The sequence below is a fragment of the Danio aesculapii genome, chromosome 21 (assembly GCF_903798145.1).
Source record: "Danio aesculapii chromosome 21, fDanAes4.1, whole genome shotgun sequence".
Classification (NCBI taxonomy): domain Eukaryota; kingdom Metazoa; phylum Chordata; class Actinopteri; order Cypriniformes; family Danionidae; genus Danio; species Danio aesculapii.
In genome coordinates, this window is record NC_079455.1 from 28,324,793 (window position 1) to 28,396,881 (window position 72,089).

The window sequence follows — 72,089 nt, forward strand, 5'->3', positions numbered from 1 at the left end:
CTTTAAGGTTTCAAAACAAATTTAATTAAGACATTATATATTTCACTTTGTTCACCCAATAAGTTGAAAACTCGACTCATCTGGAATTGTATAAGCAGAGATTTTTGCCCTGTAATAACAGTAAGTCTATATAAAGTTTGTTTGTTTGCAGCGTGATCATCCTATTTCAAGCAAGTATGAATTGTGTCTGCAGTTTTAAACTAAATTATAGCTCATACTGTTCTTGTTTATTGCTATGAATTCTAGCAGTGGTTTGAGACAATTCACTTTAGCCTGCCCACTCAATTCCTACTTGAGACTGGAGAAAACAGAGGTTTGGTTTGCCTATTTTGTGGACGGACGTATCTCTATTCATTCCAAAATGTGACTGCAAACATTGCACAGATGATTTGGTATGCATTCATACACATATTTGGGTAACACTTTACAATAAAAGTACATGAATAGTGATGTGTTAATATGTAAATTAAACATTACTTTATTATGAACTAATGATGAACTAATGTATGCGCTGATCATGAACTAACTTTAACTACAACATGAGTCACATGAGTTTAGTGTGAATAATGGCTACTTAATAACTTGTAAGTACATGCTTGTTTGTTATTAGTTTATGCTTTAACTATTATGAACTCATGATATGTTAATGTATAATTATATCATGACTTTACTTGAAGGGGTACTGTCATTAAACCATTCTTAACTACTCATGAGCTCCTTTTGCACTTCTGCCTTGCGTGTTTACACAATAACAATAGAAAAATTAGTTTATGAGTAGTTAAGAATGAGTTAATGATGATGTGTCCCTCTAAGTAAAGTCATGACATAATTATACATTAACAGCTCATGACTTCATGTTGGTTACATTTAACTTAAATGTTAATTAATACATTGGTTAACAACATGTACTAACAAGTCATTAAGGTAGCCGTTATTCACACATGAACTTATGTGACTGATGTAGTTAAAGTTAGTTCATGATTAGTTCATGCCTTTATTATGAATTAATGAGTTATTTTTAGTTTACATATGAATACATCATTATTCATGCACTGGTATTGTAAAATGTTACACATATTTGCATTAACCTGCTGCTTAATGGCAAAGTAAATCATGATTCTGCTTTTGCTGGATAATGATGCTATTATATGCTGAGCAACTAAATTAAGGGAGATCAATGCTGTCAAATAGCGTTATATATTTACTAAAGTTTTGTGCATGGAGATTCTCAAATACTATAGATCAAAATCTTAATATTTGACCAAAATGCAGTTTATTTTAAAGAGTACAACAAAAATGAGCACAATATTTAATATGCATATCAGACAGTGTAAACTGTCAACTCTCAGAACAAAAACAGATGATTAATACATCAAAACATACACTTGCAAAAAAAAAAAAAAAAAAAAAAAAACATTCTCAAAAGCAACTTGATAATGTCAACAGATATCTCACTGAATAATTACAGCACTCATTAATATTCACTGATAATTAAGCTGGAATATTGTAAAACAGGTAATTTAGTGTTTTTGATGCAGATTTCATAAGGGTGAAGATTTTCATTAATCATACTGATTATTTATAATTATTCATTATGCAGCAGATAGAAGCATTAGAGATACAGTAAATGAACTTATGATAACAACTGACTTTTTAAAAAAATTATTTGGCTATGATTGTGTATTTTGTTTAACCCTTGTGCACTGCTTAGAGAAATGCAGAATTTTAACTCTTTAGTTGTCAAATTCATAAATTATATCACTGATTTGGTGAAAAAAAAAAACACACAAAATGACGTATTTCCAAAATAAAAAGTAATTGTGGACTGGATTTTTAAAAATCTTTTTTCACAGTCTTGGACATGTGAAAGATTAGTAACAACATTGGCTTTCATTGTTAGATTTTTCATTTTTCTCCCTAATTTATTGGTAGCTGTTTTTGCCCCAATTGTATCCATTATAACCACATTTGATGGTGCATAAATACACAGTCTTCGTTTTTGTTTACTCCATGTAGTTCTGAGAGCTGAAATGCATAATTTGATTTTCTCAGACACATTAAGCTAAGTGCACAAAGGTCACTCTCACACACATACACACACACTTTAATTTGATGTTATACTCCATATAAATCCAGAAACTAAGCATTTTTTGCACAGGCCTATCTAAAGTGTTAATGGTGCCAACTGATGATCAACAGTACAAATTTTATCTAAGTTTTATCCAAAATTCTTGATCATATGGTGTCTTGGTTTTGCAATCAAAAAATGTGCTTATAATGGAAGTCAATGGGGCAAAAACAGCCACAACAGTAAATTAGGGAGAAAAATTAAAATCAATCAAAAACAATGCATCAAAAGCAATGGCGTTTCACATGTCCAAGACTTAGATAAAAGGTAAAAAAATATTGAAAATATGTCTCTTTTTTTTCACCAAATCAGTGACATAATTTATGAATTTGGCAATTAAACAGTTAAAATCCTCTAATTTTCTAAGCAATTTAGTATTTTTGATCAGGACTGAGGTTGATTAACAGATTTATGCAAAACAAATTGAAAAAAATATTTATCTGATGGATTTTTACAGCAGTTTAATTTAGTGGATTTAGTGGAGAATTTAGTGGAACATAACAAAAGGGGAATAAATTTGCCCAGAGCATATTGTCGAGTTCTTTAAAAATTTCTCAAAATATGTGTCAAAATAAGATTTGTCTCCAAAAATCATTCTGCTAACTGAAACACAGAAAAATGTATGGCTATATTAAGACTGAAAATCACCCCAAAGTGGATAAAAACATCCTCAACAGTACATAAGGGTTAATAAAATGAAAAGAGTAACTAGTATGTTTTTCTATTAAACACAGAAGTTCTAATAAGGATAATTAGACTGATATTTTAGTTAAGCAATTAAATCATTTGGACATCATCTTAAAATAATTAGTCAGAGTCTAATCGTTATGTCAAGGACACAGTCGTTCGGTAGCTGTCAGAAAGTTAAAATTTACCTTGGATCTTGCGAGTCCAATTTTATGATAATGCAACTATATTACCTGAAGCTGAATTCAATTTAGAAGCTAAACAGAACTGTGGTAAACAACTCCATTTCAATCCACATTTATGCTGCATCTTTATCAGAAACGGCAGATAGTTTGAGTCTTTCCTTTTCTTCTCTTTCCACCGCTTCTCTTTTATCTCTTTCTTCTCCTTTCACATGGCATCCCACCATCAGCTGATACACCATCACACCAAACACCGCACCAATGAATGGGGCAAAGAGCGGCACAAAGGACCAGTAAGAGTTTGCTCTGTTGTAGATAAAACAAAAATCAGTTTTGAAGATGATATTAAATGGATTGGTAAAGCAAACATGACTTACGAGAACACTTCTGAGCCCCATCCAGCAATTGCGGTGAAGATCCGAGGTCCTAAGTCTCTGGCTGGGTTTACAGCATAACCGGAGTTAAATCCCATAGACTGACCAATCACCAGAACGACAAAGCCCACAGTGAAGGCCTCCAGTCCTTGTGGGATGGGGTTATTGTAAGGGTCAACAATGGCAAGGATACACACGATCAGAGCTGCCGTGCCGATCATCTGTTGAAAATATGGGGTGTTAAAAGCAGCGAATGTTCTGACATCATTTACTCATCCTAATATTGTTCCAAAATTGACTTTGAAAGATGATATTTGAAAGGCTGTTTCAGCTGTCCATACAATGAAAGTCACTGGGGTCCAAAGCCACACTTTCCTTTTGGTATTAACTTGCATTTATGTGCATCCTTTGTGACTACTTGTGTCCGGCGATGCTTAAGTATGAGCAAATCATTATGTGGCTTTCTAATGGATGGGAAAGCAAGCAGATGAAAGGGATACGCATGGTAACTACAATTTTGCTACATCCATGTTTCCAATGCATGAATGAATACCTTGCTTTGGAATGCGTTCTCACAATACAACGTATAATATGGCAAGCCATTTCAATAATTAATCTACAAATTGTATTAGTATTTATTTTCATGCTTTTAGAAAGACTTTTCTTTTTTATGAAGAACAAGTACTTATTAATTATTTATTATTTGTCTTTAATTAATTGCTACCAGTAACAGATGTCAAGTTTGTGCTGTTGACTTTCTTTGAGGTTCTGCTTTTGAGATCAGCTATTCAAATAAAGATATAAAACCAATACAAACTCACTAGAAATATGTGCTTCAGTCTAGTTTTTTTGTGAAACCACAAAAACGTATTTAAGATACATACTTAAACTGCATTTTCTAGCAACGACCTTTTCTCATTTTCATACCAATGACATTTGAAGCGACATTATTGACAAATAAAGCAAATAAATGATTTGGTGCAATACCACAAAAGAACTTAACTGTGCCTATATGATTTATACATTTCACCAATCAAACTCTATATGGACAATTTTTCTGGTGTGGTCAGTTTTCTCGGTAGCTCATTTTGTACAGTGTTTATGGCTTTTCATGGATGTTTAAACGAAGCTAAGTACAATAAGTAATGTATTTCAGATTCACAAAAATGTGGAAGGTGCCCTCTAGTGTATTTGTTATGTGAAATGTGCAACAAAATGTAACCGGAGCGATGTATTAAGTTTAGCAAAAAATGCAGGCTCAGGCATATATTTGCAATGAGCCTGGGTCATTGGGTTGATGTCTCTTCAAAAGTTTTTGTACTTTTGTACTTTTAGGCACTAATATTCAGACTTTTGGTACTAATGTGAACCATTAAAGTATCAGTATCTACTTTATTCTTTACGTAAAGGCCGGCTCACGCTGTGCATTTTAAATTTTTTTTTTTAATTTCATTTATTTTTGATCTTGAATGATTGTAGCATGTCAGACTGCACGAACATGGCTCTCATGTCACACTGAAAGATCTCAGCTGTCATAAAGTCAGACAGAACAACAATGAAGACACGCCAAACCTGAAATAAAACGCCCCCAGAGTTTGACATCATTCACCTTTGACACCTTCACTATCCCGCATTCTGAAATGATTCCTCACAGCAAACATAAACAACCTGTAGCAGCAATTTTGCACATGGCGTGTCTAAATAATAAAACCAGGAAGAAAAAAGCTGTTTTGACATTTCCCGGCGTTCATTTGAATTGTCGCATGGATTGCATCATCAAATTCGGAGCTCCTATTGGTTCTTGGATTGACGCTCATCGCAGCTGTTGTCACACTGCAGGAAAGTGTCTGAAATCTTCTGACACTGCCAGAACTTCACCGGAGCAAAAATCTGATCGCAACAGGTCGCATTAAGCGGCTGTCAGTGAACAATTTTAGCCTAGAATTTCAGGAATCTTAATGGATTTCCCAAATTTGTCTCAGATGACAAAATCGTGGCTGAAATCTCACAGTGTGAGCAGGGCTTTAGAGTGGTTGCAGCCATTGGAACCTTATTGGCTGAAGACTTCTGGTCTTATTCAGTTCAATTGATTTTTAGACTTAAAAACAGCTCTTGTGTTTATTACTGATGCAAACTGGTATTTTTTTTATCATATTTTGATTTATGTATATATCGTAATAAACACTTTGTTGAGCAAGTACTTTGACTGTTTTTGCCATTTCTACTCTAATCCTCCATAGACATATGAATCGGAGGTCTACAACAATCGCAGGAAAGAGTTTACTACTTCATTGCAGAATAAAGTATATAAAACCTATAGGCACAAATATGTACATTTTTAAAAAGGCACAGCCTTGATGGCAATGATGGCATGGAAATCAATATTTGCATGCTTAATAGATTGAAGTTAAAATGGCTTGCCACAATAATTATGGTAAGTGACTAGACAAAGAAGTGTGGCATTTTGTGGTTGTTTGAATACAGTCAACATGAGCATTTACACTATTAAATCAATCTATTTCTAAAGCATTTTTGACTATCCATGGAAGAGGTCAAAAGTGAACAAGCTTAAAATATATAAGACTCCATTTACACTTGTATTCGTTGTTGGCCACTGTTGGGCTCAGAGACAATCTTTATTTTTGTTTCTTACCTGATCAAAAAATCCGTTTAGCAAAGTAAGGTGTTTAGAAGGGTACGTAGCAAAGATTCCAGCAGTTGCATTGTCCCCAACAACAGCAAGAGAACCTTGTCCAAATTTCCAAATTGCATCTGCAAAGCATCCAGTAATCATAAGCTGAGAAAAGTACTTTTAGATCTTTACAAACTCTGTTCACAACCACAGTCCTCATAAACTAAAAAGAAATTTCCTTGTTGGCTGACCCAGGATTGACAAAAATGTTGATTATTCACATCCACAATACTTTAATTAGCCATTTTAAAACTTACCAAAATACATGCCAAATATTATCCCAGATCCAAGAAAAGCCCCAACAGTCTGGGCCAGAAAGTAAACGGGAAATTTCCTCCAGGGCTCCCTCCCCAACAAGCAGAGAGAAAAGGTCACAGTCGGGTTTATGTGACCTCCTGTAAAACACAACCTTATGTTTAACAAGATGTTGATTTTATGATATGTATATTTGAAACACAAAGGTTTAGGGCTGGTTTGGTATATGATGACATGCAGGATTAGATTTAAAAAATTCAACTAAAACTTTTTCATAAACTTTTTAGCCATGGATTAGACTTAATCTATGTCTGGGAACTTTGTTTTTCAACTGTCTGCCACTTCCTCCTCATTCAAGAATTCACTCAAAATTCAAACACTCATTTATTAGTAGTTTTCCTCTGTTTTAAAGTCTGAAAGTTCTGTTTGATGTTGTCTGCTGTTTTGATCAAAATTGCATCTGAAGCAACAGAAGAAAACAGCAGATCCGTGCACTTTAACTTGAGGCAACCCTTAATATCTGCAAATAAAATGTTCTAACGGTAGATCAGAATGTTGTGTAATTTTTATCAGTGCAAATCCATGTGGTGAATGTTTCTTTCACGTTTAATATCTGGTTCTGGAGCTGTTTGTGACTCACTACAGTAAAATGCTACATCTGACTTCTTGAATTTCCTGTGTTCTCAAAGCAGAAGTATAAAAAAAATTGACCGGTTTATGACGAATGTTACCTGAGACTTGCCCACAAACTAGGATTCCCAATGTAGCGGCGAATCCAAATGCAAAATTCACCGTCAGAAACATTCCATGAGAGCCTCCGCTTAAAATCAGCTGGGCAAGAGCGCCACATCCAAACATCTATATATAGTGAATTAAAAACAAAAATACAGTCAACAGTTTTCTAAAGATATGGAAGTGCTGTGTTTGTATTGACTTTCTTTTCATTTAAGTAAGTTTGAAAGCTGTGTATGGAAAAAGCTTTGCTAAAACTTTAGTTTAATTAACAATTTGAATTGTTATCTAATGGCTTATTACCTTCCTCTTATTAAGATATTTACTTTTTTATTACTTAAAAAGTATGACCTTATTCTGCATCCCTAAGGCTACCCAATACCTAAACCCAACTACTACCTTACCAGTTATTAAGAAGCAGCTAATTATTAGTTAACAGTCTAAGTTGCAGTCTTCGTTAATGGTTTGTTAATGGCATGAATTGTACAGAAATTATACTTTCAAGCCCGGCTCATTGGAAATACATGCAGGGCTACATTTTTGCTAACCGGGAAATATGTTGTTTATTAACATTTCCTTGCAGCTTATTGAAAAATCCACCAGAGGCCGCTGTTTACAGTTTTGCGAATCTCACTTGGAACATTTAAATGTCCCTCGCATATGAGTCTGAGAAGCCAGCCGATAGTGTTTTTAAAAGCAAATGACAAAAGGTTCCTCGGACTGTCTTTTACTGAACTCAAAACCAGTTGGCTCCACGTTCCAAATAAAACACTGTATGAGGCAAGCTGACCGGCGCAGCCTGCCGGCGGTCGCATAGCCCTCGCCGTGGCTGGCTCTGTGATTGGTCGGCTTGGGTAGCTGTGACGAGCATGGGCGGTGCTGAGAGCCGCAAGCCCGATAGATTGAGTGTTTACAAGTGTCGAGTCCCGTGAAGGAGCTCCAGATAAAAACTATTGTTTTTGGGTTTAACTTATAATTAAATTTATTGCACCTCTGAAGGAGCGAGTTTTAGCTACTTGAAAAATCAAAACACCCACAAAGAAACTCCACACAGAGGAACATAATTTCGGAATTTCTGAAGTGTTATTGCCGAGCAACACAAACAGCAGAAGTATAAATGCATGGTTACACGCAAGGCAGTCACCGTGGGTCACGTCAATCTCCCCTGACCTCACTCGACGCAGAAGTATAAAGCAGCCTTAAAAACTGTGTGAAAAACAACCCTTGATTTGTCAATAATGTCAATGTAAACATCAGTTGTGTCAAAAGGAACAAAAGTTATCAGTGCCATACCGCCCTGTAATGTTTGTTTCACTTAGAAAATGCAGGCCAATGTATGCTGAAGATGTGGTTTCGCAAAAATGTAGCGTTGGGCATATATTCCCAATGAACCAGTGCTGGAAATGTCTTTAAAATAAAGACGGAAAGTCTTTTAACATCCGGATAGCAATCATCATATTAAGTGGTCCAAATGTATTTATATGTATTTTAATAATCTGCAAATTTTGGCTTGAGTTAAGGTAGAGTAAGGGTTAAGGGTTAAGTTAAGGTAGGCTGACCTACCTGCCTACCAAAATATGTAATTGCATACCTCTGCGCTCTGTTTGTGCAAGGATTCAACGCAGTCTCACAGAAGTTAGTAACTTTTTAATTTTGTGACTAATTAATATGAATTTTGATCTCATTCATACATTTTAGTCGCCTATTATTTGCTCATCCTCCTATGAGGGGAAGGGGTAGGGTTTGGGGAATGCCTTCTTTTAAAAATTGTATGTTTTCATATGAATAAAATTGTTTACATTTGTAGGAATTTAAAACTTTTATGGCAATACATAAAATAGTTACATTTTCCTCATGAAATCGGGCTGAAAGGATCATCGGCACATTCACAAACACAGGGAATGACAGGAAACATCAGCATCTAGCTTCTTTTTATAAAGTTTGGTTTTGTAATTACTAATTGTACTATAAGTATAAGGTTTTCTCTCTGGTGAATGTTGTGTGATGAATTGTAGTGATGTTGTCTAGTGTGCATTTAGGAGGTGTGGCTTTGGATGGTCATTTGCAGGGTCATGCTTTCAGTGTGCTATCAGGCTAACGTAAACATTTTCCAAGATCTTGCACTTTTAAAGATTTTTAATCAGCCAATCGTGTGCTTGTGAGCATGTGAAGGGTTAAGGGATGTTATTTTAGGGATTTTGAATGCCTGCTAATGCTGCAGTCACACTAGAGTTTCAGCATGCGAAATTCTGTCGTATGGCACTGTGAAATTGGGCGGGATTAAACAAGATGATTAGACATTAAAAAGTGCAAACGATTGCTTCATGTTTTAAATTTCTGTCCAGAGAGGTCATGTTTTGATCCTCGATTGGTCGCAGTCACGTGATGCGATTTCGCAGGTCAGAGTTCACTAAGCTTGAACTTTGCGACACAACAAACTACAAAATTTGTCACACAAGCTTACGTTTTTAATGTTAAGATGTTAAACGGTTCTTCATGCAACCATTAATGCCAAAAAAAGGAATCTCTATTTTTATTAGCATATTTATTAACATAGCTTAATATTAGATAGCATTTTCAACAAATCCCATTAAAGGACTGCAGGTTTTAGTTTGACGTATTTGGGCTCTCAGAGCTAGACATCATTGGCTTCACGTACCTGTTTTTGTTTGAGGACTGCGTCTAAAGAATGTGAAATGTTGTGGGCACCATGTGGATTTGATAGATTGTGTGCGTATGGGAGTGTGTTTGTGTACTTGCTCGCTCGTCTCTCTCTCTCTCTCTCTCTCTCTCTCTCTCTCTCTCTCTCTCTCTCTCTCTCCCATTGTGTGATGCCCTCTAGCCTGTCTGTGTTTGCCAGCCGTTATTGAGCCACATGATCAGCCTCTGGATGGGGGGTTCGCAGACCGCACAGTACCATCACAAAACAACAGATGGGCACGGGGGAGCTCTATTTTTCTCCAGATATTGCTGCTCTGAACTTTTTCGTTTCCATTGAAAACAGATGATGAGATATGGTTTAACCTGTGATCCCCCTGTGGTGTGTCAAATTTATTCCGGATATGGGCTGTCTTGAATTCTGCGTTATGGACAATGTTGCATTCAACTGTGTGCCTGCTAATTGCATTCAACTTTGTCACATTTTAGTAGGAGAAATCTTTCTTTTATATGGAATTAATTCCAATAGAACTTCCACTAATGTTTGTTTTGTTAAAGTGATGATTGATTTATTTAACAACAACTTTAGCTGAAGAACCGCAAATTAACAGCTACAATCAGAGGTGTTTAATCCAAACACAATATTTTCTATCACTAGTTTTTTTGTGTTTAGTGGTTTAATTAGACAGGGAATTTAAGATCACATTACTTTCTTTTTTTTTTTTTTTGACCAAATGACCCTGACAAAGCAGTGTGACTGACCAAACTGCACTATTAAAATAATATTACAGCTTATTATTCAGAGCTTGTGTTTGAGCTGTTTAAAAGTTATTTTATATTAACTAATTTTAATGATTAATATATGCAGGATATGAAATGGCCACGGAACTTGAGTAAAACAGCTAATTGGCTATCAGCAGGACTTGGAATTTAACTCCCATCCTGCTTTTTCACAGCTTGTTCTGTAAAGGAGGTATTTAGCTACAAATTTAGTTACAAAATAAACATATTTTAGCTTTGATCATCCGTTAAATTCCATGTTTTAATAACCATTGTTGGCCAAAGCTGAAAAGCAGTATGAAGTATGACTACAAAGTGTCTGAAAACAGTGTAACAAATATATTCTTCATATCAAAATGTTGGCAAAAAAGAACAAAGTCTATCTCTGATAAATTATTAGCAAAATTAGAAAGCTGGCAAGCTCCACAGAAATACATTTTCCTCAGGTCAAAATTTCAACTTTTCAGTATTTTAAAACATCTCAAATAGTTTGATATCTTGCATCCACTTATCATCAAAGATACGGTAATAAATCAGTCTGAATTCAGTTATTTAATTATGGCGCATCATATTGTTACTCCATTTGATGTTAAATTACAGAAAATGTGATTCTAAACGCAAATATGGCCAAACACTTTTAATCAGTATTACTTTGAATTGCTCATAATCTTTTCCCAAACTCAACTGGCTGCATGGTATTTTCATCACATCATCAAAAAATCAATCTATGAAGAAAACAACAGAAGTGTCTCACCACTAGAATGAGGGTGCCCAGGCATTCTGCCAGTGCTTGTCTCATCAGCATGTTCCGAACCTGAAAGATCCGAGCCATCTTGTCCAGAATCACCTTCTGTCTTCCCATATTGATAATAGGCAGTTTTAATGATGATGATGATGATGATGATGGTCAGATGGTCTGTACTCATGTACAACTTCTCCAGCAGAGAGTTCGGGCCGTATATGTGCTTCTGAATGTCCCGCCCTCAGTCAATAAAAAAACCCAAAAAAGCATTCCTACTATTTTTTCCCCCCCCCATCCTCCATCCCTGCCTCTTCCCATTTGAAACACTTTCCCTTTTTTCCATTTCAGACTTCTTCTTTACCAGTTGATATGAATGTGTTAGTGAAAACTGGGATTTTCCCACTTCCCAAATATATAAATGTTTCTTAAAATCCGGTTCTGAATGACCTTTTAGGGTTTAGTGGACAACAACAAGTTTTGTTTTCAAGCTTTTTCTTCATTGTGTGGATTGTAGCCTCAATGGCTGGAGCTCTTATGGTCACTTTACATTTTTAAACGAATATTTTAGGCTTTGTGGAAATGTATGGGCATTTAACCAGCGGTGACGTTTGGCAAGTACATAAAACACAGGGTAGATGTTTTTGAATTCGGAAAGTATTTGCGCCACATGATGGTCACAAGTCTGGAGTGTCTAAAATTCTATTTTCGTAATAACGTTAAATAATAGACTGTTTTTTATTCTTCTAGTAACACAATGACTTGTGGCACCAGCCTCAGTATTATGACATTGTGGATGTTTGCCAAAACCCAAGCTCTTGATTTCTGTCCCTGTGGTATTTAACCCACTGTTTCATGTGCTTAATAAATGCTACTTAATCTGAGTTATGTCTTTCCATAAATAGGGTGAATAGAGTGGCTGGTAACAAGCCCCAACGCTCAAGTTCTCTTCCTGCGGTATTCTAGGAAAGCTAATATGTCTCATGACAGATTATTGCTGAAAATGGGGCAATGTTTGGCTAGTAACTCCTGCTGGTACATTTCTTAATTACACAATTCTGGAGCCAAAAAGCAGCTTTCCTTACCGACATTCTTTCAAAAGTTGAATGTTTTTTTTTCTGCGCACATGTGTCAGTTTGCTTTTTGATTAAACAAGTGTTGGTTTGGTTGCACATAGAGAGTAACGTTTTCTTCTGTGATTACCACACTTAAAAAATACACTTGCATATAAAGTAAATAGTATCTCAAAGCATTTACTGGGGCACTGGCAATTTTTACTGTTTTAGTTAAATTGTCAGATTACGTATATGTTAGGTATTGTGGTTAGTTAACATACCTAACCACGCCCCTCCAACTGTCAGTTTTGACAACAAACTGAAATGGTGAGAAGGTCTGATAGGTTGCAACTCTAAAACCCCTTTCCCCCATCTTTCAGAATGAAATAATTACTTTACCAAATTTCCAATCAGCTCGCAGTAGAAAAAACAAGCCATGCCTACTGTTTTCTCATTTAATATTCCGTTTCTCTTGGAACTGTCTCAATACGAAAAAAAAATGGTCACAGCTTCCGGGTCATGTGGACTTTAATGTTTTGTGGTTTTTAGATTATGTGTATTAACACTTTATTGTTAATAAACCTATTCACCTAATTTTCCACATTTGAGCGGGCGCAAGCTTTAGAATCTTTTTGGCTTGAGACTTCCATTTTCATTTACTTCCATTCATTTTTAGACATTAAAAACTGCTCGTTTCGCTGCTTGATGTTGCAAAATGATATTTTCTTATTATACTATTCTATTTTGTTTCTATAGTCATGCAAATACTTGTTTATAGAGCTAGCAGTTTGACCGTTTTCTGTCGTTTATTATTCCTTGTCATTTCTCCCATAGGCGACTGAACGGTAGTTCTAAAACAATCGCGAAAATGAGCGCACTTCCGCTTTGTCAATATGGTAACTTCATTGATACTGATTACAGTGTAATTTTTTTAAGTCTTGTAATAACCCCCAGTGGAACTATGTATTTCAATGAGTGCCCTATAAAGGGTTATTTTGAATTGCTTGCTGATGGGCCAGTAATTAATTCACCTGTATCTCTTACATGTAGGGTTCTCAGATTGTAAGCGTAATGCATATTTTGTCATCACAATAGAATGCATTTTACCCGCATCATTGATGTGACCTAATTATTATTACTTTGCAAATATTCTATGCTCAGCTTGCATATGAGCTCTAAATAGTTTTTGCACAGTTTATTTGGTCCACAAGCAGTCAACACAGATTTAGGCTATTCTTTCACATTCGGAAAAGAACAGATGAGATGGAGATAAATCAAGAACATTTACAACTAAAGATGGCAAAAGTGTGCGTGTGAGGAATTAATTAGTTTCCACAAGTCAATCCACAACTGCAAATACATTCGAAGTGATCATATGTTTTGGAGTGTATGTAATGCACAAGGATAAATTGTTAAATGTTGATATGTGGGCAAGCTATATCAAATCCATTACTGTAGATATTAATAAAACACATGAGTTTACTGTGAGGTTGGGTTTAGGGTTGGGGTAAGTGTAAGTGTAGATGTTAATAAAACACAACAGGTTACTGTGAGGTTGGGTTTAGGGTTGGGGTAAGTATAGACATTAATAAAACACAACAGGTTACTATGAGGTTGGGTTTAGGGTTGGGGTAAGTGTAGATGTTAATAAAACACAACCGGTTACTGTGAGGTTGGGTTTAGGGTTGGGGTAGGTGTAGACATTCCCCCACTCACTAGGAGCTGGCTCCGACCACTGTTTATACCTTTCTTGAAAAATGTGTATGCTTAACCAGTAGTAGGCAATATTTGAACAAACAAACAACCAACCAAACAAACAAACTGTGCCTGCACACATACAGTCCAGATTTCAGCTCTTGTTATTTTTTTTTTTTGTGAAGTATTTGAGCATACCTGTATTTTAGACATTTTTTTCACTAAATCACATTTGTAGTTATTACACATTATTTGCGATTATTGGTGTCATTTCCAAAAAATAATTGTAGGTCTGTTTTGTACATTTTTTTTTGTTCTTGGTTAAAGCTGAGCTATAATGTTAGGTAGGAGGTAAAATGATAAAAAAATAAACTCCATGTCTTGTTATTGTTTTTATTTAATCTGGTCTTGTATCATCTTTAAATTGATTACTCTGCCTTTTTTTACAGTAATGACCAGCTGCCTATACATTTTCATCACTTACACAATAAAAAAAGTAATATAATATTATGGGCCTCTGAATATTTTAAACATAATACAGGCTATTATGCATATAATGTAATACATTTAGTCATAATAAATGTGTTCTATTTGTTTTATTTTTAATATTTAATGTTATAGTTCTTTTACTTAAGGGTGTTGCAACTGGTCAGTCTCACTGCTTTATATAAAAAAAATGTAATAAAAGCATAAAGAAATGTGTATTGTGTCTTAGAAAATGGCATTGTTTTCCACATTATGAAACCTATAATGGCCTTCTTTCAGGGAGCTCTAGAGTTATTGAATGGGATATTAAATCTGGTCATTTGACTAGTTTTGGGTATGATTTTAACAACATTCTGAAGATGCCAAGAAATGAGAGATTTCAGAGATTTTCCGTATATTGTCAACAATAAAAGAATGACTTCAAATTGTTGGTTATACTTTCTATGATATTAATCTTTCTTCTAGTTTCTCTTAAAAGCAGAACAGCTTTATTTTTGCCATTGTGTGAAACTAATGGGTTCAGTTAAATGCCTGCCCAACTTTGGACCTTAAATTATGAAATATCTTTGCGTCACGTTTCACTGTGATCTAATAGCTGTCTGACATTAGAGACCTAGACCTTCCTCATATTTATTTGGCTATGATTACACACCTTGAACTAAAGCGAGATTGCGGATGTGCTTGAAATATCACTGCACTTTTAGTAAACAAGTCAATGTCCCTGTCAAGAAATACAATCGTCTTTTAATGCGTCTGTTTTAAAAGTCAGCTTTATAGTTTGTGTAGCCTGTTTTCTTCAATATGGGAAATGGCTTCTGTGACCTCCATCCCTTTGACTTGCATTCAGTATCGATTTCTAAACAGTGCTGTTAACAAATGTAAAAATAGAGCTGTGCGATTAAAGCGATAACAGCAATTATCTCATTCAAATGTCAAGATCAAGTCTTTTAGCCTGTGCTGTTTTTGTTGGTGTGTGAGCTTCACCATTATCTATCCAATATTCCCAAGAAATTTGTTGCTTGGTAACTTTTCATATGAAATAAAGCTTTGGCATTTAGGTTCAGTTAATATTATTACAAAACAATAATGCATGTTTAGATGCTCTTTAATGTGGTATGTCAATGTTGTAGGTGCTTGAGCTGTGGTGCAAAAACTGTTCATATAATCAATTGCGTGTCACTTCTGATTTACAAAATGCATTGCTATTCTCTCTTAAATAGATTCTAAGCTTATTTTTTAACAGCAGATGACACTCTAGGCTAGTTTTTAATCGTACACTAGGGTATACGCAAAAGGTTTAATTTTCAGTAACCCAGTTCAAACGCTTCCTGTGAATTGTATGGCGTAAAACAATATCACCACGTTTAAGATCTGTTTTCATTAAAAAATCAATGATCTTCACTGCCTGATTGATATATGATATAAAGTGTGTCTCAGAATGTACAAGAAGCACTGCATTAAATTCCACTGTTTCGTGCCACGTCTTTAAAATATGAAAATGTATTTTACCCGTCAATGGAGTTTCTGCACTCGCCTCCTGCTCCTGATGACGCTTGCATTAAAATGGCTTTTCATCTCGTTTTATGCTTAAACAACTAAATGAATGCTTACGTCTGTTTAACAGTTTATATTTTAAACATCGATGCTGTAAAAGGAACATTATAAAAATTGAAAATGGTCACATTAACCTTTTAATTGAAAATTTGTCAGTAGGGGAAAAAAACACTAGCTGTGCATATAGCCTATCCAACGGCTTCTCACAGCAATTCGTGACTTTTTGATTTTGTGGCTAATTCGTATGAATTTGTACCATCTCATTTCTACTATTTATTATGATTTGCTCATACCTCAATGATGGTTGGGTTTAGGGGTGGGATTTGGTGCCAAGCCTTCTTTTAAAAAGTGTACATTTTCATACAACTAAACTTACGAATTAGCCAATAAGCTGACAAAATGTAAAATAGTTACGTTTCCTAATGAGATCAGGCCGGTAAAATCAAATGCTCATGAGAAAGAGTAAGAGACTTTTATGTAATGAGATTAATGTAAACACAGCTCACTACGAGCAATATTGCGCTTAAACCTTTTCTAACTTTATTAATGACCAGGTTCGAATGGTATTAGTAAGACATACATTGTCATGCTGTAATGCAAGGGAAGGGTTCCATTCATGAAATTCACCTCAGTCACTCTCATTAGTTGTCATAAATCTTTTTCTTTTTCTTTTTAATCAATTTAAGTAAATAGATGTACATTTCAGAGGGTGTGCATTTTATGGGAGGTTTGCGTTTCTCACCACAACATGGGAATCGGTTTCTCAAATGATTTTTTTGCCACAGCTCAAGTAAGAATATGAACCGCTCATCTCTTCCTCTTTACTAATTATTATAGCATGAGAAATCATGATTGAACAAAAGAGGATGATACAAGAAACTACTGATGAAAAGATGGTTTTTCATCAGTTTACTAGTTAGGTCCAGTAATCAGCTGTAAATCTTTACTTCAGTGTTTACTTCAGCAGTGTTTACTACACAGTGCTATTTCATTGACAAGCTGTAAAAAAGACAGACGATTTAGTCTGAAATCCTTTTGCGAATATTTTTTTATTTTATTTTTTTTTTTTGACAGCTGTTTAAGTGGATTTCAGTTAACTATGGCTTAAGAGTTGTTGCTACATCTGAAAATACCACATTAGTTCAAACTAAGATGATTCCATAGTTGTGTGTTTAGTCATCTTGAATCAATAAATGCATCACAATCATACACTGTTAAAAAATGATATTACAAAATCATGACTACAATTGTTTTTAAGTTACTTTAACTTATTATGATAAGAATTAAGGTTTAATCAGGTTTCAACTACATTTTTTAGTTATGCAAAATTTAACTTAATATTTTAGTCAGTTAGATAGATGATATAAGTTGGGATGATCAGAAAAGTTCATTTGATTCAACTAAAACAATTAAAGCAGCAAAACTTTTTTGCTAAATCACACTTTGGAATTCATTCCAATTTATTGTGCAGCCCTAATAGCTGAACATATTACACATAATCAGTCATATTTAACCTTGTAAAGACTGCAAAACTTTTATTTTTACTTCTACTTTAATTCAAAACCATAATATGAGTTTGTCAGGTATTTGCCATGTTCTGTCGAACTTGATTTTATTGCTATTTATCCATGATGATTATAGATATTAACTGATCTTGCTGTGATATTGCGATATGTTTTGGGTATCACCCAGCACACTGTGAAAATAAAGAACACATTGCAACCCTATGTCTGGAGGCAAACCAAGAGTACAGTACATTTTGGATTTTTCTGTTATGATGCACACATTTCAGGAGCCTCTGTTAATGAGCTGATGAGTAGAATCAGTTGTGTTTGATTAAGGAGCCATCCAAACTTTTGGGGGGTCTCCAGGAACAGGGCTGGGACTCTTAATGTCTTAAGGGAAGAGCTCACCCAAAAATTATTCCCAGAATGCAATAATTAACCATCTCAGTTACTGTTATGAATAATTTACTTTAATGAATGTAGCCAAAATAATCTTAATTTTGTTACTTGTACTTTTTACCAAAAAGATTATAAAAAAACTACTCAAGAATATAAACTATTTTAAGACTATTTTGGCCATATGCCCACATTAAATAAAAGCAAATGTTTGTCTAACAAGTTTTCTTAGTATGTTTAAATATGCGAATGAGGCATTATTTGATTAAATATTTGCTTCTGTTTTTAGCACAAAAATCTGAACAATGGATGAAGGTTCAAAATTCTTGTTTACATTTTGTTTTGACATATTTGTATCCAAGCTTTTTTTTTACTGAAGGTATTTTGGGAATCTCTTTTGATTACTCCATAATTCCGAAAATAGTGAACAGAAAAATAAGATATTTTCACCTTTTTTTTTTTTAAATATATTTTGTTTTATGTTTAAACATATTCCTCTTTTAAAAACCGTCAGAATACAGAAATGAATGAGTAAATGGTTTATATTTTGCAGATTTTTGGCTCAAAACTGAATTTTTTTCAGAAACTGGCCTTTAAAAATACATATGTGATTTTACTAACAATAAAATGTGAAGTTTTAATGTTTTTTTTTTTTTTACATTACGATGAAAAAGCATCCCTCCAAATCTCAGCATAAAATCTTACAGCCTTTTTTTGCCTGCAGTGTCTTAAAGTCACCATGAAATCAAATCAGATTTACTCTTTTTATATGTACAGTAAATACACTATAAAAATACTGGATTCACACAATTATTTTATGATGTCCCAACACAATTAAATTAAGATTAACATAATTGTTTTTGCGCATTGAAGTAGATTGAAGATAAAACAATTAAGCTGCCCCCCCAAAAACTCAAGAATTGTGTTGATTCAGCTCATTTTAAATAAGTAGTTTAAACAACCAGCAAAATATTGTTGTTTAGTAGTTCTTGTCGTAAACAATGTATCAATGCACTTCATTATTTTGTAAAAAAAAAATGATTGCGCTCATAAACTTGATCAAATACCATAACCTTCTTTCTGCCTCAAAACAACTTTTCTTCCCTTCCTGGTCACATGGAATTTCTTTAAGCCAGGGATATCAATGGGTGTCTCATTTCTGCTCTGAATTCATCCATTCACAATAATAGCATAAAAAGGACAATATTATCTTTCGTTTAATTTTGATCAAAGGCCTTTGATTTGTATAAGCTTTTTAAAAATTAATTTAAAAAGTATTTTTTATATTTTTAGCTATTTTAGTGGGTGTTTTGTATAGTTTCCCAAAGTGTTTAATTTTATTTTCCTTAATACAAGCTTTACATTTGATTTGTTTGGATGTTGTCATATTTGAATAAAAAGGACTCTTATACGTGCCCTCTTTTAACTGCAATCTTGAATACTAGTCTATTCTTGGCCTATACAAATCTATTAGATTTTCACTGACAGCCTAAATTTAGTCGCGTATATCTGGCTTCTCTACAGTATGTCTGTTTTAGGATGGCTATTAGACATCTTTTAAAACAATATTGCCTGCTGGGTTTACATCCTACAATTTGCCATTTCATTATAATAAAATATTATGGCACAAAATTCAAAATACAAACAAACAAAATTAGTATTAGCCCTCCAGGGAAGTTTTAATTAATTGGCCACAGAACAAACCACTGTTGTCTAATGAATTGCCTAATTAACCTAAATTGCCTAGTTAACCTAATTAAGCCTTTAAATTGAACTTTAAACTGAACACCAGTATCTTGCAAATTAACAAGTAAAAAAGCTATTTACTTTAATCACAGCAATGACAAAATAAAATTAGTTTTTCGAATATATATTTTCCATTAAACAGAAACATTTTAATTATTAAAACTTCACAGAAGGACTAATAATTTTGCCTTCAAATGTGTGTGTGTATATATATATATATATATATATATATATATATATATATATATATATATATATATATATATATATATATATATATATATATATATATATATATATATATATATATATATATATATATATATTGCATTAGTGCAGTAAAGTAGCTGTGAGATCTGTTAGTTAGAGATTACAGAGATTTATACCTCATCTTCCCCCTTCAGGCTGTTGATGGGACATGGTTGAGAATTAATTCAGCCCATGAAACCGTCCATACTGAGGCCTTTGATAAGTACTGCACTAGGCTCTGAAAGAACAACCCGACTGACTGAATGTCAATAATATTCTGAAAGACATTTTTTTTTTTATCTACAGAGGATTAAAGGCGATATGAAGTGGTATTTGAGGTAACATTTAAACATCAGGTTATTTGGAAAGTATGGGAAGGTAATGCGAAGAGTCTTAGAAAAAGTCACGACCTTACGTAGGATACATTGCGAATGTTTGTTCACACCCACATGACTCTCTTCCTGTCATTTCTTCAGCATTCTTGCACTGTTATCACATAGACGGTTATAAAAAATTTATAGAAATAAAGCAAACGGTGTTTAAACAGTCAGTGATGGAGCCATATTGACTATCTATAGGCAAGAACTCAATGACTCAAGTGTTTTCATTAAATTTTAAAAGTGAAAAGAATATAGTTTGAATGAATAGATGTGTGGATATAATAGGCCTGTTTCATTTTAGATCCATCTCGTTTTGCTTTGATGGCAATGGATCTGTTAATTAATTGTTTCCTCCTCAAAAAGAAAAAAAATCATTATGATAACTATCCTTGCAGTCGGATTCATCACTGTTGGCTTTGATTATATTCAATCTTTTCCATTATGTATTCTGAGGATTATGTTAGAACATAAAAGTGTTTTAAACCTTCCAACGCATTACAAAAGAGAAGTAGTTTTGGCCTAAAGGTTTCTTCTGCACTTATTTTTCTTGTTTAAACACAAAAGAAGCATTTAAAAAAAATAAGCAATGTCGATGGCACCTTTTAAATTGTTCAGAGTTAGGAAACCAACTGTGAAAAATTGCCAGATTTGTGCATACGTTTTTTAGAGCTCAATTCCATGATGAAAATTGTTCTCTCATGGAAACTGAGCAGTGTTGTGAAAAAAGTGAGTGATTTGTAAGACCACCAGTTTTACTAATACAAAGTGAGGTATAAAATATAAATATAGCATAAAATAAAATGAAAAAAATCATAAATTATATAAAATAGTACCAGCTCATGTACTTAAATATCATTAAATATCATAAAGTTTCTATCCATGCTGCTATTTGGTGCTGCAGTAAATTATTATAATATAACATTTTATTTGTTATTATGGCTGTTAAATATTATAAAATTAGTTATAAATTTATTTGGCTAGTTGTATGTTATAATGTTATACTATTATTCTGTCATTCTTTTATTATTCTTTATTTTATTATTTTTATGTGTATAAATATATATTTTGGCATTCTGAATATCTAGATTTCTATTTCATGTTACAGTTATGACAGAGGATTATATACAATTCACTACTAAAACTAGTTTAATAATTATTTTAATAAAATATAGGCTAATGTGCATTCATTACATGCAGTCATTATATTAAATATTGTTTTAGTAATGCATTTTAATAATTTTGTTAAATTTTCAGCCCTTTTTACCATGTTCCCTACACTGTAAAACAGTGAAAATCACTAAAGTTACTTTTGCTCTACAGAACTACAAAAAGTTACTTTTACTTGATGAAAAAAAAATTATGGTAACTCATAAACTGATTATATTAAGCAGAACTCAAACCTAATGAGTTATGAATTATTTTTTTGTGTTAACTTAACTCTAATGCTAGAAGCAACACCAAACTATATAGTTGTTTGGACTTTGTTTTGTTCTTTTAACTGAACTCATACCGATTTAATAACTGAACTTAATGTTTAAATTACTATAACTCTAAATATTTTACGATATCAACACAATATATGTGTAAATGACTCAATATATATAAGTTTACAGTACTAAAGACATTTTGTGTCAACTTAAATAATTTGCCTCAATCGGCTTCCTCAACTTATCAGGTTTTGCAGTAGACTAGGCCTGCACAACAGCAGCAGCAGGTTGTTTGACAGTAAAACACAACGATGGGAGAAGTTGTAGGATTCTAAGCAGTTTTCAAATAAAGACTACAGACACGGGCATATAAAAAAAGACTGAGACGCCAACCTTCTCAAAAAACCGAGGTACAGGCGAAACATTCCCCTTTCTGCCCTACACTATACTGTGCACATGGCGCTTTCACCAGTAGACGGCAGCAGCGCACCGCTGATTTCGGTCTTCCCGGAACCGTGTGCTGAGCTGATGAGACGTGAAAGGAAACCTACTGAGAACAGCAAGGCAGACACGCGATGACCATCTGGCGATGGTTTTGTCCTCGAGCAGCGAGTTGCCTAAAGTCCAGGCCTCCTCTTACCTGAGTCACCAATGAAATCAGCCAGGCATGAAAGAGCACGGCTTTGCTGTCCTTCTTGATTGCTACAACAGATCCCGAGATTGCGCGCTGCAGACCAAAATGAGCCTCAAAAAGGGCGTCGAGCTTTGCTGGAATTTAACTAAAGTAATCAAAGGGGCTTAGTAGTAACTGCTTCACACACACATTAAGGAGAATGCTCGTCTGCTTTTTTTGCCGACGGCTCCTCAATTGAAATGGCCTCAGGTGTTGTTTCCATGGATACAAAAGGATGTTTCTACAGTAGCGTTATGTAGCTCTAGATGGCAACTTTTATATTTCGTTGCAAGAGAAAACTATATTACTTATACTACTCTAAATTACTCAAGTGATAATTAATGTGATGGGATGTCTCCAGAGAAACGTTTCAAAAAGACCATATATATATATATATATATATATATATATATATATATATATATATATATATATATATATATATATATATATATATATATATATATATATATGATCAATTAGTTCTTTGTTGTGTAGCCAGGAACGTGTTTCCCGTTTGGGAGAGTGTGGACGAAAGTAACATTTTTCATAAAAACCTAATTTTAAAAGATAATGTATTTGGCAGAAATATATTTTTGCTGTGGTCACAAGTGTGGTCTATCAAAATAAGGTGTTATTTTTTGTATCAATGCAGAACAACTCGAGAATAACATAACTTTAAACAAAAGTTGGACATTAATTTTACTTTTGACCCCGTCAGTAAGGAGTAACACACGAGTGGGTCTAATGTAACAACAATCAATATTTGCTAGATTTACTGGCATAAACTTAGATGTGATGTCGTCACTGGCCCATGAACATTTCCTGCTTGTTGTCTAACTATTTTAATAACTTTAACAAGAGGCAATTAAATCATATCCTAATGTTAAAACAGCTGTCATAGCATTATTTATCAATATGTGGGCCTTTCAGGTGTAAAAATGTAAATCAGGAAATACGTTTGTACCATTGTTATTGTTTACATCCCTCAAAATTGTCTATTTTTGAAATGTATCAGACTATGATCTTGTTAATGTTAACTGTAAACATCTTTTGTCCTTTATTTTTGCAAAATGTTAAAATCTATAATTGAAAAAAAATGCTTTAATATGCATATGCATTAATTAGCAATATGCATTAATCTTATAAAACATATGAGTCAAAACACTGAAAACTCTAATGTGGAATTGAAAAATAGCAGTGGGACATAAATAACAGTGTTACTATTGTCCCCACAGGAACTCTTGCAGTTTAAACCTGATTTACCTTTAAACTGAAAAACTCAGACATTTCAAATTTAAGCATGTGTTATTGCACTGAATAACCTGTAGATTGATCATTAGTGTGACACATGAAAAGAGAAACACAACTAGTAATCTGAAAAAAGAACCACTACAACAATTTACTTTCTGCACTTTAAAACAGAAATTTGGAGCTAACTGCAGGACACGGTCCTGAAATCACAGGATATTTGGCAGCTCCATCAAGAGTTGCATGCTGAATGTGCTGTTTTAGCCTGGACAGCAAATGTTGTCAGGGTTTCGAGAAAATCGCTTTGTTACGTTTATCCCACGTTACTTTTATCCCTGCTCTCTTAAGTCCTTACAAAATCATACTAAAAGTTAGGGGAAGTTTAGTTTTTGGTTAAATAAAAAATTCACAGAACATTCTAATTTCCAAATGTATATTAATCCATATGGGAATGTTAGTGAGACGTTCTGTGTTTGTTGAGTTGAAATTCAGAAATTATGTAATTTGTGGTGCACTGACTGACTCTAAACAGTTTTGTTTTAATTTGAATTTAATTTATTTTCTGTTTCATTAGTGGGGATGTACTGAATCATCTTTGGAGTAGCCTACATGACAGATACACAACAGGACCATTTGCTGAGGCTATGGATTAAAGGTAATGTAAATAACATTCGTGTTTTTTGACCAATCATTTCACTTCATAACACCTCAATGGATTCTCAGTAGCTGCACATATTCATTTAGTTTTACCTGTATATGCTTTTTTGACTATGATTTGGGCTAAAAGTTATCTTTTGTTATACTGAAGAAACAAAGCCAAGGTGAAAATATTAACACCATATTATTATCATTTTGGGGTGACCTTTTAAGTATCAGCTGGAAGGTATGAGCTTTGCATATCTCATTTAAAATTGTGTGAAAAAAGCTATAACTTTGATCATTAAGGATGCTTGGAGGGTCTGTTGTATGTTCCTGCTTAATCTATGTGTCTGGTGGTCTGTGTAAACCTGAAATAGATGAGCAAGACATGATGTGCTTGTAGATCTATGTTGAAATTAAGGTTGAAAAAAAGGTTGTAGCTGTGACAGAGAGGTAATTTCTTCTTGTGTGTCTGCTTTGCTTAATAAGATGCAGTCAGATTACAATCCTGGTTAATTAACATGACAATAAAAATCCTTGTATAGACTAAAATATGTTTATTTTATTTTTAGGTTTTATAAATACAGCCTTTTTCAATCATACACTTTTTTTTTCTAAATTCTATACAACCATGAGATTGCTACATTTACTCTAGAATAATAAACATAGTAAAATGGACAATAACAACAGAAAAAAAGAAAGATAAAACAAACAACAATGCTCCTACTGTTTTAGCCAATGGTAATTTATTTGAAACTGACTTTTATAATCATACAGAATGCAAAGTGCACTAATATTTTGTTTATATTATAAGGGCAGAAAACAGCTTTTTCAAAAACAAATAAATAAACAAATAATTAAATAAATATTTTTAAATAATGCAATATTTTTCTGTTTAAAAAAAGTTTTATCATGTTTGGTAAAATTCTTCATATTAGCATAGAACATTGGTCCAAAATTTTACAGCCTTTTCTTAAAGCATTATAAATGCAATACAAGCAAAACTGGTGAGAAATCATGCACTGAAAAAAGTGAAACTACTGTGTCATTCAGTCAAAGTACATTTTTAAATTGGATTAAATGAAAATTGTTTTCTGATTTTAACCTGTTAAAGCAAAAAAAAAAAAAAAAATTAAAAAATTAACCACCCGAGGAAAAATAAAACACATTAGTTTTTCTTAAAGTGGTATTTTTACTTTGGCCATATAAAAAAGGGTACTGCTTATGTGCTATTCTATTTTTTGAATGAATATCTAATGTGTGTTCATTTACTATCTTGCATGGCATTTATAGCCATACTGAAAGCACCACCAGCATATACTTTACCTCATATCTTGAAAATAAAACAATTAGCAATAACCTAGCTTAATGTTATATGCATTTTCAAAGTCAAAACTGCTGTATAAATTTACCTGTAAAACATGACAAATTTTTTTTTAGGTTGGTCCAAAGCAAAATTCTACTTTGATTTTTATTATGGAAAAACTTTTTTTTTTTTTTTTTTTTTTTAACCTTTAGATTAATGTTATAAACAGAGTAAACAACATTTTTACTTTGTGCAAATGTAATGTTTTTCTTGACCACAAAACATATTTTTGATTCAGATTAAATTAAATTTAAAAGTTTGAACTAAAGTTAAATAATTATATTTTAATAAAAATGGAAGCTTTAGCTATAACAAATTACAGTAATTTAGTTAAAATTGCAGTATGTAAATTTGGCAGCCAATGGTTAAACTAGGTATTGCATTCCTGGATCCAAACACACGCAAGTGCAGGTTGCCAGATTGAGGACCAACAGAAGTGTGCCTAACTATTGATCCTAAAGGCTGATTTAAGTTGTGTTCTAAATAAAAGTAACAGCACGTGATAAAACAGCCATATTGCTCAACACTGCAAATCTCGACACCTAGCGTGTTGTTAGGACATGCGGTTACAATGCAACTTGCTCACCTAATGTTTACGTTCATAATATTAATATTATTTGCTAATTAATAACCTGATGTGGAACTCTGAATCTGTGTTTCGTTTCGGAATCTGCTATTGTCCACCAGAGGTTGCATTTGGGTCACAGATGCACACTTTGAGAGCCTTCCTGACTGAAATATGCGGTTTTCCATCGAGGCAACCTGGGGTGGTGAAATATAATTGGTTAAAGTGGCAGTGGGCGGGTTAAAAGAACCAAAACAAAGACAGAGTTTTGGCATGTAACACACATTTTCAAAGCAGAATATCTGAGATTAACATTGTGTTTCAGATAAACAATATTGTTCACTAAGCATGTTCCTTAAATATCTGCAAACATTATATTATGTGGTATTTTTATGCTTTTAGAAGAGTCAAAAACTTACATACAGCACCTTTAAAGATGGTTCAAAGTATAATTTTTTTCAGTGTGGATGAGTCACATGGTTATGTTTAGCATATGAAAAGCATTTAAAATGTTTATGCTTTTTGAAAAGACACATGAGGCAATGTGTAAAAGCGATTATGCATACCTGTTAGATCTGACACTTGAATAAGAGACCTTTCTGTGCATCCCAACACATGACATGACCCACTTTCAGCATTTCAAAGGGGCAAAACAACTGTTATCTCTCCAAAAGCAGAACAAAAGATCGAATAACTTGTCATCTTTTCACCTAAACAGATTCTCAATTTGTATATTTGTGTATCATTGCAACTGACTTAGGCTCTGATGTTAAGTTCAAGCTGTCAACACAAAAATAAAGGGAAAAAAGAGATCATGAAGCATTGAAGGCGTTTTTGATGTAACACACCGCTTTTCATTGTTCTGTCTGAGTTGGTGAATTCAGTAGGACTCTGGATTGACTCTGACTTCTGATCAGATGCTTCGCAGTGTAAGCGAAGTAATGGATTCCAGCCCTCAGGAAGCCTTGAAGGAGGTTTGCTAAATGGAAATGATTGTATGGGTTGGAAAGCTCATTCGCCGGGTTGTGTGAGGTTTCTTGCTGGTTTACTTTTACAGAGCCGCTCTCTGTACTGTAGGTACTTGCTCAGCGGGAGCTCTACAAAGCTTAAGACGTCTTTAGGATTTTAAAAGGTTAGATATTGCCAAAATGTAGAGAGGATGAAGTCTGCTTTACTGGGAAACGGCGGGGATGAAACCTCCCACCTGGAGAATTGGAGAATGAGCTGCCGTCAGACAAACCCAAGCATTTGCAAATCAGTACATGTGCATTCAAACACTGTTTTGGTCGAACTGTCTAAACACCAGAACGGTGCAGGAAATTTATATTATTTTTGAAGTTAATACACTCACTTGCTCACCATCTTTTAGTCAGGTTTAATCCCTGACTTAGCAGGAATCGCCACTGTGGAATGAACAGCCAATTACCCTGGTATGTTTTTATGCGGCAATTGCCATTGTAGCTGCAGAAGTTAAAACTTTTTTATTTTTATTTTAAAAGTTAAACAATTAAGATGTTTTTTTTTAATTAGAAGTTTATTTATTAAAAATGTGAACTTTATAAATATATTTTGTTAAATTTAGAGTAAATGAATATATTTGAATAATTTTTAGTTAAAATAGTGTAAAAATAGAAACTTTAGCCACATTTAATTTAAATACATGTAAAAATTTGCATTTTTGCTTTATTATGGGTCAAAATAGGCAGCGCAGTGGGTAGCGCTGTCCCCTCACTGCAAGAAGGTTGCTGTTTCGAGCCTTGGCTGGATCAGTTGACATTTCTGTGTGGGGTTTTCCTGCTCTCCCCATGTTCGCGTGAGTTTCCTCCCGGTGCTCTGGTTTCCCCAAGTCCACAGACATTTGCTATAGGTGAATTGAGTAAGTAAAATTTTTCTTTGTGTATGTGTGTGAATGATGTATGGGTGTTTCCCAGTTATGGGTTGCAGCTGGAAGGGCATCCGCTGCGCAAACATATGCTGGATAAGTTGGCGGTTCATTCCGCTGTGGTAACCCCTGATTAATAAAGGGACTAAGCTGAAAAGAAAATGAATGAATAAATGAATGAATGAATGGGTCAAAATAATAAAAATTCATTTTTGGTAACTTTTTTTGCATATATTAATATTTGTATTTTTAGTTAAATATGAGCTAAAATGAAAGTATGAGCATTGGAAATAATTTGAAATATAAAGATTTATTTTTAGTTAAATAGAAGGAAAAAATTTGACTTAACACAGTTTTAGCAAATTGAAATAGTTATAAATATTGAATTTATTTTTAGATAATATGTGATGAAAATCACAAATTTTAACCATTCTTTTATATTTTAAAAATAAAATTTATTTAAAAAAAAATAAATATGGATCCAGGGGTGGAATATTATTAATGTGTAAATATTGCATTCATCAGTTGGTAATAAATATTAATACTAAATAAATTACTTAACATGTAGTTTTAAAAACATTACACTAAACTTTACTTAACATATTTACACAAGTTTTTGTTTAAGATGCAGTGCTCAGCATATAGGAGCACACCCCCCACAAATCTCTCATATATTTTCTATAGGATGTTTTACAATATTATATTTGTGGATATTAGTTTAGTCAGTACTGAAGACAAATCTGGAGCTAATCTAACAAATTAACTTACAATAATGGTTCAAAAATTAGTAGCCCAAATATGTATGTTAGATAAAAATATTAAATACTTTTCAAAAATAGCAAAAATTACGAGAAACTAAAATTGTGTACAATTGTGTTGAATTGTTGTACTTTGTAATTTTTTTTGCAATATTTTGCATGAATTTAAATGTTTTATCTTTCCATTTGTAAAGATGTTCTGTGACTAAAATATTATTTTAATAAATACATCTGTTTAACAAATATGTATTGTTCCAATGCACCAATATATATTGCCCATATTCACTGAGAAATGGATAAAAACAGTAATTTTCAAAATGGGGTGTACTCATTTATGCTAAGCACTGTACATGCCAATCTTAAAAAATATTCTTCTGATTCTTCATCATCTCTGTTCTCTTCTGCAGTGTTTTGGTTCAGGCCTGATCTGATGCATTGCAGTGCTTATAAAAAACATTTAACATTTTGAAAGTATCAAAGTCCCTGACAGCAGGCAAACAGGCATCCAAGTACATGATTATTCTGCGATACAACACAAAGCTCTGCTGTCAAAATTGTTTATCTGTCTTTTGTAGCAATTCAGGAACAGAAGAACCACTGCTATCAGAAAGGACGCTCTGCACCTTCGGTCAGCTCTCTCTCTCTCTCTCTCTCTCTCTCTCTCTCTCTCTCTCTCTCTCTCTCTCTCTCTCTGTCTCTCTGTCTCTATCTGTCTCTCTCTCTCTCTCTCTCTCTCTCTGTCTCTCTCTCTCTCTCTCTCTCTCTCTCTCTCACTCACACACACACACACACACACACACACACACACACACACACACACACACACACAAATGTAATCTATCGCTCCTTCTTGCCAGGCTAAATTATGTTACTGAGCTCTGAACACAAACCACTTTGCCCAAAACCAACTTACTGACTAACCACAATTCATTTCCGTCTGCAAATATACTGGCAGTCAGTTTGTGTTCTGGTTTATTTGTTCTGTTTTATTTTTAATATGCAATTAAAATGTAAAAATGAAGAAGGGCTCAAATACTACAATAAGGCAAGACACTAAAGCCAAATCATGTTTGAGACGCTAATGTAAATGTAAATTGTATTTGTGCGCATGTAACTTCTCAACTTTTGGACGTTCTTAAACTCATTCTCCGGTTAGTGAATTTGGATTCTTCTTAACGAGCGTCCGCATGAATGAGGTGGGTCATTTTCATAATACACATCTAAACCAGCTCCATATAAGGGCATTCCTTGAAGTGTCAGTCATACAGAGAATGACAATTATGGCAAAAACAAAAGATAAAGAAAGCAAAAGATAAAGAAAACTAATTTAATGATAACGAACATGAGGATTTGCTGTCTTTGACTTGATGTACATTTAGAATGAGTTTTACTAAAAGGTTTTGATGAATAAGGATTTATTCATGAACACATCTTTATGCACATTTCACTCAAGAAGGCCCTCTGTTATTTCATGCATCTGTAAATTTTGAGATTTTGGGATTTTGGGTTTTTTTTTCAGTGCAATGTAAAGAAACATCCAAAATAAACTTCATTGGGAAGGATTTTTTTTGGGGCACTTTAATTTCTGTTTGTAGATTGAACTGTCAATGACACATTTTATTTAATGACTTATTTGCATATTTAAAAGTACCATAAATTGCCATCCTTAATGAAATTTATCAACTGTGCAAATATAGTGATAATAATGAGCTTGTATACCCTCATCACCTGCAGTGTCTTGCAATAAAACACGCTAATAGAGCTTGTAAGATATAAATCGGGTTGAGTTTGGGATTGAAAGAAGCTGAATTCAGACCACGCTATGTACATTTTAAAGTGCAATAGAAAGATATTAATTTTTATAACTACTTAGCGATTCTCTTTGTCTCTGCGTTTGATGAAAGCCAGAGGGAGAAGTAGTGAAGAGACAACATGAAACTGTGAAAGGAGTGTTAAAAGAGTGTTCCCATGGAAACATATTCATCGTTTGATTTTTCAACTCGCTCCGTGAAGCTTAATTGCTCATCATAGTTATAACTTGACTAAACAAATATAGTTTTTATTCTTTCTTTGATAATTACATGTTTTAATAGCCCAAATAAACAAGTATTTGGACACTGTGCAATTAAAAAATATTTGTGCAGATCATATTAACAAAAGAAGTGGGCATGTGACATCCGCAAACAAGTTATACTGACCTTTTGTTGTTAGTAACATAACTTTTCTTGCCTTGTTTTGCAGTTCTGTTTGACCACATAGTACTAATTTTAGTGTATTTGAAATGTTAGTTCCATAGGATTTTTTTGTGATGTGGTAAAACCAGAATTACAGAATACACTCTTAAGAATGAGTTTTTAACTCTGAAATGACTTAAAAAAAGAAATTTTTAGATGAAATAAAGTTATGTCATAAACCTATTAATGTTGCAATGTGGACTAATGTCTGTAATTATTAAAAGCACAAAAAGACTATTTAAACATGAAGTTTTAGAATATTTTCCGCATTTCTCTATTCAAAACATGATCAAAATCTTTAAAACATGATCAAAAGAGTGACCTGTGGCAAAAGCAAGTTACAAAAATGAGCGTTGGAATATTTATAATTGGTCTAAAAAATAATGAAACTAAAACATCCCATCTGTGCATCAATAATATTCAGTGTATTTTCTTTATTTGCTGTTTTGTTAGGCGTTTGTTGGTCTCATTGCTATGTGATTGATTTGAACAGCTTCATTTGGAAAGAAATTATTATTTTAGAGTAATTAGTGTGATTTCTGTATGGGAGTGCATCTGCATAAAATATAATAAACAAATTACAAGCATGTATTCACTGACAAATTAAATAGTCAGATATAAAATAACACTGCACAGGACTCACTCTGTAAATAAATAAATGAATAAATCTTTAAGCTTTTAAAGGGGTTCTCAAACTCGGTCCTGGAGGGCTGGTGTTCTGCAAATTTAGTTCCAACCACAATCAGACACACCTGAGCCAGCTACTCAAGATCTTAAGTCGCACACACTGCACTTTTCTTACCATAGACTTCCATCCATACTCATGCGAATGTGGCAGACCGGAAACACGAGCTTGTGCGACAATTTTCGTAGTTCGCTGCATTGGAAAGTTCAAGCTTGGTGAACTCTGACCTGTGAAATCGCATCACGTGATTGTGTAAGACCAATTGAAGATCAAAACATGACCTCTCTGAACAGAAATTTAAAATATAGAGTGATCGCTCGCTTTTTTTAATGTCTAATCATCTTCTTTAAACCCACCTCTTTCTGCTGTGCTACTCGACAGAATTTCGCATGCTTAAACTCTAGGGTGACCGCAGCTTTACTAGGCTTTCTAGAAACATCCTTGTAGGTATGTTGAGGCAACAATCTGCAGGACACTAGCCCTCTAGGACCGAGTTTGAGAACCCCTGCTGTAAAGTATTGTTTCTTCTGTGAACTTAATTGAAATGCCAGTATAGTAGCAAGCCTTAAACACATGCAAATAATAAACATTTACTCTATTATGGTTTTGCAGTTTATTGCATCCTGTAACTTGACTGTTGTAGATGCACACATTGCCAATGCTGAAACCATATATTAGGCAGCCTTAATTAGTCGTAAAGCCAAATTAATTATTGGTCTACCTGTATTTATTAAGCAACTGATGTGAGTTCATATTATGAGAGTACTGTATATAACATTCTATTGTAACCTTATTGTAAAGTGTTACTGAAAATACATTCCGTTCTGTTATTATTGATATGAACTGTATTAAACATTACATTTGCTTCTTGTTTTCCAATTTTTAGATGTCACAGGTGATTATTTTAGGTCAGAGGGCTTCAGACTGATATATATATATATTGTAACTGTAATCTGATTAAGTATTTTAGAATGTAATATTATCTAGTTACAAGTACTTATTTTTTTATAATGTAATCCAGATTACATGTAATCAGTTACTACACAATAAATTGAAGACTGAATTTCACTCAAAAGCCATTTGTGTAGCAACTTGTGTTTACTGCAATTCCAAATAAAGACTTTTTAAAAAGCAAATATGTGATATTAACCATGTTAATCAATGTTTTGATATTCAGTCCAGTTCGTTCATTTAATTGGATACAGCCTAGCCCTTTTTAGCAATGTGCTGGAAAGGTCCATAAAATGCAATTGCCTTTATAAAATTCCATACTTTTTAACTCACTGATATCTTATGAGAGTATATAGCAGGGGTGCCCAATCCTGTTCCTGGAGATCTAACTTCCTGCAGTGTTCAGCACCAACCCTAATCAGACACAACTAAACCAACAAAGTAGGATCTAAATAAGCATTTGGTAATTAAATACAGGTGTGTTTGATCAGGATTAGAGCTGAACACTGCAGGAAGGTATATCTCCAGGAACGGTGTTGGGCATCCCTGGAATATAGCATTTAAAATAATTTTTAAGGATGTTTATTTCATTGTAAGCATAACATTTTTAATGAGTGTAAGGAATCTGGAAAATCTTTTTGGGGCCACTGAATTTTCAACTTCCATTAAGACCTCCAGCTTTTTCTCAATGTAAACACCATTTCACTCATGTAGGTCTTGGAATGAATCGCAATCAGTTTCTCTAAGCAAATAATCTTTTTCTGAATGGCCACATGCCGCTGTGAGGGAGCAGCTTTGGGAATACGCAAACAGATGGGAATCCTAAGTCAGTTTTTAGCCATCTTTTAAACAGAATTTAAAAAGAGAAGCTGGGTAGTTCTGTTCCTATCATGTTTTGTTGAAGTTGATATGTTTACCCCAGGCTCAGCTGTAAAACCTGACAGTTTTTCCCCTGTCTGGTTGTAAAAGCTGTCAGGAAATCTAGATGGCCGGCTCCCAGCTTCAAACAAGCGAAATAGCAAAATGACAGTCGCCTCATTCTGAAATCAGCTTTCACCTGTTTAGTAAAAGTGGGCCATTTGGTTAGTGTATATGATCATGTTTTTAAAAATATGTATAATAAAAAGAAGAAATATCTTAAGAGCAATATACTGTTGATCATCCAGATGCCATCAACACTGGCAAGAAAGATGTTTAGATGAATATGTAAATAAGTGCTGTATGATTTCTTCTCAGTAGTAATAAACAACAAACACAACAAAACTGCACTAAAGAAAGCATATGGTAATGATGATGTATTCATATAAATTATGTATATACATATTAAAAAAAAATCCTCTATCTCTATGACAATATACCTGCTACAGCAGCCTTCAGACCTATATATGAGCAATTCCATGCAACCTTGTCAACCTTGCCATGAAAAAAGTTTTCACCAAAACAGAGAAACCGTTTCTTTTTTGTGTAAGGAAGTATTTTACAATACTTTAAAAATGCTCAAAAATGTCTCCGTCAATGTTTTCAAACTGTTATATTTAATTTACCAATTTCGCATCTGTCACATCCATAACAGAGAGATGTCACATCCATAACTCAGCTTTTTCCTCATGAATGCAAAAATGTCAAATAAAATAAAATCAATAATTTCTGTTTTATAGAAAGCCAATTTTTATTCTGTTGATTAGCTTTATTTATTTTAGGTTGTGCTGTTTAATTCACATAATTTCTACAAAGTATGTTGTATACTGTAAACTTGCTGACTTTTTTGTCACATCCATAACGCATGCTTATTTCCCTCATTTAAAATAAAAAAAATGTTTTACAAATTGATATTTTTCTGATCCCATAACTTTGTGGTTAGTTGTTTTGGAAAATATAAACAGTTGCTTCAATATAATGTTAACATATACTTTCTATGTGAATTTGTTTTGAGTTTTTACTGCAAATGTATCCATTACGCTGGAATTGCTTATATAAAAATATGTTTGATGATTTAGGATAGGTGAGTTCCTGAGCCAGCAGCCGACTTACATACTCTAATGAGAACAGCCTTACCACGGACACGCTTGTGGAATCTACCAGTGGCTTATGTATGTGTCTCGATCATGGTTAAACTTGAAATATTATTCATTTTTGCTACCATATTTGGTCTTAGGCATAGATTATTTGTTCTTGAGTTAATGTTAGATGTGGTAAAAAAATACAAACAGATTCAGCATTATAATTCTGATTAAACGCATTTATAATCAGGATCCTCTGTACGTAAGAAACTCCATATTCCTTTGTTACTTATTCTAAAATGAACGTTAGTTCCTCACACAAAAGTGTTTTTAATATTCAATGTTTATTTTTATTTACACAATTTGATAATGAAGGAGGCAGCATGGTGGCACAGTGGGTAGCACAATCGCCTCACAGCAAGAAGGTCGCTGGTTCGAGCCCCAGCTGAGTCAGTTGGAATTTCTGTGTGGAGTTTGCAGGTTCTCCCTGTGTTGGTTTCCTCCAGGTGCTCCGGTTTCCCCAGTAAGCTAAACTGTCCATGGTGTATTTGTGTGAATGAGTGTGTATGAATATTTCCCAGTGACGGGTTGCGGCTGGAAGGGTATCCGCTGTGTAAAACATGTGCTGGATAAGTTGGCAGTTCAATCTGCTGTGGCGACCCCAGACTAATAAACAGACTAAGCCGAAAAGAAAATGAATGAATGAAAATGAAGGAACATTATTTACATTTACAGAATTTACAGCAAGATTCAAAGTTCCTATTACATTACAGGAATTTATGATACTAATGGGGCAATACCTGCTGGCATACATATGCTGTACAAAAGCAGTGTATGTACAGCAACGCTTTCTGTTTGTCCTCCTAGACCTGAACAGATCTCAGTCGGTTTTATCTGTTTTTCTGGATTTAAGCCTAACAATCACAAAATTAGATCTTTAATCTTAAAAGAAAATACATCTATACTGTATGTTTGTTTTTTTACCGGAACTATATCTTTAATAATGTAAACTGGACTAAAGTACCTCAATTACCTCAACATTTTTTTATTACAAATAAGGCTAAAGAAATATTGTTGAAATTAATTCACAGTGTTTATCCAACAAAAAATATTTCTACAAAGATTTTAAATTGATATCGAGTCAGAATACTGTTTTTGTGAAAGCTTTAATGAAACCATTTCACATTAATTTGGTCTTGCCAATATACTTAACATTTTTTTTGATTAATGTTGAAGCTTTTTAAAATCATTTTCCTTATCTTATAAACATGTGATTTTAGGTTATCATGTTAAAGATCGCTCTTTAAAAGACGCTGGTTTTATTATTACCTTTATTTTATTATTATGTAAATTTCACATACATAAATCCAAGTTGGTGGCGCAGTAGGTAGTGCTGTTGTCTCAAAGCAAGAAGGTCGCTTAGTCGAGCCTCAGCTCAGTTGGCATTTCTGTGTGGAGTTTGCATGTTTTCCCTGCGTTTGCGTGGGTTTCCTCCGGGTGCTCCGGTTTCTCTCACAGTCCAAAGTACTGGTTACAGTACTGCGGTACAGGTGAATTGGGTAGGCTAAATTGTCCGTAGTGTATGAGTGTATGTGGATGTTTCCCAGAGATGGGTTGCAGCTGGAAGGGCATCCGCTGCGTAAAAATGTGCTGAATAAGTTGGCGGTTCATTTTGCTGTGGCGACCCCGGATTAATAAAGGGACTAAGCCGAAAAGAAAATGAATGAATGAAATCCAAGTTTGCCAAAAGCAAACCTCTCTTCATGGTGCTAGAAAAAGAGATTCAAATGTATATGAAAGTGAAAATAGAAAATCAATTAAAACAGTTAATATATGCTCCTCCTTATTTGCATAAAAAGGGTTTGTAAATATGCATTTCCTGTAGTAAAATAGCATTTAATGTCTCTTGTTAATAACTAAAATTGGAAAAATGTGTATAATTATATGTAATTTGATAATTATGCAGCCTCTTCTGTTTTTTTTTGTTATTTACTCCTCGTTAAGGAATGTGAAGTGATTTTGTTGTTTAATAAAACTGTACATGTTGGTTGTTATAAAAAACCACCAACAACAAAAAAAACAAACAGTTGTGCCATTGAACCATTTTATATATATATATATATATATATATATATATATATATATATATATATATATATATATATATATATATATATATATATAATTTATTTATATAGACAGGATCACACATTTATCCAAGTGATACGGTTCGATATATATACATGGTTGTGATTGCTGTGCTCATATAGAAACATATTGCAGAACTATTTGTATTCTATTACTCGTTAAAAACCCAGATGGCCTTGTTTGAAAGTGGCTAACTGTGAGAACTATGAATAACGACAGGGCATTCTACAAGTGGTAGAGCATGTTTGTGAAGATGTGGCTTTGAATGTAGTGGTTATTTTTGCATCAACGTGTTGTTATTAATCATCCTCTATTTTAGGTTTAGTCAGTTTTATGTGAAGTTGCACAAATTAGCTCTTTTCTAAAGCTTGGAATGATCCTATAACACTAAACACATGCAGATAATGTGATCCTGAAGTCAATATCGAAAATCAGAGTTTCACATTTGAAGAAGTATTGTGATGCATGTATGAGTGAAGGAACATTGATGCTGTCATGCTGCCATTTCTAGGTCACTAAGAATTAATATATGAATTTTCATATATTAATCACTTTTTATTGCCAATGTAGTGCATGAACAGCTTGTAATGAATGTTAAAATCACAAGACCTTCCCAAGTTTCCTGAGTTGTCTGTGGCCTAATCCCAGATGGCTTGTGGCCGTCATGTGTGTGTCTCTGTTGAGTCCTCAAAACCGTAGGGTGTCCCATTCATCATTTTGGCTTTCAGAGGAGCGCTTGCAATGCACACTTCTGCCAAGACCGTACTGAGGCAAGCTTTGAGCAAACTTATCTACTCAAGAGCATTGTGTCACAAAAGTGCAAACCCAGAGGAAGAGCACACGAGTTTAGGTTGCCATTTATTGAGATTGAAAATTTGTTGACTGACTTTTATGTAAAGGACTTGTTCTATTTTTACTTGGAAAATCATTGTAATTTGTTATTTTACATAACCCTGAGCATAAGCAGTGCTGAGTAGATTACTTATAAACTGATGTAAACCGATTGAGTATTTTAGAATGTAATATTATCTAGTTACAAGTGCTCAATTTTTTGCAATGTAATCCAGATTACATGTAATCAGTTACAACACAATAAATTGCAGACTGCAGTTCACTTAACAGCCACTGGAGTCGTTAAACAAAAAGGATACTGCAATTGTACATATAGCCCTTTTAAAAAGCAAATATGTGATGTTAATCATGTTAAACAATGTTTCGACAATCAGTTCAGTTCGTTCGCTTAGGGAATCAAAAGCAGTTCTCAAAGCTGCTGATTTTAGATACTGCTGAGCCTTTCTTAGCAATGTGCTGCTACAGTCTATAAAATGTAATTGCCTTTATAAAATTTCATCATTTTTTTTTTGCACAAGAAGGCTGTACTGAACAAAGCGTATGGAAATGAACTGCTGAAATCATCCTTTTGATTTGTGAGTGAGAGCGGAGGGGAAGCTGCGAATGGGGTGTTTTAAAAAGGTCAGAAACTTCATTGAAACTGCAGCAGTTAAATCTGCTCACCTGTTCACTCCCAGAACAGCTTTCTGGGCAGCGACTGACCTTTATCCTTCAGTAGACAGGAACTTTTGCTGTACCAAAGTGTCCATTTATTTTAAAGTGCCTCTTATGATATTTTAAAGGTTTCTCGTTTTATTTCTGAGGTCTCCATACAATAGATTTACATCCACCCAAGGTTAAAAAGCACTTTAAGGCTCATGTACAAATGTCTGGTTCCCCAAAGAACATTTATGCATACAGTTCTTAAAACAACCGTTTTTTTAGTTTGAGGACTTTAAAGAAGGAAATTGAAAGGTTTTTTGGATGTTAAAAACTCTTCATGGAACCATTGATGTAATAAAGAACCTTTATTTTTAACAGCTATGAAAAAATTGAGAACACTTGAAAATCCCTAGATTGGATTAACTGAACTTTATTATATGTATGCTTGAGTAAGTCTGAAAACATTTCTTCCAACGTTTCAGTAAAAATAGTAATTTTTTAAAAGAGCATTTATTAAAAATGAGGTTTATTCCACCAAATATTTGTATTTGAACTTTAAGAATTGGTATTTTTATTTCTTAACTTATATAAACATGTGAAAACTTGGCACCTTTTTATTTAATCTAAAAACAGCTGCAAATGACAATATGTTTATTTTAATTTTGAGAAAAATATCATTGATAGATTACAGAATAACAACAAAAAAGTCAGTTCACTTAAATGTACACTCACCGGCCACTTTATAAGGTACACCTTACTAGTACTGGGTTGAACCCCCTTTTGCCTTCAGAACTGCCTTAATTTACTGCCTTGATTTAACAAGGTGCTGGAAATGTTCCTCAGAGATTTTGGTCTATATGGACATGATAGTATCACGCAGTTGCTGCAGATTTGTCGACTGCACATCCATGATGTGAATCTCCCGTGAATCATCTCAAAGGTGCTGTATTAGATTTAGTTCTGGTGACTGTGGAGGTCATTTGAGTACAGTGAACTCATTGTCATGTTCAAAAAAACCAGTCTGAGATGACTCGAGCTTTATGACATGGCGAGTTATCCTACTGTAAGTAGCCCTCAGAAGATGGTACACTGTGGTCATAAAGGGATGGACATGGTCAGCAACAATACTCATGTAGGCTGTAGGCAAAATTCTGACCCTACCATCTGAATGTGGCAGCAGACTCCTCAAACTAGGCACCATTTTTCCAATCTTCTATTGTCCAATTTTGGTGAGCCTGTGCAAATTGTAGCCTCAGTTTATTATTCTCTGCTGACAGGAGTGGCACCCGGTGTGGTGGTCTGCTGCTGTAGCCCATCCGTCTCAAGGTTGGATGTGTTGTGCATTCAGAGATGCTCCTCTGCATACCTCAGTTGTAACGAGTGGTTATTTGAGTTACTGTTGCCTCTCTATCAGCTCTATCAGCTGGCATTAACAAGGCATTTGCGCCCACAGAACTGCCGCTTACTGGATATTTACCCTAGAGATCGTTGTGCATGAAAATCTTAGCAGATCAGCAGTTTCTGAAATAATTAGACCAGTCCGTCTGGCACCAACAACCATGCCACGTTCAACGTCTATTAAATTACCTTTCTTCCCCATTCTTATGCTCAATTTGAACTGCAGCAGATCGTATTTACCATGTCTGCATGCCTAAATGCATTGAGTGGCTGATTAGAAATTTGCGTTGACAAGCAGTTGGACAGGTGTACCTAATAAAGTGGCCGGTGAGTGTAAATTACAATTCTAAATCGTACGTTTATAGAATTAAAACAAATTCAAGAGGCCACTTAATAGGCCACAAAGCATTTATTTTGCACTTATATCACTTCGCATACAGCTGGATTAAACACTGCATAAAAATATTCCAAAAAGTCATAATGGGGCACTTGAAGAATGATTGTGTACTACACATAACACTGTCAGATAAGAATACAAATATTTGCATCATGCTGTTTTTCTCTCCAGAACGCATTGTCCCTCATTCCACGGCTGCAATTTCGAGATGTTCCTCCATTAGATGGCTGTCAGTACAATCTCTAATTACACACTGCAGGAGTCTTGAGAACGATGCCTGCCAGCAACACTTTTCGCTCAAATCTGCTCAAAAATCTGCTTTTCAAGCGTGGAACAGATTGGTTCCTTGAGACAAAGCTGTCATTTGCTTGTAAATGACAACTATTGGATTTGCATGTCTGTTTGGTGTTGGCAGTTCAGTTCAACCCTAGATCTCTCTGGAGTAGCATTGAAAGAGTGGTTATTAACTAGCCGGTTTGGAAATAGTTTGCTGGGATCTTGGTGTCAGGGAAGAGAGGAATGAAGAGATAAATGAGTTTTTAGCTAGGGCAGGAATTGTCAGCTGAAATGTATTGCACTGACCCAGCATGAGTGTCTAATATGTGTAAGGGTGACCTGTTTCTGGTGAGAAAGTGTATTTTTTTTTGCTTTCCCAGAACCTTAAAATTGGCCCAAATCTACTGTGATGCTTTTTTAAAAACGTGTTTGTTGATACGTACCATTTAGAAGTTTAGGGACAGTAGATTTTAGTGTTATTTTTTTTTTTTTTGGACAGAAACTTTTTTTATTCAGCATATATTAAATGAATAAAAGGGGGTAGACTGATGTTTATGTGAGTGTATTTTAAGATTTCTGGCTGATATATTAACCTATAATAGTTCAATCATTTGATTGCTTGTTTATTGAAGAACTAAGGGCCCTATATCATACACCCGGCGCAATAAGGCACAAGACGTGCATGGCGTGATTTGTTGCTATTTTCAAACCAGCGCAACCCTATTTTCACTTTTTTGCGCCACGTTGTTTAAATAGCAAATCCATTTGTGCCACTTTGTAGACTCATGGGCGTCTAAAAATAAAGTTAAGGCGTATTTTTGGCGCGTTGCTTTTTTGAGGAACTGAAATAGACTGCGCAATTGACCAACTAAAAGCTGGCCTAATGTTCAGCACAGAGCGCATTAGTTATGCGCCTATACAGGTCCAAATCTGTACCCATTGATTTATATACACAGGATGTTTGCAATACACAAATATCTTTACATATGAAAAAAAATAAAGGATTAAAATATTACAAAAGTTATTATTTTCTACATAAATATAAAAACCACTACCTAAAATGCCGCCTTCACATCGGGACACTTTTTTCAGTTTATTCATGGCAATTTAAGTTTGTATAATGTTATTATTATTAGCAGTATTATTTATTATATCCATATTTATATTTGTTTTAATAAAAACAAGTTTAGATTTGTCCACCTGTCGGATTTTGGAGATGTCTGCATCACTATGGGGCATGAGAATAGGATGCGTGTTTGAATATAGCTCAGTTTTTTGACCACACTTCGTTATTATTGTTCATTTATTTGTTTGCTGGAAATTAGAACTGAATTTAGAAATAGTTTTGAAACAAATCTTTGTGCTTAACAAATGTAAATTAAATATTTAGGCTAATGGATGTCATCAGTGGAGTGCAAACAACTTAGTTTCTTTACTCCACGAAACTAAAAGAGTAAAGATATATGTAATAGTAAAGAGGCTGAATGGAGGAGGCTTGTTTTTTATCCTCGCGCTACAGATGGTCTGTTTAACTGTTTTCTCTCTAGTGAAGCGTTCAGTTTTTCCACTTACAAAGTCTGCCATGTAAATGGCAAATGCGCCATGGTGCGACACAACTGACTTTTAAAGGGAATAGGAGATGAGACTGATTGGTTTAATGCACGTTATACTCAAAACACACCCATAACTCATTAAGAGAATAAGCACAACCTTGTTAGGGCCAGGGTGCAAAGCATAATTTTCTTTCCTTAAAATTGCAAAAGTGAATTTGGACATGCCCTTAATGCTTTTAGCCATGCGTTTTAGACTTTGCTCCTAGATCGTTAAAATAGAGCCCTAAATGATGATCAAAAATACATTTAAAAGTGTTACAAATGTTTTTAAATGAGTTTTAAATCATTATTGTTCATCAGTAAATAAAAACAAATCTCTTTTTCAATTATCAGATGTTGTAATAGTAATAATATTGAACATTTACAGGGATAGTTCACCCAAAAATAACATTAGCCATCATTTACTCACCCTTTACTTGTTTCAAACCTTTATGAGCTTCTTTCATCCGTTGAACACTTAATAAGATATTTAGAAAAATCTTAGAAACCTGTAACCATTGACTTCCATAGTATTTGTTTTTTCTCTATTATGGAAGTCAATGGTTACAGGTTTTCAGGTTTCTTCAAAATATCTTCTTTTGTGTTCAACAGAAGAAAGAAACTCTTAAAGGTTTGGAACAACTTGAGGGAGAGTAAATAGTGAGTTAATTTTTATTTTTGTGTGAACTATCCCTTTAAGAACAATAGATTGTATCACACTCCTTAATGATAAAATATAATAATAAAAAAATAATTTAATAAATAAGACTGTATGTTAGCTACTTTATTTATAAGGACCTGAAATGCCAAATGGCATAAAATAAACAGAAAAATCTGCACCAAACACTTGCATCTCAAAATAAAGTGTATGTTTTTTTTTTATATGCAAAAAGAAGTCTATCCTCCTGATACTGTTGATTTGTGGGTCATTTTAGTCCGTCGCTAATCTTTCTACCATCTTAACCAAGTCTGGCTCACTTTTGACCTACAGAGTGCTTGCTGAGCGGCTTCGGATTACACTCAGAATGTCTTATCACATACTATGTGACACGTTAGTTCCTTTTGCCCACTCATGGCCTGGTTTCCATGCTCAAGGTCGATGGAAAAAGCTTGTGTTGTCATTTTATCTCCACTTGAGTTCCCTCTCTCTCAAATCTGCATCATTTGATCTGGGTTGTATGGATCTCTCTCCCTCTCTCTGTCTCTGCATCTCCAACATCTGATCTCTCTCCTCTCTTCTCTTTATCTCTCGCTCTTCTAAACTTCCTCCGCTGCTTATCGCTGTCTTTTTGTCTGTCATATTATTCTTTTTGGGATCATTTCTCACTTTGTTTCTCCTTGTCTGCTTCCTGAATTGACTTGGGATATCTTCAAATGTCCAATACGATATAGATATACAGTAGATGGATAATATAGAAACGTTTCATTGGAAAAGATGCTGGTCATATATAAAGATTAAGTAGTGTTTTGAATGGTGTGGTAATCCTAATGTGACTTTATGGGCCGGTATATTTTCCAGTGCTAGCAGATTAGTTTAGCATCACATTGACTTGAAATGAAAAGTGTGTGATTTGTGGACGGATCATTCTTTTGAGTGTGTTCTGGGCTGGTGATGCTGTGGGTGTGTTAATAATGCAGATTTTTCATTGATTTATTGATGTTTGATTTATTTTTATTGTTAATAATAATAATAATAACAATACAATTACTATTAAATAAGAATAAATACACATACATCAAGACTGAAATGTATATAATAGTAGCGATTAAACTAATCAATAAGAATAAATAATTAAAAGGACATCAAAAGGTTGAAATGTGTATAAAAATTATAGCAATACATTTATCTATAAAATAAATAAAATTACATCAAAATGACATTACTATTATGCATTAACATTTCTTTACCAAACCAAACAATATTTCAGTTGTTTTGAACCTGACAAATGAACACAATCTCATGGCAATTCGTAACCTTTTATTCATATAAATAAAAATGTTATAATCAAAATACTATTTTTTAAAATGTATTTTAAAAATAATTTGATAAACTATTTAAACAAAACTTTGTAAACTATTACCTCAGAGATGATGCATCAGCAAAAAGGGAAAATGTCATTTATTGTTAGGACTGTGTTGTTTTGGTTTGTTTTTGTCTGTTGTAGATTGGGGCGTGACTTCAGCACACCCGATGCTCGTCATCGCTCTTATTTAAATGCATTGCAAGAGTTTGTTGGGGCCGCTGTTGCTTCATTGTTTGAGCAGTTGGTCAGAGCATGCGCTCCAATTTGGGCTTTATGTTTTGTTTTGTATCCACGCACTAGCACTGACAGCACTTACTGCATCTATTCACTTGCCTTTCACACTGATTAAACATACTGATACTGATGTTTTGATTATGTTATTCTCAATTGTGTTATAATAAATATCACGTTTGACTTTATTTTGCTATATCATCTCCCTTAATGTTACATCTTTGAGCCATGAGCTATTTTAAAAACCTATGATAGGGTTAGACGATGTCGACCAATTTGGCATTGTACGATGTCTAATGTGAAACATCGCGATGGACGACGGCATCATCGTGCTAGGCGTCAGTGAATTAATTATTTCTGAATAATTATTTATTCATAATGAATTAATTATTTGTAGCCTACCGTTTCAACTACCTGACCCGCATGGTCTTTGTTTTACCCATATCCAAATCATAAATAAACAAAGATAAGTTACGCACAAATAACCACCTGTCAATCACTTTTTCCGCGGGACTCTGGCATGAATAGGCAGAGTGATCTGTGTCATTATAACGGCATCAACAAACTTGGTTGGTAAAAAGGTGCACAACCAACAGGAACCAGTCTCTGAGGTTTTTGCCAAAATTACTAAGTACACGTGTGAAAGTGAAAGATTGAAGCAGTGTACTGACGCTGTGACACGTTACCTGATAGATTCAAAAGACTGAAGAGTCGTTAAATAGAGACAAGATTAAATAAATATCACGTTCAACAACTATAGTGAGACACGATCCAGCAATACATCCTTGATAAACTGTCCGACGTGCACTGCTCTCTGGGGTGACTGCTGGAGCTCAGAGTCAGACGAGCGCATAACCTACACTGAAGCGCATGACAGACAGTGTGTGTGTGTGGTCACGTGATGTGCATTTTCAGAGGTAAAGTGTGGATGGTTGGCTGTTCAGAAATGCGAGATGAAACGCCAGTGTGGATGTGGATCGTTTTCGTTCTAAAGTGCCATTTTAAAAGTAAGACGTATTAGTGTAAACGGGGCCTTAGTGTGTATTTTTCACAAGCGGGTTGCTGCTGTGTCGAAGGATCGTGAAGCCGGCCTACTACTACTCTTATTATTATTATTATTATTATTATTATTAAGCATGAAAGCAGTATTTTATTTAGTATTTTATTTAATATAAATTAAAATTAAAAAAATAATAATATATAAAAAAAGCAGAGAAAAAAACACAGTGCTGTAAATGACCGAGAGTTGGACAGTATAATAAGTAGTGCAATCACCCTGATATCTTCCTTTGGGTGTGTGCGGGGTCACCAGTGCTCTGCCTTGAGATAACATTTAGCCGCCTGTAAGCACTGAGGTTACGTCTCTGAATGAGACGAGCTGCCAAGCAACTAGCAGGAAATTCGAGGAGGTGACAGAGTTTGTTCTCAGGGGGCCTAGACTAAAATGAAGGCCTCACACACACACAGAGAGACCCACAGACACACTCGCACTCGGATCAGCGCAGGGAATTCAAAAGGTCCGATGGCCTCCTTATAATTAACGGCTAATAATAGACGATGGTTCGCCTTTAGCACGGTTTTGGTCCTATACCTGTTCCTTTGGGAAAAAAGCTAATGCATTCGAGTGATCCTGGCGACATGTCAAGGGTCCTGGCTAATAGGCAGTGTTAATGGGACAATCAGTTAGCCTCTCATCCTTAGGCTGCGCTATTAGCCTCTCGGGTGTTGTCCTCTTAGCCTGCGCCTTCACCTCTTAAAGGGCTCTTAAAGGCCTCAGCAGCCGCCTGTCTGTCACATTATGACTCAATGAAATCAGCCTTCCTTCTATTTTAGGGAAAAGCGGGAGAGATACGGCCCACTGTGGGGACATTCATCTCCAGAAGAGCTGCTGTGACAGTAATTGGACTGCAGGACTTTGAGTGTACATCATTTCTGCCGCTATGGAGGAGCATGTAGCATGTAAGCGCTAGTTGGCTTTCTATCATCTCCCGGCCCATTTAGGAGCACGGCCACCTCTGTACATCAATTTTGTTGCCTCTGAGAAAATGCGGATGGCCTGACAGATTGGGTTTTAACACGTAAGCAATTGAGGAACAACTGCGCAGTCCGCCGTTGAAAACCACACCACAGGCTTGATTGGGGAAAGCTAAAGGGTGAATGTGGAAATTAGCTTATTTTGGGGTTTCGGAGTGTGAATTTGATTTGGATTGATTACGCGGTACCAGACGTCGAGGTTTTCTGAGGACTCTTGTGGTGGTTGCAAAACAGAGTAATTTCAGTTGGGCAACAGAAGTGGTCCAGACGTTAAAGTGGAGTAGTTATTGAGTGGTTATTCCATCATATTTGGAAAATCTTATATGCAAGACTAATTTTGCTTCAAAATTTAACTGCAATTTGTTTTCAAAAATAGCAGCCCAGCACTTGTATGACTTATTTTCACTACACAATAAAATAGTGTCAGTATGAGAATAATTTTTCCGTCATGGTTAATGTTAGTTTGAGTTTATATAATCAAAATCTCCACAATTGTGTTATTATCTGTTTTTTATTATTTGATGTAATTATTTAGCAAATAAGTGAATTAAAAAAACTAAAAATAAACTAAACAAAATGTTTGGAAGCTAGTGGAAACTTGTATCACTGTATTAAGCAGTGTACAAAGATTACATTATTTTGGGAAGAGATAAGGGTCATAAGTGAAAAGATTATTTCAAAACAAATCCTGCTCGACCCAAAACTTTTTTGAGAACTCAAACTATAGTAAAAGCGAACAAGTATTTATAGACCTCAACTTGCTTTGTCAAAAATGTGTAGCTTTGCAATGGACAAAGACACAACGACCAAACATGAATGAGACAGATGTTGTCAAGCCTACCATTAGAAAAAAAAATTAAGAAATTAAGGTGTGAAATTAAGGAAGGAAGAAGTTGATGAATAAGGTTTTATGTGGACAATGTAGTTCCATTCTTACAGTTCTGTATTGATACACTTTTCAATTTATATATTTGCTGTACATTGTACTCAAAATGAGTATAATGATCACCTTTGAATAGATTACCATTAACCAGAAAAGGGGCATTTTTATTTATTTATACATTTGTTTGTTTAGTTGTGTGTATATATATATATATATATATATTTAAAATATATTTTATTTATTACTGATAATCCATATTGATCCATATATATATTGCATATATATTAGGGGTGTGAACCTATACTGGCCTCATGGTTCGGTTACAATTAACATGCCATCGATTCAGTATCTCGGTGCTTCAACGGTGCATTGACGATGCTTTTCATACATAATTAGATTTTTTTCTTCACAACACAAGTATTAAAATCTATAAATATAGTAATATTTATACTCATTGCTGCAACCCATCACTGGGAAACATCCATACACAATCATTCACACTCATACACTATGGACAATTTAGCCTAACCAATTCACCTGTACCGCATGTCTTTGACTGTGGGGGAAACAGGAGCACCCGGAGGAAACCCACGTGAATGCAGGGAGAACATGCAAACTCCACACAAAATCGCAAACTGACCCAGCTAAGGCTCGAACCAGCGACCTTCTTGCTGTGAGGTGACAGCACTACCTACTGCGCCACTGCATTGCCTTAATATTTATATATTATTTGTAATACAACTGTGTTTTTTAATACAAGCAGTCAGATATATTAACTGTACCTTTAATTTTACCTGCTCAAAGAAAACCATCTTTTTGAATGTATCAAACAAAACTCAAATACATTCACAAAAGACAACATGAGCATTTATAGAAAATAAACTAATGTAAATATTATCCCGCTTGCTTTTTGAACGTTGTCAAGCGAGTTCTTACACCCCTATGATTGGTCATTGTGTTCACCTGCTCAACAGAAAGGGCTGCGATTGGCTTTAGAGATGAAAGCGCTGTTCATCGATAAATGACGCGGGAAGAACAGCCGACGTCTATATGCACGTAATGCGCATTTATCAAGAGTAAACCATAACGCTCGTGTCTGGATCAGCCAAGAGGAGAGGAAAAGTTACCTTACGAACACGCCAGCGGGTCAAATGTCCAAAGTGAAAGAGAGAGAGAGTCAGAGATTGAGTTTTACAGCATTTCTCCCTAGTAGTGAAATAGCGGCTCGTGTGCTGTGCCTTCTTCAGTGTCAGTAAAAGACTGTCCAGCAAGCTCACAAGCAGTGAATCGTGGACAATTATCTGCTTTTTAATAAATAGTAGGAGCATTTTACTTACTCGCCCTCGTCTTCTTCGTTATAGTATTTTCCCGCGACATCATACGCATAGGAGATAAATGACGTCAGTAATAACCGTTTATGATCTATTAATGAAACGATACCGAATTGTCCGCATCTGCATCGCGGTGCACCAAGGAAACAATTAATTTTGACACCCCTAATATATATCATCAATATATATCAAATAATATTTTATTTTATTTTATTTATTTTTTATTTTCCAATAATCCATATCGATATATTTAATCTATCACTTGCATGGCCTGTTGGAGAGTGCTGCACAAACCAGCACAGCCTGTTGGAAATTACAGTGATATCCATTTCATCATATCAAAGTTCATATGAAAGGTTATCTATTTGAAATGCATACAGTACTGATACTAGATATTTCCACAAAAATAGTGTCTAGGAGTATAATATTTAAACATTTTCGCATGTAACCAAATGCTGTTGCACCTTTGATCTTACTATAATTAAATTTAGGTGAGACACTGCGGGCAAAAACATGCACCTGTACATTTAGGGATCTTGTGCTTCTTATAAAGTGCTTGTTCAGTAGTATTGAGGAAAAAATCTCACAAAATAAACTTTTAAGTGTTTCTTTTATTGCACTTAATTTATGTCTCTGTAGATTTCAATTACAATGCATATTTTTAAAGGCCATTTTCTCAGAATGAGTTTTTTTTTCTCCAGCACTGAGCAAAAAAATCTCCACTTCTGCAGCTCATTTATATAAACTCTAAAACACTTTTATTCATATTTATATTCTGAAGGCTTTACAGAGAGATGTGTTTATGCATAATTTCCCTGATTATGTTCAACATTTTATTCTACAAAAAACTGAATTATTATTTTCTGTCTGTTTGCTGTATTTGCTGAATTAGTCAGAATATAAAAAGATATTCCCAAAATCCTTACAATAACAACTTTCGACTTTAAAAGAAATATACACATAATATAGCACATAATAATTAAGAAACACCTCATTTGTACACGTTTATACACTCTCTGGCCACTTTATTAGGTACACCTTACTAGTACCAAGTTGGACCCCTTTTGCCTTCAGAACTGCCTTAATCCTTCGTGGCATAGACTCAACAGGGAAATATTCTCAACTGGAAACAATTGGAAATATATACAGCTTGAAATATTCCTCGTGAGATTATGGATCATATTGATATGATAGCATCACGCAGTTGCTACAGTTTGGTGGCTGTACATCCATGATGTGAATCTTCCGTTTCACCACATCCTAAAGATGCTCAATCGGATTGAGACCTGGTGACTGTGGAGGCCATTTTGTACAGTAAACCCACGGTCCCCGATCCTAACTTTCGTCCATGACAACCCCCCCCACCACCTAATGGGCCCAAAGTGAGACAAGAAAATATCCCCCACACCGATACACCACCACCAACCTGAACTATTCCATGAATCCATGCTTTCATGTTGTTGACGCCAAATTCTGACCATACATTTAAATGTCGCAGCAGAAATTGAGACTCATCAGACCAGGCAACGTTTTTCCAATCTTCTATTGTCCAATTTTGGTGAGCCTGTGTGAATTGTAACCTCAGTTTCCTGTTCTTAGCTGACAAGAGTGGAACCTGGCGTGGTCTTCTGCTGCTGTAGCCCATCCGCCTCAAGGTTAGATATGTTGTGCATTCAGAGATGCTCTTTTGCATACCTCAAATGTAGCGAGTGGTTGTTTAAGTAACTGTTGCCTTTCTATCAGCTCAAACCAGTCTAGCCATTCTCCTTTGACCTCTGGCATCAATGAGGCATTTGCACCCACAGAACTGATGCTCACTGGATGTTTTCTCTTTTTCGGACCATTTTCTGTAAACCCTAGAGATGGTTGTGTGTGAAAATCCCAGTAGATCAGCAGTTTATGAAATACTCAGACCAGCCTGTCTGGCACCAACAACCATGCCACGTTCAAAGTCACTTAAATAACCTTTCTTCCCCATTCTGATGCTCGGTTTGAACTGCAGCAGATCGTCTTGACCATGTCTACATGCCAAATTGCATTGAGTTGCTGCCATGTGATTGGCTGATTAGAAATTTATGTTAACTAGAAGTTGGACGTGGACCTAATAAAGTGGCCGGTGAGTGTATTTAATAAAGAAACACCTCATTTGAAAACTTTTATATAGTTTTGAAATCTTAATGTTATCAGTTGTGGAAGTATGGTCATAAATATTATTTTACCCTGTTCACCTGATGTGAAAGTTTGCTTTAATTTCTTCTGTTTCCTGTAGTATTAATAGTAGCAATAATAATAGCAGTAGTATGACTAGGTATGAAACTACATTGTCATCAACACATGCTGGGTCTTATAATAGGTCACGGGTCTTTCTCAGGTCTCGCACAGAGAAAATCAAATCTGTAATAACAAACTTGACCTTCTGCTGGCAAAATGTACCATTGTTTTTCTTCAGCAGTGACTTCATTTGGCTTACGTCTTACTGTGGACCATAATTCCCCAATAGCCAGACCACTGTGTGTTACAATCATGTTCCCTTAATCAAATACAACCCCTGTGAGTGTATCAAGAGACTCCATACAGTATCTCGAGGAAATGATTTGCCGTAATTTGTCCTGCCTGCCCTCCAGATATTGCAAAGTCACCCACCAGCTTCAGTTGTGTCCTACTACATCTGTGAAACTGCTTTTTCTTTTTCCACCTTAAGCTGCGCTGATGTGTAATGGGAACTATGAGCTGGTAAAATCTCAAAAACTGATGAGAGAAGGTGGAGTTGAATCACTGAAATGTCTACTGTTAAATTCGAGGTTCATTTTATTTATAAAGCACATGTTGATACAAAAGAAGTTGACCAATGTGCTGTACAGAAACGATACAAAATAAAAAAAATCCCTTTTGTTGCCTACGACAATAAAATAAATACCGTATAATAATAGATTTCTGTTTTCACTCAATAAGCTTACATCACACAAATCGAATCTCAGATTCTACAAAACAATAACAATTGGCTTCACCATTAAAAATGCACTCAAGTATTGTAAAATGCTACTATAAAATAGCATGTGTTCTAGTTAAATGCGTAAGGGGTGTTTCTTGAATGTTATCAAGGATTGTGCATTTTGAATAGGGCTGGAAAATGATTCTACATTTGAGGAACAGTAAATGAGAAGGTTCTGGAAAGTGATTTTTTTAAAGTAAAGTATTCTTTGTTGCTTCATACTTTTTATGCTAGAACTTTAAAAGTTTACTTTGTGATAAATCAATAGGGTTAAAAAATAGAACAAGCAATTAATATCAGCACTAGGCTTATGTTATCTAATTTTTTTGTTGATTAATTGCTGAAGCCTATCACGATATTATCATGATATTGACATAACAATAACAGGTTACAGGTAATCTAATGACAATGATTTCAATCAAAGTGCCTTTAAGGCAAGTCATTTCACTCGGCGGCCATCTTTGAAACGCCTCTTGGGCAGTATTCTCGGGCATTCTGTCTGAATGGGGAAACATCAAATTCGTCAAAACTGATTGCCAAGCTTATGATTAGATAACATATTTGGAATCACCAATAAAATTAGACCTCAACTGTCACCTAAGTTTTGTTTCTCAACATGCTAATCAAACAAAATCGGCATATTTTCAGGTTGTCCAAGCTAATGCGAATGCGCACTCGAAAGCAATTATATCACGACACCAACCTCATTTATGGCAGTGTTACACATTATCATCCTCTGAATAATGCTTCGTCAGATCGAGCTGCTCTTCTGAAGTAATTCAGAACTTGGTCTTGATGGTGAATCTCCTCCTTGTTTACAAGTTTGTGGGCGTTTAGTTAGTGGGCGAGTAGTTGCTGTCATGTGATGTGTGTTTGACAGGATGGACTGTACCTCGTGCTCATTTCATACAGATTACAAAACCAAAAAATATTTATTTTTAAGTGCACATGGTTCATTATGTAGATATATTTCCTATGTCTGTGAGGCAAGTATTCCCTGAGGTTCCAGTGCGTTTGTTGACAACCAAACTGTTGGAAAAACACGTCTTCTCCGAGCATTTCCCCCAGAGAAACGTCAGTTTCTAGCATTAGCTGGTTGGCTCCTGTAGGCAGGGCTTCATTCGCCATATTGACCATTACACTTTTCCCCATTCAAAACTTTACGAGTGACACATCTTGTGTATTCTATAGTCGTTGTTTTAATGCATTAAGACATTAACATTGCGGGTGGTTTAGTAACTCTTACTTGTCACAGCACAGGACGAAGCCCTAATGCAGAATGAGGTTAAGCGTGGTTTTATTGGCAAAGTGAAGGTGAAATGAGGTTAGGTGATAAGAGGGGTAATGCTGGAAAGTCCCGGATGCACTCATTTTGCACAGAAGGCCACAGGCAAGGAGAAAACAGGAATGACCAGGCAGGAGGTGCTGAAGGTCTTGGATGATCACTGGAGGGTTGTAGTCTGGCTGCTACTGGTGAGTAGCAGGAACTCACAAAGGGCAGGGCTGGACAGGACTAGGGAACATAAAGAGATGAGACACAAGACAAACACAAGACATAAAAACACAAAAGACAGACAGGGAGAACTGAAAACAAAGAAACAAACAATAATTAAAAACACAACAACTAAAGACTAAAAAGTAATTATTCAACTGTAGAAATAAAATTTAAGGTAAAAAGTTAAAGACTTAAATTACTGAAAAGGACAAAAACAAAACCAATAGAAAGAAACTAAACACTTTTAAAAAGCAACACATGAAATAAACAAGATAAAGATGATAATTACTGAGACAATGAAAACTAGAAAGGATAAACTGGGCAAGGTAGTGGAGTTTCTCAAAGCTCTGGGACAAAGCACGAACACAAACTCACACACAGCACAGATTTGAACACAAACAATGAACTGGCGAAGGCGAAACTGCTGCTTGTTTAAAATACAACACAATTCCTTCTTTTTTGGGACAACTTAATTGTTTTATGTTCAATCTACTTAAATTTAAAAAGGGATGAGGTTAACTTGATTCATGTTGTGACAACATGAAGGATGTGGAACGCAGCATTTTTTTTACAGTAAAGTGAGAACAATATATAGGGAGGAAAGCACACCATGTGAAAACACTTACGGAAACAAGGACTAGAAAAGTGCTAAAGGATGTTAAAGGGAAACAGGAAAATATACATATTAGCTAGTTTATATATTACCTAAAATATTATATTATTAGTGTAATGATGATTCAATAAAATGTGATGACAGACATTCAGAGCTTAATCCTAATGTATCTATAAAAGCTTGGAATGTAAATATAACTAGTTTCAATGTTAAAGACGAAAAAAAAAATCCTTTTAAGAAAACCGCCTTTCAAGATTGTATTGTAAGCAAAATGTATAGACAATCCCATTACTATAAAATTAAGAAGTATTTTGGATGTTTTCTCTTTAGTAGTTGGAAAGAATCATGTAATGTAAACAAGGCATTACCTAATACCTGATATCGATTAATTTTGTATTCATTTTCAAAGCTGAAAGCTTGCACAGTAGATCAGGTTCAGAACTATTTATTCTTGGTGCCCTTGTTTCACTGTGATTAACAACATGTCAGTTAATTAAAAGCGACATATTAATTAATATGCACGGTATAGGGTTAGCTTTAGCATTAGGGTTTGATTTAGGGTTAGTTGCATTTTTAATTATGCATGGTTATAATTATACACAATGTATAGGTCTTATTAGTGTATGTAATGTAAGAAGGACATTATTAAAGAAGTGTTAATCATTTAGTTAACATTGTCATTTTGGATAATGGTTTTATCACTCATTAATTAGAAAATGTTGTTAATAGCTAAGAAAATAAACATTTTTAACCATGTTTTTTGGGAACAAAATGTTTTATATAATTAGGCAAATTGTAAATAAACAAAACCCTCATTGATAAGGAATAATTTAGGAAAGTTTGATCAACGGGAGTGCTACTGAAATGTAGATATATCTGACTTGGTAAAGAAGAATTTTTAAAAAGAAAACTGCTTTTAAAGATATGCATTGTAATTGAGATCTACAGGCACAAACACAGGAGCAACAAAATAACAAGTATTTTTTGGATGTTTTCTTTTTCAGTAGTTTATGAAATGCAAAATAGCTCAAAATCTCCAAATTGATCAATGCATGAACAAAAACAATTGTAGTGTCTTGCCTTAAAGGGTAGTTCACCTCCCAAAAAAAACAATTTACCCTCAGGCCATCCAAGATGCTTGTTTACAACTTTTTTAAGCAGGTTGCAGCATCCAGGATAAACAGAAACATCATTATGAATAATACAACACACGCGTCCTCATGTGTGAGTTTGCGCCTCTGTGTAAGTCATTACATGTCAGGACTGTTTGCTGAAGCTGGATTAAAGGTAATAATGTTGTAAATAATGTTCAGTTTCTTGCACAGACCAATCGCTTCACTTGTTAAAAACCTCAGTGTATCATCAAAAGTCATGTGTAATCATTTTGTTTTTCCTATATATGTTTATTTTGACTCTCAAAGTGAATGTAACCAATTATTTGAATGTTCTTTAGTGGTTTACTTAAAGGGTCACGAAACACCAAAACACATTTTTTGAGATGTTGTCAGCATGGTTTCCGCTACATTTATTCTTCCATGGTGGGGCGCCACACCAAAATTCATCCTGCCATGGCTACATTACAGCTTCTCATTCAAAACATTGTCGTTTTTTTTAAATAGCAGGTTATAATCGCACCAAAACATATTGAAAGGTAAGTTCATTATAAAGGCACAAACTTTTCTGTAATCGTAGTAGTGCTGTGGGTTATTTGTTTAACCATTTAAGGTGACGTGCTGACTGACTGACTGACTAATGCGTGAGGCCAGCAAACACTTTGTAGCTTTCAGTTATGACGAACATAATTATATTATGATTCCATAATTATATTTTATTTATAGTTAAAGGTATATTGCTCTGCATACAATGACTTTATCTTGCTGGTGTTTATAACCATTTCACTTTACTTCAGGACGCATTAATGCCGCTCTGTATGTATACTGGAGACATTTATAAATATTCCTAGCAAATCTAATAAATGTTGGAGGCATCCTTATTTGGTAAGTGTGTGATCAATGTTATTTGTTTGTTTATTCACATGGCAAAGTTAGTTAGTATCATCAGCAGTACTTATTCAGTTTTTAAAGACATACCTTTGTCAAAATGATTTAGTTACCAAGTCTACAGTAATATCACTTCAACTGAAAATCCTCCATTTCCAAACAGCTCTTAGATCCATTGTAAATCGTGCTCTCCGAATCACTGTCTATCTTCCCTGCGTCTGTGTTTGTGTTGCCGCTGTGAAAATCAGCTTTTGTGCACGTAATGTAACTCCCCTTTTCATGCAAACCCGTTCCTCTTTCGCCACTCGACACTCCCACCTAAACAAAGCTGGACTCACCCACTTTCCTGACTAAGGCAAAACAACACAAGACTAAATTACAGTAAATTAACATTGACATAATTTTTGGGTGAACTATGTTGCAGAACTTCAAAAAAAAAAAAAAAAAGTTCAATTATGACACTGGATCACAAAACCAGTCCTAAGGTTAATGTTTTGGAAATTGAGATTAATACATTACCTTCAATTAAATAATTAAGCTTTCATTGATGTATGGTTTCCCATGTTTGTGTGGGTTTCCTCCAGGTGCTCCGGTTTCCCCCAGAGTCCAAAGACGTGCTCAAAAAGTGAATAGAGTAAGCTAAATTGTGCGTAGTGTGTGAGTGTGTCTGGGTGTGTACAAGTGTTTCCTAGTGCAGGGTTGCGACTGGAAGGGCAATCACTGCGTAAAACATATGCTGGAATAGATAGCGGTTCATTCCACTGTGGCAACCTCTGAAAAGAGACTAAGCCGAAGGAAATTGAATGATGTATGGTTCCCCATGTTCGCATGGGTTTCCTACAGGTGCCCCGGTTTTCCTCACAGTCCAAAGACATGCAAAGACAAAGACATGAAATTGTCCATAGTGTATGAGTGTGTGTAAATGTGAGAGTGTATGGGTGTTTCCCAGTACTGGGTTGTGACTGGAAGGGCATATGCCAGAATTGTTGGTGGTTCATTTCGCTGTGGTGACCTCTGATGAATGAGAGACTAGGCTGAAGGAAATTGAATGAATGAATGATGTATGGTTTGTTAGGACAGGACAATAGCTGAGATGGAAGTTTTTGAATATCTGCAATCAAAAAAGGAATCAAAAATCGAAAATTGCCTTTAAATTTGTCCAAATCAGTTCTTAGCAATGCCAATAACTAATTGAAAATTACGTTTTAATATATTTACTGTTGTAAATGTACAATATGTCTTTATGGAACATGATATTAATTGATATTCTAATGATTTTTTTGGCAAGAAAATAAAAATGGATAAATTCGACTCATATTGTGCAGTTTTGGCTTATCCCACAAACATAAGACTGCTTTTGTGTTCCTGGCTCACATTTAAAAAACTAATTAAAGTTTACTTCCAAATGCTTGAGTACAATTTCATTTAGAACGTATTTTTTATTTGTCTTTTGGACAGATAGAATAACTTTTAATTGAGTCAAATTTTGACCCCGTATTCGTTCTTTGCCTTGAGTACAATTAGCCAGTACATCTTGCACCCCTGGAGGTGTTGGATGTCCATGACACTGAATATGAATGTGTTTTCCTCGCAGGAGTCTTTCTGATAACTTGTGATGAGCGCTGCTGGAGGCGCACTAATGATCTCTCCGGGTGTCTTCACAGCTCCTGGTTGAGATGCATTAATGTAGATAGGCGACTGTGGATATACGTCGGCCCGGAAATGTTCCTGTGATTCATATGAGGAGCAATCATAGATCATTTAAGGTGTTCCGGAGTTGGCAGGCAATCTGATAATGAACACACGGAGGGTGAAAGGATGCAAACGATGCCAGTATCGGTAGGGGCTTTTGCACTTTGGATTAAACATGGCTTTTAACGTGTTTATAATTAACGCAACATGTCTGAAGTCCCGGCAACGGCAATATGGCCATCGATGGGGAATCGCTCAATCTTGGCTACCAACCAAGACTTAACAGCAGTTGGTAGTATTAGTCACACAGCGTCACGGAGTCACACTTTAATATTATAGTAACATTATAGTAATGGAGCACCAGAGTTAAAAGCATGTTTCATTTGCTCACTTCATGCACATTACTTATGTGCTGCATAATTTTAGAAAAGTGGATTTCAAACTTGCAGGTGGTGAACCACTTCTGCTAAAGAAACTAATTTTACTCCGAAATAGCTGGAAAAATAATAATAATAAATATATTGCAAAGAAACGGTAAGCTTAGAAAAATTTAAACAATATGAACACTAATACATTTATTTAAATTAATATTTATAAATAATAATAATTAGTAACATTAATAATGAAAATAATTAGTAAAATAAATAATAATAATAATTGAAAAACAATTATATTTATATAAAAATTGTTTGTGTGTATACTTAGTGTATATATATATTTATATATATATATATATATATATATATATATATATATATATATATATATATATATATATATATATATATATATATATATATATATACATATATATATATATATACATATATATATATATATACATATATATATACATATATATATATATATATATATATATACATATATATATATATATATATATATATACATATATATATATATATATATATATATATATATATATATATATATATATATATATACATATATATATATATATATATATATATATATATATATATATATATATATATATATATATATATATATATATATATATACATATACATGCATACATACATACATACACACATACAGAATATACACATATATTAATATACACATATACAGAAATATGCACATATACTGTATGCACTATGACACGAGTAGCAGTGTGATATATCGGCACTGGTAGAAGGCGTGTGTTGCCTTAGTGTCCCACCAGTGACAATATACAGCTATATCGCATTACTACTAGTGTGTGTTGCTTTTATACAACAGTTCAACAGCATAATTGTGTATATAAAAAAGAAAATCAAACACGGAAAGTCTAAAAACCCTTTTGTATGAGGAACTACTTTCTTCCACCATTCATTCACATCTGCAGCTGACATCAGAACAGCAAAACTCGTTGCTACTCACACACATCACTTTAGAGCTAGTATTTGAATGATTCTCCTATGTCTAAAGTGATGACAGGTGATTTTGCTCACATTTTAAGGTTATAAGGCTGAACGGCAGGAAGTGCCATCAGTCTACAGAGATGTTTTCCAGTATTTCCTGGTTGCAATCGGGAAGTCGCAATAATTAACCCTGAAAAAGCCAGAGCAAAGCAAACATTACCAGATTACTGTTGTGTTTACAATAAGAAAAAAGCGCTAAACATATGCGGACATTTCGTCTTTCTATTTTTTTACTGAACTAGTCTGCAGTAACGAAAACAGGACACTTATTAGAAACAGATGGCCAACCAACAGCAATCAAAACTCATTGTTATGCAAAGAGTGGCCAACACAAATTATATACATTCCTGATATGTGAGTCCCATCTTACTTTCAATACACTACAATTACTATGGTGTAAATACAGCACTACAACACACAAAAGAGAGAGATTGACTTAGAATGTCACTCAACAATTTTATAATGATTTGATCAGCTGTAGTTTGAAATTATGTGTAGTTTTTTTTCTCTAAGGGGTTGTTAATAATATTGATCTTAAAATGTTTTTTAAAAAATAAAAACTGCTTTTATTTTAGCCGAAATAAAACAAATAAGACTTTCTCCAGAAGAAAAAATAGTATCAGACATACTGTGAAAATTTCCTTGTTCTGTTAAACATCTTATATTATTTAATATAAAAAAAAAAAATAAATTCAAAGGGGGGCTAATAATTCTGACTTCAACTGCATATATGTAAATATAGATGTTAATATATATTTTCAGAACATACAATAAAAAACCTATTACGCTATTAAAATATTTGTAGACTATTAAAATATGCTAATTTGCATTTTGTCAATTTGATATATTTACATTTTTATTTACATTAAAATCTATTTAAATAAACAATTTACTTTCTTTTAATCATAAGTTATTCTCAAACCAGTCCTTCTCTGACCACGGTTTCTCAGGCCACTGCTCTTCCTTCTGTCACTTCCTGTTGTCACTACCAGTAGCTGATGCTTTCCTGCCCTTTCATTTCATATAGACTCTCTCACTTCACTGTTACATCCCACATGATCTCCATTTAAGGGGAATGCAGGCCGAACAGACCTAAAAGCTTCTTATCCCCAGTGAAGATGAGTCAGACCCAGCTGGTACCAGCCATGCCCTGGGCTTCCTCGACAAAGCTCCAAAATCCTCCTGCTGTGGCTCACATTCACTTTATACCTCCTTCCCTCTCATTCTCGCTCTCTCTCTCTCTCTTTTTTTTTTTTTTTTGCAAAGAGCTTTTTGACTTCCTCGGTCTCGGCCCACTGCAGTATAGGAGTGGGCTGAAATGGAGACTGGTTGTAGGATTTAGGCACGTTCACCTCTATTTGTGCCATTTCTTGGAATGCAGTGCATCACTTCCAGCCTAAAGGATGATGGAGGCTGCTTCTAGTGTTCGTTTTCAACAGCAAGGTGTTGAGAGCATGCCTTCTTTCTTCTCATCCTCTTGGTTTTTGCATGTTTTCATCCAAATGCATTAGTACTCCACTGCTGTGGGCACGCTGAGTCACTTAGCCATTAAAATAATTATCTCCGTAATCATGACATGATGTCAGATGATTGGCCCAATGGGGGGAAAAATACAATGAAGTGCCACCAGTTCTGGGAAACGTCAAGGCTAAATGTTAATTTCTGGACAAAAAGCATTATTTTACAAGTGACCTCTAGTCTCTCATTTTAACCAACTCGAGAGCTGGTAGTTTGAGGTGATTTTTATTTTGTGAATGAAGATTAATTAAAGAGGGATGGAATTCTTTTTTTAAGATATTTTGAAGAATGTTAGAGACTGAAAGCCATTAGCTAAGTTTCCATCCAAAGATTCAAATTAATCATATGAGCAAAATTGAAATATAGCACACACTACAAATGCTGGCTTTCATATAATTACTTCATGTTGTCTGAAGCACAAACCGATTAAGTTAATTTAAGTGTTTTTACAAATTTAATTAGATTAAGTTGTCCCCAAAAAAAACCCTCAAGCATTCTGTTGATTCGGCTTATTTTAAATATATTAGTTTGAACAAGCAACAAAAATATTATTTTGTGTGTAGAATAGTGCTGCATGATGAATCGAAAAAAGATCATGATCTCAATTAGACCCTGCACATGATCTTAATTCAGCTTATTATATTTTCAAGATCAGGAGAGCAGCGTAAAGGCAGTCGCATAAGTCTTCACAGCAACATAGACAGCAACCATGTTGCTCAACAACACGGACAGCTCCAAATGGCGCTAGAAGTGTCACTTACTGTATTTATAAGGCAGCTTTTCTCAACAGGGGGATCCCGGTCCACAAGGGGGCCTCAGCGAGCTCTGTGGGGGGTCAAGTCATATTTAAAATTTTTTTTTAGCAGTGGATGGTTAGGAGAACAATCATGTTGCCTTAGTTTATTTCATCCCCTGGCTGGACAAAATGGACAAATTTGTTATTCTTCCTCCAGAAAAAAGACAGCAGCTTATAGTAAGCATGCTGGACCAAGCTCCAAACATTTTGGGTCGCATGGACTAGCAATACTGGAAACACGAAATGCAGGAAATACCAAGGTAGTTAACTGGACTATGATTTTATTCAATTTTCTCGAAGCAAAGAGTCCCTGACCCAGCCACAGTACAATATCTGTGGCAAAGTTCTTGCTAACGAATGCATGAGACCATCCAAATTAATAAGACATTTGCAGATGACTCATCTCCAACACCGTGACAAGCCCAGAGCATTTTTTTGACTGCAAGGAGCAAAGGATGTTTTGCTTTTATATTTTACATTAGGCTATTATGCTTGCATAAACATATCTAGCTAGAAATAAACTCTTTGTTTGAAAACAAATTTTTTTGTCATCCTTACTGCAAAGTTGTATTAGCGATAATATCATTAAATGTGGAGGGGGGCCTTACAATAGTTTCTGGGGGAAAAGGGAATCTCAGGCAAAAAAAGGTTGGGAACCACTGTTCTAAGGTATAATTCACTTAAAAAATGTCATTGACATGAGCTGTTTGTTTACTACCGAGAGAATGCACGTATGCCCGCCAGTGATGTTTACTTTAGTGAACAGAACTTGCATAGGATGTGAATAACAGTTAATAAAGTTGTAAATAACATTCAGTTTGTTGCACATAGCAATTGTTTGGGAGCCGCACGAGAAGTCTGATTTGCATGTATTTTTTTGTGTCCTCAAAGTGACGGCGGCACTTTCCTCAGCAGTGAAAGTGAAACAGGCATGCACATTATTTAAATGATCGTATGGCATTGTAAAGTTATGATTTCGACAAGCATTTGGCATGTTTTACTTTCATAGTGAACACAAAGTGTTGTGCATGAAAATAAACGTTTACTGGCTCAGTATAACTACTCTAGCCTATAATGTTGAATATAAGGCAAGAAGGAATCTGATGGTGACAAAGGTTTCATTTTCAGTGGAAAAAATGGTCTAATAATTTTGTCAATGACAAATGACAAGCATATGTCTCAAACATAATAATTCAACTTCAGAACTATGAATAGTTGTATTCCGATGTTATCACTTTACTGTGCATTAACAACCAGGACATTTTTAAAGTCTGTTCATTTGAAGTCCACACTTTCAAGTCTATACAAAATTTTGCATTTTAACCAACAGTAGAGCTACACATAGACTTAAAATTATTAGTGTTGTTTTACCAAATGTTTGAGAAATAACAATAATAATAGGCTACTCATATTAACCTTTATTTTACATCTACAGAATAATGAGATAATGGTGATCTTGATTTTAAACAAGAAATGGTGATTCTCATTTTAGCCAGAATCGTACAGCCCTAGTGTAAGGCAAGGCAAGGCAAGTTTATTTATATAGCACATTTCATACACAGTGGCAATTCAAAGTGCTTTACATAAACAGGAATAAAAGAAACAAGTATAAGAGAAATAAAAACAAATAATAGAAATGGTAAAAATTAAAATAAAATAAAATAAAAGCTGATAAAATGTGTTATAAAAGAATTAAAAAGAAGAGAAAAACATAGTAGTTTGATCTGTCGGACGTAGCACAGTGCTCATTCAGTAAAGGCACAGCTAAACAGATGTGTTTTCAGTCTTGATTTGAACGTGCCTAATGTTGGAGCACATCTGATCATTTCACATGTAGAACATTTGCAAATAAAGCACAGTCAAAGAGAACTAAATCGTCACATCCTGATAAAGTGTCTGCAAATACCAAAACGAAATGAAATGACATGGAATTTAGTGCAGTAGGAGACACCACTGTGGGCCTTTTTTCTTTGTCTTTACTAGAAGACAAAGACTAAATGAAATGAATGCACGGTTGATTTTGGAACGCAGTTTCTCAAAACGGATCTGGATTGTAATGATATTATTAATTAATCAGATATTTTATAATGTGGTCGGTCTGCTGGTTTGTCCATTTAATGCACTCCAATCGCACCCATTTTGTTATCACGAGATGTGTCAAAACAAAATCACTTTTTTAATGTGCATGCTTAAATTAATTCTGTAAATATGTTGCCGTTGTAGTTTATTCTCATTTTTTAAAATAGCAGATAAAAAATGTTCCTACTCCAGGTGTGCGCATGTTTTTTTATTGGACATTTTCAAAATGTATGTGCATTTTGCTGTTTTTTTTTAAGAATTTTTATGCAATTTTGCAAAAAAAAAGTACACATAAAAATAGGTGTTTGAAAACATATCGACATTGTAAAAAAACACTATTGAATTCAAAAGCTAAACGTCTCCAACATTCTTAAAAGTATCTTCTTTTGTGTTCAACAAAAGAAAAAAAACTTGAATAGATTTGGAACAAGTGGAGGTTGAGTAAACATAACATTTTCCTTTTAAAATTCTGGGTTTCGCACAATTGATTTGTTTTGGGACAACATAAAGGAATTAAGTTACCTTGCTAGTTTTTACAAATAGAAATGAATTAATCAAAAAACAATTCAATCGTCCCAAAAAAACCTTAATAATTATGTTGTTTCAGCTCGGTTTAAATAAGTAGTTTGAACAAACAGCAAATGTCATTTTCTGAGTGTTTCTTTTTTAATATAGCACTAACTCGTGTGCATGTATGTTTGCTTCCGTGGCTTGTCAACATTGAGCCGCCGTGAGGTTAAAGAGCACAATTTAAGATGCACTAAAGCCTTACCTAAGCCCATAATTATCAAGGTAGATACACATTTAGATGAGAGATGCACTCTGGGTAATTGCATCCCACCGCCCACATGGAGCATTATTTTGTAGCACACCCACTTCTCTTATTGTCGGAGCACTCAACACAACTCTGACCTACTGCCACGCTAAAGCTCTCTCCCAACGCGCAGAGAAAGAGAAAATGAATGCCGACATAATGGCATCTTTCAGAAAGCGGCGAATCCGATTCAGGGTTGCAACTCCTGCTTTTTTTCTGCATTCATGCACTGCTCGTTCAGTGGCAAAAATTATGTTCAGCGAGGCTTCTGTGTGTGGAGCTATGATGCATATGTGTGTGTGTGTCACAGATTGAACAAAAGAATGCCTTAGGCTTTGGCGTATTGCTGTTTGGTGACCTTTCTCTCGGAGAGAAGGGAGAAAGCGAGACAGAAAAAGCCTAAAAACTATTTTGTTACTGCTTGTAGTGTCACATATTCTCTTTTTTTTTACACCAAAATGTTGCAGGTGTAGATATGTGACTTCTTTCTCAGATGTTGCTTGTATTTCGAAAGGTGAACAATGATGTTTCTGACTGGTTTACAGCGTAGGCTGCCTACAAACAGGCACATTCCTTGTGGACTTTGTTTGAGTCATATTAAAAGTTTGGTATCACTTTATTTTGATGGTCCCTATAACACATTTTGATGATTATAAGTTACATTGCAACAATAGCAACTCATTCTCATTAGAATATTAATAGACTGTAAGGTTAGGGTTAGCAAATGCTAACATTTATTAAGTTTTTTTTTATTGCAATTTTTTCTGGATAATATACAAACATATACATTTTTATGAAAACTGTATATGACTTATGGCACCATTTTTGTAAGATTTTGTATTGAAGCTTTTGCACAACAGTCTTCAGGTTAGTTGCCAACTCTAGGAATATTTTATGGATTGAATTTCAACGGTTGTTACTTAAAAAATATTATTTACAAAATAACAGTAATAAATAAATGTAAAGCTATTGGGTGTGTGATTTACCAAAAATGACTGTAATACACTATTGTAGTATGTAATCTTGTAAGATGACACTGTGCTGCTTCAAACCAGTGCAAATACACTAAATGTATTTGTTCTCAAGCTACTACAGTACATGCTGGAAAATGTATGTAGCTACTGGAAAAGGTACATTGAATCGTAATAGCTGAGCTAAGACAGTTGTAGCTAGCCACTCCTAAGCACTTAATTTTTGTTCATTTAATGTTACATTTTTTTTTTCAATTTGTTAATATTTTATTTCATTGAAAAGGTACAATATGTGCTATGTGTACATAAAAAGAAGCCAAGATTTAAAAACAATGTGCTTAAAGACTTTGTGTAAACATGTCAAAATTATGTTCAAAAAGATACAAAAATAAACAGAAAAAAATATTGATTTAAAAAAGAGGTCTTAAATGATAGTCAGTTGCACTAAGTAGTCACAGATGATCAGTATAGAAAATTAATGGCAAATCTGTCAATGCCATAATACACACAAATGAGTATATTGCTGAAACAAAATATGGTATTTTCATTGAATAAAATTCCCTATCTGTCCACTCTCATTTCACCTTTGTGGATGTTTTTGTTTTTAGAGCTAGATTTGTTGATTATATTAAAAATGTCTACAGTACAGAGCATGCAAAATAAGCATAAAAGGAGGCATTTAGTTGACACTTTTCAATTAAAAATGAAAAACGTATGTTTGCTTGTGTTTAGTTCACGATCTTGACTGACATGCATTATACAGCATTTTTATTAATGAGAATATATGAAATCGTTTTGACAAATGTTTGTATGCTAGCCATAAATAATAAGTTTGTTTGTATATCTTTATGAAAAAGTGTTAATTAGTAAAACTTTTTAATTATGATGTTACATGGAACCAAAATGTTTTCCTGAGATTTCCTGAGTCTAAGGGATGCAAATCCCTTTTGAATTCTGGTTGTAAACTGGTCGCAGTTACTACATACACTACCTGACAAAAGTCTTATGGCCTATTCAAGTTTTAGGAACAACAAATAATAACTTGACTTTTAGTTGATCATTTGCTATGAAAAGAGGCAAAGGCCTCTAGATTAGGCTTATTTTACCAAAATAAAATATGATCATGTCTCGATTGATTGTTAATTATTTATTTAGGACAGTAGGGTCTGACTTTGCTTAGACAAAAGTCTTGTCATTTAACAGAAAGAATGTGCAGTAGAGAATATAAAGTCATGGTGCAGTGGAAAAAGAATTAATATTGTGTATAACTCTAATGACCTTGGAGGACTGCATCCATACATCTCTGCAATGCCTCAAATAACTTATTAATAAAGTCATCTGGAATGGCAAGGAAAGCGTTCTTGCAGGACTCCCAGAGTTCATCAAGATTCTTTGGCTTTATCTTCAATGCCTCCTCCATCTTATCCCAGACATGCTCAATAATACTCATGCTGGTGACTGGGCTGCCCAATCCTGGAGCGTCTTGACCTTCTTTGCTTTCACAAACTTTGATGTGGAGGCTGAAGTACTGTAAGGAGCAGCGCTATCCAGCTGAAGAATTTGCCTTCTCCTGTGATTTGTAATGTAATGGGCAGTACAAATATCTTGATACCTCAGACTGTTGATGTTGCCATCAACTCTGCAGATCTCTCACATGCCCCTATACTGAATGTAACCCCAAACCATGATTTTTTCCTTCACCAAACTTGACTGATTTCTCTGAGAATCTTGGGTCCATGCAGGGTCCAATAGGTCTTTTGCTGTATTTGTAATGATTGGGATGCAGTTCAACAGATGATTCATCTGAAAAATCGACCTTCTGCCACTTTTCCAAATGATCAACTAGACGTAAAGTTATTATATGTTGCTCTTACAACTGGAATCGACGGCAAAACTTTTGTCAAGTAGTGTAGACAGTGAATTTATGATATTTTAATTTCATTTTAACATTTCTCAAAAAACCTGCCTGATTGTTCAGTTCAATGCTTGTAGTAGCAACCCTTTTTTATTCTGCCCTGCATTTCACACTGCACAATCTTCATCTGAACCAGTGTGAATCACACTACCTGTACAGTTGCATTCATGAGTTTCCAGTATTCCTGAAGCATCTCTTGTTTTCTGGTCTTCAGAGTCATGCACTGCCAATGTACCTTTTGAGAGCACTCTTACCAACGGTGCCAGTGTCTGATATAACAGCTCAGAGAGTTGTCAGAGGAGTACAGGAAAAAAAAATAATCCTTAGGTTCTGACCTACCATTCACTGTGTAAATCTTTGTAGACACACTGTCACAGCAACTCCCAGGCCATAGTATAAGATCTAAACCGCCTGAATCATATTCTGTCCACTGCAGGTCCTCTAGGAAATGCTGTAGACATGCTGTGTGAACCATCAGTTGCACATTGTGTTTTCACCCCCAGGCAAAACAAATTACAAAGACAAAATGACTGACAAATTTGGACACCTCTGCTTTTTGCTAGAGTATTGATTTATTAAGATAACTTCAGATCCTATTCAATGTGCTACTTTAAGGTTCAAATATTTCTACGAGCATAATCAGTTTAGTTAATATGAAGCATAAATGGAGAAAAAAGTGAATTTCGATGTATAGATGCTGAAACGATATATTGTGCAGGCCTAGTTTACACATAAAAAAACGATGTAAAATTTATATGTAATACACACACACACGCACGCGCGCATGCACGCACACACACACACACACACACACACACTTTTCAATATTTAAAGGTGCTGTATGTAAGTTTTTGACTCTTCTAAAGCTAAAAAATACCATAATATGTTTGCAGATATTTAAGAAACATGTCAAGTGAACATTCTTGTTTATCTTAAAAATAATGCTGAAGTCAGTTATTCTGCTTAATGGATGTTCCGTGATGGAACTCTGTCTTTGTTTTGATTATTTTAACCTGCCCAATACCAGTTTTGCCAATTATATTTCAGCATCCCAGGCTGCCTTGGTGGAAAACAGCATATTTTATTGATTCATTCAGAATGCGACCTCCAGTGGACAGTAGCAGACACCGAAATGAGACGCAGATTCAGTTCCACATGAGGTTAATTGGCAAATAATATAAATATTCCTAATGTAAACATTAGGTGAGCAGGTTACATTGTAACCCCGTGTCCTAACAACACGCTTTATGACGAGATACGCAGTGATAAGCAATTTGGCTGTTTGCACCAGATGAAACACGACAGAAATTTAATAAGCCATTCAGAAGTGCAGAATATGCACTCACTCACAGAATAGGTTTATAATCTATTGAATACATATAAACCCTGAGGTGAACTATCTGCTGCTGCTTTCAGGACTGGCAGTAAATATCATGTAAAATGGCATTCAAACTCACATTATTAGCATTTAACACTGAATAAAGCACATGAGGTGTACCTGAGGTGATCATGGTCCTAATTTCCTGTTGCTCACCTGTACGAGCGTTTCTAATATATCAATTCGAGGTGTTGGTTAGGACAAAAAACTCCTTTTAATATTGAAAATATTCTATCTATCGGGTGCCATTGCTTTTATAACTGTTTAAACTATTCTTTATAGGCTCGATGGTTAGACTTGCACCTGTCCTCAATCTGGCAACCTGCGCTTGCATTTGTTTTGATCCAGGAATGCAATACCTAGTTCAACCACTGGGTGTCAAACTTACATACTGCACCTTTAAAAAAAAATCTTTATTTTGTATTGACCAGTTGTCTTTTTGTGCCAATAAATATAGATACATGTATGTAATATCATTTATTTACTTGTTTTGTTTTGGTTAGTTTTTTTTGTTTTTTTCTTTTCTTTACTTTTCTTTTCCTCGTTTCTATTTTCAACTTCCTAGTTTTCCTAACACACACACACACACACGCACACACACACACACACACACGCACACACACACACACACACACACACACACACACCCACACACACCCAGAGACGTTTTTCAATATTTTCAAAAACTTAATTTTGCATTGACCAATTGTCATTTTGTGCTAATAAACATACATTAATGCATACATTTCTGTAATATAATTCATTTACTGGCAGCATGGTGGCTCAGTGGTTAGCATTGTCACCTTACAGCAAGAAGATTGCTGGTCCCGGCTGGGCCAGTTGGCATGGAGTTTGCATGTTCTTCCCGTGTTCGTGTGGGTTTCCTACGGGTTTTCCCCACAGTCCAAAGACATGTGCTATAGGTAAATTGGATGAACTAAACTGGCTGTAGTGTGTGTGTGTGTGTGTGAATGAGTGTGTATGGGTGTTTCCCAGTACTGGGTTGTGGCTGAAAGGGCATCCGCTGCGTAAAACATGCTGGAATAGTTGGCAGTTCACTCCGCTCTGGCGACCCCTGATAAATAAGGGACTTTTTGGAAAATGTATGAATGAATTTATTTACTTTTTTCTTTTGTTTTCTTTTCTTCAACTTCCTAACCTTTCTGGTTAACTCGTCTGTTTTCTGTATATGTGTTTATTTTGTGTTTGGATTTACTTTAAATGTCACCAAGAAGATTATTATTACCAAGACAAACTGCGACGAGGAGCGACAGTGAAATGTTTTCTTACAGAATGTTTTGTCATCAGCTGCCATAGTCAAGCTGGCTAATTGGCTAATGAAAGATTTACTTATTAGCATCAGATAAGTGTTGATTAAAGGTGTCACTTCTTGCATCAAATCTTTGCTCAGTTGTTTAATCTCAAGAGCCAATTTGAAAAAAATTGCAAAACAGTCACAAAAGAGCAGAAAGTGTAATGACTTTAATTGGCATCCCTTAGCAGCTGAACTTTAGTTTGCACGTCTGAAAATGTTCCGGGGATGAACATGAACAGTGTGAAGCGGCATCTTTTCCTGCATAACGAGCATTTGAATGGTATTATGATGGTGTGCTTATACACGTGACTATGTGGCAACACATTCGTCAAGGGCTAAGATAACGGCCAATGCAATTATCTGTCTGAATGATTCCCTATCATCAGCCCCTCGTTCGGTGCCATACAGCCTTTTCCATTATGTCGTGTTATTTGCATGTTTTTCATTCACCTAAAATTGATGTTAAATTGTTTTTTTTTCCCATCCACCTCATCTCCAATTCAATAACAAAATCAGACTTTCCTCTGCACCGTGCGGCATTCTGTTAGAGAGGGTCAAGAATCATGCAGATAAACAATTGCATAAAAAAAGAAGTAGAAGAAAAAGAAGCACCAGGCCTATTGAGGGAACTTTAAAATGCATAAAGCTTTGTGCTTCTGTCAACAGGCGAGACCTCAGTGGAAGTCTGTTCTAGTAGATTAGAGCGGCGAAATGATTGTATTTTATCTCTTTGAGATCATCAACGGAGATTGTAATGCCGAAGCTCTATTGTTACTTTGAATCTGACAACTGATAAAAAAACATGGCAGCAACAATGCCCCTGCCGAAGAGCATTCTGTTTCCAAATGCATGCCATTTCCTTGTGCCATATCCCATTATGTTGGGAAGCACTTTCAAAATGATGAATATTTGGCTGTTGTGTTGAGCTGAGACAATGGTGGATTTTGGGCATAGTGATAGGTCACATCTATTTAAAAGGAGCCATATCTTGATTTGCCTTGAACCTGACTTTTGCCATGCTTAAGTGCTATAATCTGGTCCCTGACACTGAAAAGACAAACTGGTAACTTTGTTTAGGTAAACCGTTTTTCTGCAAGTATTTAATTTCTCTGCTCTAGTGATGTAGGAAAGAATCTTATTATGTTTGATTGCGGTAACACCTTGATATTTACAAAACAAATTACAAATCTTTTGTTTTTGGGCTGCACTATTAATAAAAATGAAATTCAACAAATTCAGCAAATGTCACTTCATATTTTGAGTTTTAAAAGTATAGACGAATGACCATGTTTGTAAACATTAAGGATGCGCGCGCAGGGAGGTGGCAGAAAAAAAACGGGAGGGCTAACATTTACAGCGAGGGAATGACATCCAATGCGGTACAGAGTTTGTTGTTGTCTTAGAAATAAGTTATATTTAATGCAAATATTTATTATTTACATAATGCTTTCAGTGTATTATAACAGCTCGTCACCCAGTGATAAGCACAGTGATTCAGCAAAATTAACGTTAAAGTGAGCGGTGTTCACCTACAAGTCTTCGGATGCAAACAGTTTTGTTCTGTGTGGTCATGTGCAAGAAACAATGTTCCATAATTACCAGATTCAACACCATGTAGTGCTAAAAACCAAGATTCTGCCTAGCCAAAGACAAGTAAAGAAGATGGAACTGTAAGGCCTGGTTAATCATCAACAAGCAAAACAACTGCATTCTGACAGCGAACTACACCTATACGACAGGGTATGTGAACTTACACATAGAGGTAAAGTTGGTTTTATATTCGCACATTTGGACTTTCTCCTTAATAATATAATTTCATAAACGTATTATTTGCAAACTCTAAATAGCGAAATCTTATTAGCAGCTAATGACTATCAAAGTACAGCATTGTTCACAGTCAAATAAACAGTGTTATTGTTGTTTTTTTGTTATTTCAGACCGAATATTCAAAGTGCCGGGGTAAACAATATAGGGAGTGTGTCACAAGTTGTCACTGAATGAATGTGTAAATATAAAACCAACTTAACCTTAATAATTTACACTTTCATGTTTTATTTTTAGCATTCAGTGTCCGCAGTTTATTGCAATTATTGCTGCAATCAAAAACGAGTAATGTGTATGATTCAGCGTGAACTTACCTGATATAAAATGAGAACTGCTGAGGTCAGCATTTTTAATTAGGTCGTCACTTCATTCAGCTCCCTTTTAGCCAAAGACGTCTGCAGTTGGCATTAAAGCAGAGTGGTGTACGGTAAAACTTAAGTTTTCTATTTTTGGACTTTTGAATTTGGCATCCTACTGCACAACATGACATGTTTGGTATTCCAACCTGTCTCCTTTTGCAACCTGGAACTCGTGTGACGTCATGTGGGATGTAGGTTGGTAATTCATCTATACGTTTCTTTACGTTGTCAACAAGCTGTACAGGTAAAGTTACCATTAACTCTGACTGCAGTATAGTTCATAAACACTCATTTATTATACACTGTATAGAACAGTATATAACTTTTATATTGCTTTTATTTTACTATATA

General features: G+C 34.7%; 1 protein-coding gene across 1 annotated transcript; it reads right to left on the minus strand.

The window, feature by feature from the left end:
• Positions 1 to 1,254: 1,254 nt before the first annotated feature.
• Positions 1,255 to 11,421, minus strand: aqp3b (aquaporin 3b). Its single transcript, XM_056446638.1, has 6 exons — positions 11,243 to 11,421; positions 7,050 to 7,176; positions 6,321 to 6,458; positions 6,025 to 6,143; positions 3,375 to 3,592; positions 1,255 to 3,303 (listed from the first exon to the last, which is right to left on the minus strand). Exons 1-6 carry the CDS (start codon positions 11,348 to 11,350, stop codon positions 3,114 to 3,116), a joined length of 900 nt encoding a protein of 299 aa, XP_056302613.1. The 5' UTR covers positions 11,351 to 11,421; the 3' UTR covers positions 1,255 to 3,113.
• Positions 11,422 to 72,089: the final 60,668 nt, after the last annotated feature.

Coding starts and splice junctions, on each gene's coding strand:
- aqp3b (XM_056446638.1), bottom strand. CDS start 11,350: ATGGGAAGACAGAAGGTGATTCTGGACAAGATGGCTCGGATCTTTCAG. Junction 7,177..11,242: donor TGGGCACCCTCATTCTAGTG/GTGAGACACTTC, acceptor CACTATATATAG/ATGTTTGGATGTGGCGCTCT. Junction 6,459..7,049: donor AGTTTGTGGGCAAGTCTCAG/GTAACATTCGTC, acceptor TGTGTTTTACAG/GAGGTCACATAAACCCGACT.